This window comes from Phlebotomus papatasi, unplaced genomic scaffold, assembly GCF_024763615.1.
Source record: "Phlebotomus papatasi isolate M1 unplaced genomic scaffold, Ppap_2.1 HiC_scaffold_129, whole genome shotgun sequence".
Lineage (NCBI taxonomy): Eukaryota > Metazoa > Arthropoda > Insecta > Diptera > Psychodidae > Phlebotomus > Phlebotomus papatasi.
Window position 1 is genome coordinate 1 of NW_026604375.1, and position 57,189 is coordinate 57,189.

The following is a 57,189-nucleotide window of genomic DNA, read 5'->3' on the forward strand; positions in this document are numbered from 1 at the left end:
GGATTTTTTAGATACAACCACCAATGCGAATTGTGTGAAATACTCTACAACAATAAGCATACATGCTCAGTAATATGTAAATTTTGTCATAGTCATCCTCCATGCAAATCTACCAAAGATTTGATGGAATGCAATTCTTGTAATAGGCGATTTAGAGGTAATTCCTGTTTTCAAAACCATATTGATGGGAAGATTTGCGAAAAAGTTAGAATTTGTCAAAACTGTTCGCACATTTATAATATGAATGAAACTCATGAATGTTATACAGAGAAGTGCGAAATATGTTATAAAAAAGTAACAACTCCTTATCATTGTTTCATTCAACCTTATAAAGCAAAACCTTCCCAGAAATTTGGTCTCATTTTTTATGATTTTGAATCTGAATTTGTTGATACGGGGAATGGGTTTTCTAATCATAAAGCCAATCTTTGCGTAGCCAAAGAAGTTTGCTATTTTTGCTACAAATCTGCAGATTCTCCCCCAGATTGCCATAATTGTGCCCAGGACTTTCAAGTTTTTGAAAATTCCGATGAAACATCATGTGTTTCTAAATTTCTCGATTTTGTTTTACGTTTCCGTCCCTACCCAATTGCAGTGATTGCTCATAACGCAAAAAGTTATGATGCTCAATTTATTTTGGAAGAGCTCTGTAAAAGGGACGAAAAACTTTCCCCGATCATAACGGGATGCAAAATTTTAACAATAAAAATTCGCGATATTACATTTTTAGACTCTCTCAGTTTTATTCCTTTCGCGTTATCTAAATTTTCCTCGAGTTTCGGTTTGCCTTCTTGTGAAAAGGGTGAGTACCCTTACAAGTTTAATACGGAGGCAAACAAAAACTATGTGGGAAAATATCCGCCTATTGAAGCCTACGCCATCGATTCAATGACCGGCGAAAGGTACCAAAGGTTTTTAGAATGGTATGATTCCCACAAGAATGACACGTTTAACAATCGTGAGGAATTAATTCGGTATTGTACCCAGGATGTTAAAATTTTAACTCTAGGGTGCATCAACTTTATGTCATCATTCCTTGAAACTACGGGCATAAATCCTTTTTTGCAAGCAGTTACTATTGCTGATGCTGTAATGAAAGTGTATAGGAAGAATTATTTGGTTCCAAATACTCTTTCTATCACACCTAAAAACAATTACAGCTCAACATTTATTAATTTGCAGAGTAGAATTGGGTTAAAATGGCTTGTCTTTTTAAAGATGACGACAAACTGTGATATTAAATATGAAGTTAGGCTGAAAAACTCACGAATTGTTGCTGATGGTTTTGATGAGACCTCTAATACTGTTTACAGTTTTGAGGGCTGTTACTACCATGGTCATACGTGCATTTTTAATAGGGAATACGTCTGCTCTAGAAACCCACAGGATACCATTCAAAATCGGTACGAGAAAACTTTGAATCGATGGCGTAAAATTGAAAGCCTTGGGTATAAATTAGTTACTGTGTGGGAATGTGAATTTCGAAAGACTTTAAAGAACGCCCCCGAACTTGCAACAGCAATAGAAAATCACCCTGATGTCCTTGATGGAGGGTTTGATCCTCGGAGTGCAGTGTATGGTGGTCGAACAGAAGTATTTAGACTTCACTACAAATGTCGTCCAGGTGATCGCATTTATTACTACGACTTTACGTCATTGTATCCCTGGGCGAACAAATATTCTAAATATTTTGTCGGCCACCCAACGATTTTAAAGTCTTTTGATAATCCTGAGGAAATATTAATGTATGAAGGTATCGCGAAAATCGAGATTTTGCCGCCGCGAGAATTGTATGTACCGTGTTTACCTTATAAATGCAATAGCCGATTACTATTTCCTCTCTGCAGAACTTGTGCGGAAATAATAAACACGGATCGCTGTACGCATTCTGACAGTGAAAGATCACTCACCGGTACGTGGTCCCTCGAAGAAATTCGACTAGCTGTGCAACACGGTTATAAAATTATCAAATCTTTCGAGTTATGGTCCTATGAAACATCCACTTATAATCGTGAGAATGGCGAGAAAGGTTTGTTTGCTGGCTATGTCGATAATTTCCTGAAACTCAAGCAGGAAGCTAGCGGGTGGCCAAAAGAAGTTGAATCCGATATCGCAAAAGAAAATTACATCCGCGAATATTTGGAAAAAGAGGGAATACAACTTGATAAAAATAACATATCTGTTAATAAAGGTATGCGATCTTTATCAAAAATTGTCCTCAATAGTCTTTGGGGCCGTTTTATTATGCGGGAAGATCACTCGAAAACCACGGTGTGCAATACCAATGAAGAATTAAATAATTTAATTTCTTCAGAAGATATTGAGATTACAGAACTTTATCTGGCAGGACCACGTCAGATTTTTATTTCCTGGAAATATTCTTCTGATGCTGATCCTCCACCCTCAAAGTATGTCAATCTCGGTGTCGGTATCTGTACAACTACAAATGCTCGCATAAAGTTATATTCCATCCTTTCCAAATTAGGCCGTAATCTCTTTTATTGTGATACTGATTCGGTCATTTATTTGGTACCTGCTGGCGAAGAAAATCCACTTGAATGCGGGAAATTTTTGGGGGAACTCACGGACGAAATCGTGGATTACGGTGAGGATTCCTTCATTGAGGAATACGTAAGTTGCGGTCCGAAGGCTTACGGTTTAAAAATCTATTCTCCGGCATCAAATTCATATTCATACAAAGTCGTTTTCAAAGGAATTACCATGAATCGCCATATTGAAAAAGAAATTAATTTTGAAGCGCTTAAATCAATAGTGTTTGGACATAAAGAAGAGATAAACGTTAAATATTCAGATAAAATTTTTAGAAAGAAACATTGTCAATTAACATCAGGGCCATACCAGAAAAAAGCCCAATTTACCTTCAATAAAAGGCGATGTGTAGATGATTCGGATTCTTTGCCTTTTGGCTATTAATATTGTAATTTCCAAATTATAAATACATACTTTATAAATTTTAAGTTTTAATTTTCTTAGCTATAATCGAATTTATGTTTATTTGCCAGTTAATTTATTATTTTTATAGACTGCTATTCCATTTCCTATGGATTTTTAATTTTAGTCAGACTATTTATTTATATCACTGAAAAAATTATTGTTATTTGTAAATATATAATTTATTTCAAAGTACTGTTGTAAATATATGAAATATAAACGAAAAAAGATTTAGAAAATGCTTTTTCATCATTCTTGTGGATGGTCTTCTCATAAGATATCTAAGGTTCTGTTGAATTATTGGAATTTTGTTTGGTTTTTCTCATATTGGTTGGCTGATTTTTCTACAATCTCTTGAACATTTTGTTTGACGTGAATAATTTCTAATTATGAAAAAAATTGGACTATAATAGGACAAAAAGCTGGTAAGTATACGAATTTGCAAGATGCTGATAAAATATCTGTAAAAAAATGAACTTTTTTTGTAAACAATGATCATGCAGAAATTTGTGAGTATAAAATAGAGCATGGACTTGATCTTTTATCATAAAAGTGCAACTCGTCATATGACACCTTTCTGCTATTCTTTTTTCACGATGAACATCTGAATGAACTTTTCTAATGCGCATGAGAATTCCACTCGCTCATGAAGATTCTCTCATTTTGCATTAACCCACACGCGAAAAGGAATCATATTTCCTATTGCTCAACATTGTGCAATATTATTCTGAAGAAAGGTTAAAAGAAATATTAAGCAACATAATTAACAAAAATATAGGCTCAATCTAGCAAAGGATTCTGTTCAATTACAAATAAAGTTATTTAAAAATTCAAAACAAGAATTTCATTGCACGGGTAGGAGGCTGGGGGGGGGGGGGGGTGGTGCTCAAAAAGGTATCATATTTCACTCCAAAACAAAAAAACTGAAAAAAGAGGTGGGGGTAAAATTCTAAGAATCAGCAAAAATCATCCTCGTGGACGTGGTGACGTCATCAATGTGGTTGTTGTTGGTAGCATGCTGATGGCACCGAGTGCAGAAAAACATGCATCGTGCGTAATACTGACTACTAATATTATCGCAGTAAATGTGATTTATAGAATGACTGCCTGGAGGCGGTCTTACCCGTTAGAGGGTTAAATATATTTTTCCTGGAAGCCAATTTTTTAATGTTTTATTGTTTGGTATCAGTCAACTGTGTCTACACATTGAAGCTGGTTTCATCAAAAATTTCAAAAATGTTTGAAAGAAAAATTCCTATTTTTGACAAGTTTGATAGAAAATTTGTTGTAGAGGAATTTTCGGTCTAATAGGTTGTAGCAGATTGTGAACGGAAAAATAGACCTTTCTTAACTTTTCCTCTTTAATTCTCCACGAATTAAAGAGAAAAAGTTAAGAAAGGTCTATTTTTCCGTTCACAATCTGCTGAAAATTTGTTGTTTCACTGCTGAAAAAAGCAAGAAAAGTGTTTTTGAAAGTTTCTGGTATAGTATTTAGCGCATATTTGTGGAAAATTTTTCAAAAAAAGAACGAAGGAAGAGTGTTTTTTTAGATGTCGTTTTTATTTAATAAATTTCGATCTAGTTTTAAAGGAATATTTTCAATGATTTTTCTCTAGAAATTTCCGGAAGTTAACGCATCGGTGTTTTCTTGAAGTCTTCTTCAGTACATTTGCTCCGTGCTTCATGTTTTATAACATGGATGGAAAAGAGGAAGTTGCCGGACCCTCTGGCATCTCTATTATTTACTTTCCGGAATGCGCGAACATAATCTCAAAACTTTGTCTTTATTTTATCTAAAAATATTGTGTGATATTCACAGTTTGCTGTGAGGAAAGTTGTTTTTTCGTAATAATCCCAAAAACACTTTCAATAGACAAATCTCAGTAACTATCCGGAGAAGTAAATTCGTAAATAGGAGCCTCGTCGCAAGTATAGCAAAAGAGCTGTCAATGTTCCTGTTCCTGATCACAAGTCCTTCTCCTAAACCAGATCCCTATCCACAAGTTTTCCTCCAATCTTGCTGAAATTCTGAAAATTCATTTTTCAAAAATTCACAAATTCACTTTTCCGGGTAACTTCTGGGATTCTATTGTTGAAAGTGTTTTCGAGATTATAGCAAAAAAAAGTTTTCCCACAGCACACTTTGATTTAGACAATATGTAGAAGAAAATAATAATACAGTTTTGAGGTTATGTTTGCGCATTTTGGGATTTGGGATGGAAGAGAAAATTACGTTGATGGTCTCCCGATCGATTTAAAGAATAATTTCAACATTTATGTATGGTTCACAAAAGTTTTAAAAATATTTTCTTAGTTATCTTCAGGGAATTTGTTCTAAAATATGTATTTCATATTTTTAGAAAATGACAAAAACCAACAAATGAGGCATTTAGCAAAATTGTAGTCCTAAGTGTTGCCTATCGTCTGGTGTCAATGATTTTTTAATATTTTGTTTAGTTTATTTTATACAAATTTTTAAAACCTCTCTTTAAGACAATTTTTTGAACATTTTTAGAGAAACTCCAATTTTACACCCTGAAGGAGTGGTTTTACAAAGTTTTTTGTAATAATCAAAATTGAAGCACAACTAATGACCTTTCCAACGAACCTACGCGTTTTAAGTTCTGTTCACCAGAACCTGAGATATAACGAATAATGAAAGACAAAGCAGAAAAAAATATAAAAGTATGAATTAAAAATAATTGATAGGTGATTGAGCAAAACTAAAAGCATGTTCTTAATCAGGGGACTCGACTCTATCAAACGTGCCATGTGAGACCACTGAAGCAAAAACCGTATTGCATAGTGTAATGAGACGCAGCATTTTTGTGTAGATAATTTTAAAATTATTACATTAAATATATTGAAAATCTAAAATTTATGAGAATTTTTATTACAATAAGTGTGTATTTTCAAAAAAGAAATATTTTTTATATAATGCTTTTTGTTTATCTAAACAAAATGATAAGTTTGTGACCGCAAGTTTAATAAAAACATCTAAATCCTTGAAATATCTATCCATTTCTGTAATATTTGGAAATAAAATCATTAGGTATATTTGGCAGCTGGATTTCTTCACTAGTTTATTCAGGTGCAAAAATCCACTAAATAACTCTGAAAATCTCCATGATTTTATATACACCGAAATTCCTGTGAAAATATTCAATGGATAAATCTGTAGAATATCCCAAAGAAAATAGAGGACTAATTCCTTGGAAATGTCCGCTACTGATTCTCATACCGTGTTATTTGCTATGGGGTTGTCATAATAATAGTGCGTACAGCGCCATCGGGTGGTAAACTCCAGTCATAATAATAGTGCGTACAGAGCCATCGGGTGGTAAACTCCAGTTATAATAATAGTGTGTACAGCGCCATCGGGTGGTCAACTTCAGCGAGAGCCAAAACTAATGGAGTCACTTCGTATCATGAACGTCAGAAAAATGTTATATTTTCTGAAGTGCAATTCTAAAATATTACGTTTTGAATATGATCGAGCTATTCTCCATTCCGGAACCACGACGTTAACATTGTCTTGAGTTTCCGAATTAATTTCTTCTACCTTAATTTTACTTGAAATAACAGCGAAACAAATTAAAACTCAACTTTGATAAATGCAAAAGAACTTCAAAAGTGAAGAGTAGCGTTTTTCTTATTAAAAACAAAAATTCCCTAGAAGAAATTCTATCATGAAAGTTTCCTTGCAGAAAAATTACCATAACTTAAATCGTGGAGGAAATGTGTCACAAAAACGTAAGTTTTGCACTAAAAATTACAATTTTTTACTCAATTGTGTCACAGTATTCACGGGTGCTTCTGCTTTCAATTATGCTTCAACAGTTAAAATTTTATATTCCAAGAAGCAAATAAGCATAAAATAGCTTTAATTTGTTTCTAATCAATGTTTTTTCACGCTATTTATCCAATTTTAGTTCTTGAAGCAAAATTGAAGAAGAAGAAGAAGAATAGTGTAATTTAACAATGCAAAACTTACATTTTCATGACTTAATTTTTTCCAGTAGATGATTGGAAGAATTATGTCACGAAAACGGAACTTTAGCAGTCAGAAAGTAATAATTAAGTACAGTGCCCACAGATTGCTTTTTCTTTCAATTATGCTTTAACAATCAAAAGTGCATATTCCAAGAAGCAAGATAATAAAAAATTGTTTGGATTTGGTGCTAATCAACGCTATTTTCCACTCTTTTTCTCTAGATATGCATTTTTAATTGCTGAAGGAAAACTTAAGAAGAAGAAGAATCATATAAATTAGCAATTCAAAGATTATGTTTTCCTGACATCATTTTTCTAATTAGGAAAAAACAAAACTTTTCTGTAATAATGCTTTCGAAACAATTACATTTTTGTTTTTTACGTTATTAACTAACCTGTTAATAACATAAAATGTATGTTGTTGGAGTGATTCATGTTGGAAGTAACTTAAATAACATACAAATTGCAGTTTCATTACGTTAAGTTCCAACAATCGTAAGAAAATGTTTGCTGGGATAGGTATTCTCGCGAATGACTTTAGCTGCAGCTGGGTATCGATTACCTTCGTCTTCTGCCAACTGCATGAGAACCCTAGTTGCCAAAAATGGAGAGCTGGCAACCCCGAAACAAACCCGTGTAAATCGAAAATCTTCGATTTCATTGTCGAGTCTGATCACGAATCTTTGCAGGTCTCTATGGGAAGGGTGAAGCTCAACCTGCAAATACATTTTAACAATGTCGCAAGTTAATGCATATTTATGCATCCTAAATCTCCAAAGGATTGAAATCAGAAGGGGCTGAACGATAGGTCCCACATGCAAGCAGTCATTGAGACTCACACCTGACGCTGTGACGGAACTTGCATTAAATACTGGTCTAACTTTGGTGGACAACGCATTTTCCCTAATCACGCAGTGATGTGGCATGTAGTATTTTGGTATTGAAGGAGCAAACAATTGGTTTGCAGGGACCCGTTCAATAATTCCCAACTGTAAATACTCACGAAATACAGTTAAGTATAATTCTTTGAGAGTCAAGTTCTTATCAAGTCGGCGTTCAAGTTGCGAGAATTGACGCAATGCTTGATTTCGATTGGAATGTAAGACCTGAATGTTCTCATTGAGAGGAAGTTGAACTTGATATCTCCCTTCTTTAGTTCGAGTGACAGTTGTGTCAAAGGATTTCTCCGCCTCAGCTTTCTCAAACGATTTGACGTCCTCTTTGGGGATATCTTCGATTTCCCAGAACTGTTTCATGGTTTTATCGAGTGAAGCTAAGGTGGTGACGTTGCAAGAGACGGGTTGAGGAGGTGAGACCTTAAAACAAGGACCTACTACTAACCATCCGAAAACGCTATTGAGCAGACGCGGTTGGCCCTCTCCCAATTCATACTTGTCGACACCGAAATAATCCCAAGAATTTGCCCCACCTATCAAAAGATCTATACGTTGGCAGTGGTTCCAATGGGGATCTGCTAACTTAAGATGAGATGGGATCTTGATCTTGACATTATTGACCTCTCAATTGGGGTGATCTGTAGTCACACGTGGCATGACTAGACAGTCAAGAGACTGGCTCATGAGAATATTGTTAATCTCATATTCAAGTTTGACTTGAGTCTCTTGTTTGCACAATTGTGTGCTGTCATTTACTCCATTGATGGAAAAACGAGAAATCTTACATTGGAGCTTCAACAGTTGGCACAAATTGGTGCTAATGATATTAACCTGTGAAGCTGGATCCAAAAGAACTCGACAGAAATGTTTCTGATTGTTTTGACCTAACACCGTTACCACAGCAGTGGCAAAAAGCACGTTGGATTGAACTCCCCCGTTAGTAGTTAAACACGTGGGTGTTGTGGAGGAAGTTAACTTATCCGCAGAATGAATCGTGGGATTCAAAGCCAACTGACTGGACATGGCGGCGACAGTGTCTGGGATCGAATTTTGAGTTGTAACGCAAAGGGCGGATCCTGATTGGTCAGAATCACCGGAAGATGCTGAAGGCTTGAATGCTTCGTGCAACAACTTATTGTGAGGCTTATTACAAGTTTTACAAAATGGGTAACTACACTGATCAATAGGATGAGAATCAGAAAGACAATTTTGGCAAATATTTAGCTGATGAACTACTTCCAATCTTTTTTTCCATGTGTGACTCAAAAAAAGTTTGCACCGATACAATTTATGGGGAGATTCTTTACAATAAGAACAATTGGTTTGAATCCCTGATACCAGTGTAGATGCTTTCTTTTTGGGTGGAAACTGAGGTTTTTGTGACTTACTCGGACCTGCTTCAGGAGTGTCCTCAGAGGGTCCTGTGTGCTCTAATGCGCGACATCTTTTGTTCAGGAACCGGTCGAAATCTTCCCATGTGGTGGTGGAGATATCGTGATTCTCTTGCACCCAAAGCCACTTAGTTTCTCTGTCAAATTTCCTCAGTATCCAATGGATGAGCCATGGATCTCGTTGAGTAATGTTCATCCCTTCCAATGCGTCAATTGCTGATGAAGTGTTAGATTGGATGCGCCTGATACTTGCAACATTGGGCTGAGTAATTGACGGCTGGTCCAAAAACTGATCCATCAGCGCGCACATTATGGAAAGTTTGTCATCGTACCTCTCTTTGAGACGATTCCAAGCTCTTGCGTAATTGTCATCTGAGATGCTGAATTTGCTGATGAGTTGCTCAGCCTCTCCCTTGACAGCATTTTTGAGGTAGTTCATCTTCTGCGCTTTAGTCAACGATGGATTGCTGTCGACTATGGATATGAACATATCATGGAATGTTCTCCATGAAGCATAAGATCCCGAAAATTCAGGGACCTTAATTGGCTCCAATTTTGCAGAAGATTGCGTCGCAAAACTTGTTTCATTTTCTAGTGAAGCATTCAGAAGTTCTTGTCTGGATTGTTCCAAATAATAACGGAAATTATTGTTCTGAGCTTCCAGAATTTCTTTCAGCTTCCTTTCCTCTGAAGTTCTTTGGAGTTTTTGCTCTTCCAACTGACTTGCCATGAGGCTAAGAAGTCTATTGAGGGAAGAGGAATCTCCATCCGATTGTGGCGTCAAATGTTCTTTAGAATCCTCAATTGTGGTTATGAGAACCGAGATCCTTTCATAAGTTTGCATGCATTCTTCCAAAAATGCCAAGAGTTCTAAATTCTCAGCTTCAATTTGTTCAGCAGTGGCGCACTCTTGAATAATTGAATGCTGCACTTCTTGGAACTTTTTCTCGATTCTGTCCACCAACTCTCTTTGAGTTTTCAGCTCCGATTTAGCGTTAGGCTCAGTTAACAGCTGCGGATCATTCTCATACCTCTCAATGTTCCTCTTGAGGGTTGTCAATTGACCTTTGTACGAGGCACGATATGACGTTTTGTGCGGCATGTCGCTGGCTGAAGTTCCACTGACTCCAACGGTGCTCGGCAGGACCAATAAAAGTGGTGAGGATTTACCTGAGAATTAGACAAAGAACTCCTGAGTTCCAAAGCCCTGACTTTTCCCCAAATAATTGTGGTAATTGTACCTGTTGAGGAAAGAAATACAAGCCTGGTTATCCGGCTCGAAGGACCAATAAAAGTGGTGAGGATTTACCTGAGAATTAGACAAAGAACTCCTGAGTTCCAAAGCCCTGACTTTTCCCCAAATAATTGTGGTGAGGATTTACCTGAGAATTAGACAAAGAACTCCTGAGTTCCAAAGCCCTGACTTTTCCCCAAATAATTGTGGTAATTGTACCTGTTGAGGAAAGAAATACAAGCCTGGTTATCCTGGCGAAGGAGGATCAATAAAAATTTTCCTCCTCAATGTTCTGCTGCGCAGCTTTTGCCTTGAAAGACTTCCACTCGTTGGGCTGGATTCCACGAGGTTCACTCACAGTCTTTTTCTTTCACCTTGTTCTCGTGAAATGGCACTTTTGGATCACCACTCAGGACTACTCTCACTCACGCACGACAATAAAACACTTTGGTGCAGTCGCGAAAGAAATTTATTACTTTAAATTGAGAATATTTTAATTTTTGTGGCAGAGCGATAAAATTTGTACACTTGACTTTGACCTTGCAGAAAGGAAGAGGAGAGAAGAAAAAGAGAGGAGAAAAAAAAGTCCGTTATGGAGAGGGGAAAAAATCAATTGAACGAGTCACCCAATAAATAATCATGGGTGGAAGTTTCCATGGACAAATTTAGGATATGTCTTTTTTTTGCGTGAACAGGTCTAGTTTCGATTTTTGCTGTCTCAAGCTAAGAAAACCAAGATACCATTTTAGAAAAAAAAACAAAAAAAAAAAAACGTTACAGACCAACATTGGCAAAATTCAGTCATTACGAAGGTTTGGTAATACGAAACACGAGACCTTTCCTCTAATATCAAAAGAAAAAAACTTACCATCTTTAGTATGGTGGGAAACAGTATCTGAGCTTTCATCCGAACTCATTTCATGGTCATCAAAATTTTGTGAATAAGTATTTTCTGAAATGTACATTTCAATACATTAAATTAATTAAAATATGTGTTATGTTAATGAACAATATAAACAAAAAAAAATTTCAATATATATATAAACATTTAAAATAATTGTAAATTATAACAAATAATATTTTTTACTAACCTACATTTCCTGTGAATGAAGAATTGGGACTTGGGTGGTCTCCTCTCACTCCTGACACCTCATCTATTTCTATAGATTCTGGTTTTGACACTCTTGGAAATCCTGTGCAGTCCGTGCAGTCACCTGAAAGACACACCATAAGTTTTAAAAAATTAATCTGAATTACTTATTTATCACCAACATAATTGTAAAACATTGTGCACATGTAATAGAATTATTAAAATTTAAACCTTTTAAGATGAAATGATATTTCTGAGTCTTTTTTAGCTGAGATTATTAAGAAACTCAGTTAAATTTTTTTTTTGAGGTATTAATACAAACATCAGCTAGTGAATTCATTACATACTTTTAGAAGAACACGGAATTGGATGAAAATTTCGCAAGTGCTTTTTCAAATTTTCCATGTTACTAAAACTGGATTCATACTCAGAAAAAACACACTAAATTTTGTCTTTCCTAAAATAGTTCATTGAGTGAGCAATTTTCTATTGAAAAACAAATTCTTCAATTTTTTTTTAAAACTGCCTTGCAAATGTAGCACTTCATTTCCATTATTCACGGAAAAAAGTCCAGAAAAAAATGACCGAAATTTTTTTTAATGCGTAAATTTTTCACTTTACCACGGAACTTCACGGAAAAATTAGATTTTTATTGTGCAGCGAATGCAAAAACTGAATTATAATTGTTGATGTAGGAGAGACCGGGGAGGTTTGGGACACTTTTCCATGTTTTGACTTTGAGACACTATTCCAAAAATCACGATGTCGTATCATAATTTTATGCGGTCTATAAGATGCTTATGGATATTGACTTTATAAAAAGTACTCGATAGAACTTGGAAAACAACTGAGTTTTCTTGGAGAAGATAAAACATTTAACTTGACGCTTTGTCCCAAACCTCCCCGATGTAGGGCAGTATGGGACGCAAAAGGGGATGTTTGGGATGCGTTTTTTCTCGCATAACTTGCATTATTGGAGAACGTTAATTAATTTTAAATACTTGTTGGGGCTCTACCTCCAACTCAAATACCTTAAGGATAAAATAATCAAGCCGATTAGAATGTACTTGGACTACCTTGGAGTTCCCTGATGTTCTCTCACCTTAAAACAAATTATGTAAACAACAAATTAGTATAGAGTGTATCTACCTTGGGTCTCTCACCTTGAGTCTCTCACCTTTAATGGGACAAATACAGGAAGAATTAATTGCCTATTCAGCGGGTAAGGATCAAATTTTCCAAATTTGATCAGGGTCTTCCGGACGGTCCACGTTGAGACAAAGAAGATCGCCCCGCTGCTGCCACGAGTCACAAACAAATTTCTTTTCCACCACCAAATTTCTTTATTTTTACTGAACAATTTCCCGCAACTGAACACTTCACTAATTCCTAAACCTACTAGTTTGTAAATGAACTTTAATCTTTAACTTGATGCCGTCGACCATCGGATTCTCTTGGGGAAGCTATTTCGTTGTGGCTTTATTGGACCAAGTTTGAATTGGATGATAAGCTACCTGTCTACCAGAACACAGAGAGTGAGATACGACGGAGTGATGTCGGAGGAAGCTGAGGTTGAGGCCGGGGTACCAGAGGGAAGTCGCCTTGGCCCTATCCTGTTTACTATCTTCATCAACGACATTGAGGAGGCTGGCATGACTGGAAAGCTATTTGTGTATGCTGATGGCATATGCATTGTGCATGTAGGAAGCAATTTGTGTGAGGTATACCATTACGCACAGCGAGATCTCGACAAACTTAGAAGTTGGGCGGTTCAAAACAAATTGACAGTAAATGAAAAGAAAACACAATAATGCATTTTGGGAAAGCATCATGTGATCACTATCTAAAATGTGATAGGAAAAATATTGAGAGAATTACAAACTTTAAGTACTTGGGAGAGATTATAGACGATAAGCTTAATTTTGAAAATCATATAAGCAGTGTTACTAAGAAATTATATGCATTGATTGGAACTATTAAAAGAAATAGATACAAATCTCTACCGCAAGAAGTTAGGAAAACATTATATCATTCCTTGGGAGAATCAATTTTGAGCTATGGGGCACAAATTTGGGGCTGTGTGAGTAAAAAACTGTTGAATGAAATTAAAAGGAACCAAAATAAATTGTTGAAAGCAATATTCCACCTTAACAAGTACACAAGAAGTCACATTTTTTATAAGGATTTACAATTAAACCACATTGAGGATATAATACAAATACAACAAGTACACTAACGGCCAAAACATTAAATACGCCCTTCGTAAGCTTAAATACACGTGATTTGGACCGGGAAAACGCTGTAATATCCAGTTCTATTGACTGAAATAGTTTCATATATAAACCTAAGAACAATATTTAAACAAGATTTGAGAAAATACATGAGCTACAAAATTTATAATTTGAGGATCAGTCGCTATTATTGAGGATCATTAGCTTTTTGGAAAAAAATGCAAAAGTAGCCCCACATTCTAAAACTGATCTAATCTTTTAATAATCATTTAATATAAGCTAAATACTATTAGTAAATATTATTAAGAGTCAGAAAAACTGAAAATAATACCGAGGGAATATTTTTGGTACGGATTCTGGTCGGTTTCCGGTGTGATGTGTTCTAAAAGGGGTTTCTTCTTTGAATATTGAAATTTTCAGCCCAAATTCTACTTTTTCATATATTTTTTATTATTTTTCAAATTTCTTCTTATTATTGTTGCAAATTCATTTCTTTTACTTCATTATTTTATTTAAATAAACATGAATAAAATCATCAAATTTAGTTTTCCTCGAAGAATCCCTCTATAACTTTGATAAGCGCTTCACATATTCGAGGCATCCTGTTGATCAATTTCTACAAAATGTCTTAAGGAACTTTGCCCATACATCCTGAAGTGTTTCCACCAAGATTGGAACTGATGTTGACACCTTCTCTCGAACCATCTGGTCTAGAAAATTCCAGAAAATTTCGATGTGGTTACAATTGGGTGATTGGGGTGGCTAATGCATGTAGTTTAGGACCCTGCGTTTCTCTTTCTCAAGAAGGTTACCTCTACAAAGCTTTGAGGAATGCTTGGGAATTGTTATCCTATTGAAAAAAAAAACCCACGCCCAATAAACCGAATGCATTAGCCACGCCAGTCACCCGATTGTAGCCTCATTGCAATTCTCTTGGATTTTCTCGACCACAAGGTTCGAGATTAGGCACCGACATCAGTTCCAATATTGGTGGAAACACTTCAGGATATGTGGGCAAAGTTCCTTCTAACATTTTGGAGAAATTGATCAACAGGATGCCCCGAATTTGTGAGGCGCTTATCAAAGCTAAAGGAAAATTCTTCGAGGAAAACTGAATTTGATGATTTTATTCATGTTTTTTAAATAAAATAATGAAGTAAAAGAAATGAAATTGCAACAATAATAAGAAGAAATTTGAAAAATAATAAAAAATATATGAAAAAGTAGAATTTGGGCTGAAAATTTCAATATTCAAAGAAGAAACCCCTTTTAGAACACATCACACCGGAAACCGACCACAATCCGTACCAAAAATATTCCCTCGGTATTATTTTCAGTTTTTCTGACTCTTAATAATATTTACTAATAGTATTTAGCTTATATTAAATGATTATTAAAAGATTAGATCAGTTTTAGAATGTGGGGCTACTTTTGCATTTTTTTTCCAAAAAGCTAATTTTTGACTGATCCTCAAATTATAAATTTTGTAGCTCATGTATTTTCTCAAATCTTGTTTAAAACTGTTCTTAGGTTTATATATGAAACTATTTCAGACAATAGAACTGGATATTACAGCGTTTTCCCGGTCCAAATCACGTGTATTTAAGCTTACGAATGGCGTATTTAATGTTTTGGCCGTTAGTGTAATTTACATTCATAAAAACAAACTGAACAAGCCCTGACTTGTAGCAGAGCTTAGCTTAGAGGAAGAATCCTTTTCGAAACGTTCAGAAAGGCTCCTTGCTCTTTTGCGTAGCTCACGAGGCTGTAATTAAATAGTTGCCGAATAAGTCGTTCCCCTGGCGTCCACAATTGGACAGCCTCTAGCCTCAAGTATAGGGCTATTACTGCCACTTGAGAAATGGCAACCTGGATGCTGCCTCTCCGGGGAATCTGAAGGGTTTCTAGCCCTTCTGACTTGGCTGTGGTGCGCCTCTTTCGTCAACTATTTAATTCAGCTCTACGTGAGCTTCTCTGCACCTGCCGCTTGTTAGGCAGGTTTTAGGTGGGGCCGATGTCTTGTTGGCACTCGGGATGGTGCCGCCGAACTTAGGCCTGTCCAGGAGAATAATTAAGCCCTGCTTATTATTTGGCACTTACTTGTAGTAGCTGCCGCTGATTCGTGGAGTAAAACTCTGTTGAAGCTGGCTTTTTCATTCTGATTTATTTTAACAAAATTTCAACCTTTTATAACAATTCTAATATTCTCACTTCAGATTTGATATTTTTAAAATAATTTCTGTTGTGTTTTGGTGGCATATTGACTTAATTTTTCCTATTTACGAAAAATTGCTGATGAATTGTTTCATTTTCATTCATTTCATTCATTCATTCATTTTATTGTCATCTCTCTCATATCTATCTTATTACAAAATTTTTACAAACGTTTAACTTAAGTAGTGGGCCAGGCCATAGAGAGAGAGAGAGAGAGAAAACCATTCGTCATGCCATAAAGGCAGTTCGACTGATGGTGGGAATTAAATTAATAATCTAATCTATATGCGCCAGTATGTGAATATTCATTTTCCGTGTCATCTTTCACCTTTTGCGGGTGACCTAATTTTTGGGTGGAAAACAGCTCAACTTTTATCTTTAATAGTTCTTTAACTATAAATTGATTTTGAATTCTGATATAGCAAATCTATTTTTAAAGAGTTTAAAAATGATTTGCCATTGATCCAGGGCTTTAATTTATATCCTAAATACATTAATTTTGTCCTAAAAGATGTGCAATTTTTTCAGTTTTCCTTGCACATAATGTCATTAATGATACGACCTTTTTTTATCAATATTAGAAAACCTATACATAATATTTGAATTTTATGGATGAATCCTAGGATTTGAAGTGTTTAGAAGTATTCTAGTACAAGTCTCATCCCAGGATTCGTCCTAGAAATATGTAAATTTTGACGATTAAATAAGAAGTAATATTTTCTGTTTAGCCCTAAGCAATTGACAAAGGTAAATTGAAAATATTAAGTAATCCTTATGGTCCTTAAAGGACGAGCCTTCTTGTCCTACTAATTAAGGATATAAAAAATGCAATAAGACCGGTCTTGTCCTTTAAGTCCTTGTAGTTGAGCTGATTTCTTAGCCATTTCTTAGAGACTGCAATTGATCAGCAATGAGCATGAATTTTAAATAACTGTTTTTAAAAGTTGATATAATATAAATGCATGGATTTTTGACCTGGTTCAGATTTATTCAATTGTATTCACATACGACGTTTCGGGGACGATTTTTCCCCTTCCTCAGGTATGAAAATCAAAAGGTATGAAAATCCAGCATGCCGGTCGAATGCAGACTCTGTTTGAAAATGAATGTTTTTAAAAGTGTTTTGAAGGAGATTTAGAGTCTTAAGGACTTACAATGATGATCTCCTTCACAGGATATTTAAGAACTATTTTAGGTATAATTTATATAGGTTGATATTCATGTTCATCCTGAACATCTTGGAGTCCCACAATATGCTGTTGCGTGGGGTCTTCTTCGTTCAAGATCTGCTGAAGTCGCTGAGCCAGTGGTAAATCCATCTTTTCTCTATGATTTGTCTGCTGATCTCCTTTTTCGATATCATTCGTTTCTGAGCTGCAGACCTTATTCTTGATGAATGGCCACCAATGTGCTCTGGTATTCCAAGTGATGGCTAGTAGAATGATCATAATGATTACCCCTGTTATGGTGTATAGGGTGTGCTTAGGTATCGGTTGTACCAAAAGTGTCATTACAGTGGGAACTGGAATAGCTGTCTTGGCAAATATATCTTCTGATCCTTTGATGATTGATGAGCTTCTCAGGATGATGGGATGTTGATGTACTAGCTCTGTCATATTCACCTCAGGAAAGATAATTGGTTGATTATAGGTCGCTTGTACTTGAAGTTCCATTGTGTGACTTGATCGTAGCGTTAATGCTTTAGTTTTCACGAAACAGTCACGCTTTACGTGGAGAATTCCAGAACCGTTGATAAGCGTTTCTTCCCGAAATCCGCTACAGAGTATTGCTATTGATATCGGTTTTTTAGTCATGTAGAACCAGAGGGGCAATTCACGAAATAACCAGTCAAAATTTTGACTGAATACTGTGTGTTTTCTGTGAGGCGAATTTCGCCATTCAGTGAAAAGGTGCATCTTCTCGCTAAAAATGGAGGGTGTACAAGGTTTTGGGTCTTGTACCTGCTGGAATTTCTGGTTGTACCCAGACAATTTCACACGCCAGCTCGAGACCGGAGGGTACGATTTTTTAATTATAAATCATAAGAAAAATACATAGCTTTGCATTGTTTTATTTAAATCTAACAGTCCAGGCACAAAATCAATATGAATGAAATCACTTGATAGTTTTTAAATTGCTCTAAACCTAAATCTAAATATTTACTCCCTCCATTCTGAAATAAAGTATATTTAGGGAAATTTGGGTATCAAAGTTTAGTTTGTTGAAATTCTGTCGCTATAGTGAATTGAGAAACAAATATGTTAAATATTTTTATGCACAATTTTAGAATTTTGAAAGTTCCGGCAATAGAAAGATTGAATATTAATGAGCGCAAAGATAGTTACATAAAGGATCACATTATTTTTAGCATATTTGAAATTTGGTCAAAGGGTGACAATGATCTATAAAAAATATTTGTTTAAATATAATAATGACTATATTTATTTTATAATTCTTTGAAAATATGTGTGACATATTTAACAATCCCAAAAAGCTTTTAAGTTTGTAATTTTGACCTTGAAAAAAGATTTAAGGGGAATTTAAAGCTATATTTTGAACAGGTTTGGCTCGGAATGTATAGTTTTATTATTTTCAATGGCAGTTATTAATGTTAATGGAAACACTGTTTTTATGCTTTTTGCTTTTTATATTACATGAATCAATTTTTAATATAATTCATTCAATTTTTAACAAAGTTCATTCAAATATATAATCAATTATATTGCTATTTGAAAACCTTCTTCGAACGCTTGAAATTCCTAAGTATTGTAACAATCCATAAAATTTAATTTTAAATACGCGCACATTTCCATTTTACTTTTTTATTATAAATTTCGCTCTCAATTTTACTAACCTTAAATTAAAATTAACTCGGCAATAACACGTGCTAGCCCCCTAGCCACGTTGTCGAATCTCCCATGTGTCTTATATGGTAGTTTCCCCCCTTCCCATAACTCCCGGTGAGTACCGTTTATCAAACTGCACAGAATAGATCGTTTAAAACGACAAAAGATTGTACAGCCTGAGAAGAAGCATTTCCGCCGTTTGGCTTTGGAGGCTGGTCATCAACACTGAGAGCTGAGACGGCGGCGGACGCTTTGTATGGGGGTAGCTAATGTAAAGGCACATGTTGGTATTAAAATACAATACAAATTTACCCTGTCTTGCTATTTTGTCTAGTTTCCGGCGATTAAAGGCAGAATGAGAAAATGCAGCAGTTGGCGCCTTTGGAACGTCAACTTTAGTCAAGCTTTTAATTTTGGTAATATTTCAGTTAAGTGAATTGTGTTGTGACGGGATGGGATTCCCTAACGATTCCCGGATTGGTTGTACCATGCAGGCAAACTGAATCAGGCAGAGTGCAAAGTAGTGAAACGGACCATCCAGCACAGATTCTTAATAAAAAGAGGGAGTTGACCAAAAAAGAGCATCCCTAAGACTACCAATGTTGACAGCGAGTGGAGATTCATGGCTGCCGAAAAGAGGAAGATCATCCTAAAAACTACTGTTCTTGTTACAATTAAGAGCTTGTGAACAGGAAGCGAGGCAAAGTGAGAATTCACGGAATTGTATTTCCTGGATTTCCAACTCCCACAAGTGTCAGCAGTCAGGAAGGGTTTCTGTTTACTATACCAAGTGACAACTGCGGTTAAGGAGACCCAAGACAGCTCAAATACACCATGAGAAATGTTTAACTCTGTAACTCTAACAGACGCAGTTTCGAGATCGTCTATTCTAGGGATCTGGGAGTACATGAAATATCTCCCGATGGATGGAAGCACAAAAAGGAAGGCTACGCTGTCGAATTTCAACAGCCGCTGCTATTATTGTTCATAGTCTTGCAAACTGAGACGTTGAGTTTTCCGGACTCGTGCTGAGAGTGGTACCCACGAGTTCTGGAAATCGTCCTAACCCTCGCTGGACACCATTTCTCGAACGGAGAAACCAAATCACTAAACGATGGGAGTTGTAAAAAAAACAAGAAGCTTGTAAGGTACATATTGAATAGTCAATAAAAACAATTTATTAGAAAAAGGAAATGGACAGCATTTTGTAAGGGGTTGTACGGTATCTCACACTTTTCAGTGTACTCTGAAGTGATACCGGGGGTACATCATCCCTCCTATCCAATGAAAAAGTTCAAATATATTTTTTTCGTGATGGTTATTAGAATTGTCGGTAGGTGGCGCTCTATTAAATGCGGCAAAAACTTTCGTGGCGCTTAATTTCCAACTGCGATTCACATAGTTTTTACACATAGTGCATCAAGTGTTATCATTTCTTGTTTAATACATGAATTCCCAACAAGAGGATACTCAGGATGAGGAATATATGCAGTAAGTATCTTATAGAATTCTAAAAAAACATGTATTGACTTCACATTTAACTTTATATTCTATGAATTTCCATTTCTTGGCATTCATCATTCATCATACTAACGTATTGATATAAATTTCCTAATAGCTAAGTTTTTTAAGGTGCATAATAATTTGTTACATATTTATAGGAGAAGAACTCTCCCGGGGCAAATGAAAAGATTAGTTGAAATGATGGAAGACCATGTAACTTTGGCTACCGGAAGGAGCAAAATCACATGTTACAAACAAATGCAGAGAGCGGGATGGGAGAATATTGCCACGGAATTAAACGCTCTTGGGCCTCCCATCAAAACATGGGATGGATGGAAAAAAGTATGTTAAATCCTCTTTAAACCATTTTATCTCAATATTTAATACTCTTAGGTTTGGAATGATTTGACGAATGAGACTCGTAGAAGGCTGCGAGAAGGAAAGAATTACAGAGGTGGCACGGGTGGTGGACCACCAAAAAAAGCCCGATTGACCACTGATCAGGAACGAGTGGCAAATTTTATGAATCTTACTAGAGCTGCAGTAGGAAGGCGAGGAGGGTACAAAGTGGGATCAAGGGGTATAATAGAAAATCCAGAAGGCATTTCTGAGCTTCAACTACCAGCTAGAAGGGATTGCGATTTCCATGCACATGGTAGTAATGCTCCACCTTCACTATCTTCAGATACCCAGCACGATTCACCACGAGCTTCTACGCCTACGGAGTCGCAATTTATTTATGATGAACAGCAATTTCAAATATCCACCGAAATTACTCATCCCGTATCAACTTCTACATGTCAATCTCAAGCTGAACCATCAAGAGTCACACACCCAAGCCCTGTGCAGTCACAGTCACCGTCACAGCAAAGCACAGCACAGAGAAGGCCGTACACAGCCAGACATAATCTAACTCAACCGCAAAGATCATCAGGGAGGACTCCTTTGATTAACATTTTTAACGACAAGCTCCAAGCTATGAAAGCAAACAATTCTGTGCAACAAAGTTGCCTAAACGAAATCAAAGGCATCGCTAAAGATTGCTCAGAAATGTTAAAAGAATGCCTGGAATTAGATAAAGAAAGACTACAAATCGAAAAAGAAAATTTGCATGTACAAAAAGAATTCGTTATCATACTGAAAAATATCGTAAACAAACTCTCAGAATAGATAGATAGATAGATATATTATGTCTCATCTCTGTGTACAATGGTTCAATCCCTGGAATGAGAAGTGCCACCGAGGGTAAGGATACCGAGCCAGAAATGGCTGTTTGGTTCCATTGCAATTGCAAGATACACGTAACGCGCAACAGAGAGTTATAACAGTGCCAATATTATATAAAAAAAAACAAACACAGTCACGGATTTAACAAACGAACGTTAAAAATGAAGGAGGTGTGGATCCTTTATTTACAAAGGATAATTTATTTACAAAGGAACTTTTATTTATTGAACTTTTAACATCGCCTTTGGTTTTGCGTGCAAAATTCCTTTAAAACGTTAAGTCCAAGTTATTTAAAATTAAGTTAAGTATCTTTGCAATAAAAACGACTGAAATAAAATTTATATGAATTCATCAAGAAAATTTTATTAATAACTGAAATGCTTACTAAACACAATTCTTTCACAATATAAGTATATTGATGCAGCAGAAGACGGTTTTGTCTGCCTTGCTCTCGAAGAATTTACCTGTTTTCTGAATACCTATTTTCAGGAACTGCACCATCTGCTGCATCTTCTTGGATGATCGCAGAACCAGAAGGAAGATCTGGAATATTTCTCATTTTGCATAGATTATGTAGCGCAACACACACATTGACGACACGAATCATTTTGCATGGGGCGTATCTTAAAACCCTTTGCGTTATCAGTAAAATCCTCCATCGGTTTTTCAGAATACCTATGGTATTCTCAATTATTGTTCGAATTCGTGAGAATTTGTGGTTGAACTCAGTCTGCAATCTATCAGTTGGACTTCTGTAAGGCGTTATTAGCCAAGGCTCCAGTGGGTAACCGCTGTCTCCGAGCAGCCACATTCTTTCACCTCGGTTGTAAATCTCCTGCATGAATTTGCGTTCTTCAGATGTGTTCCATATAGCAGCATCATGTGTAGCTCCTGGATGGGTTGCATCTACTGCTATGAACTTCTGCTCATGATCACAAATGAGACTTACATTCATTGAGTGAATTTCATGCCTATTGAGATACAAGTGCTCATGTTCGGGTCTGCATAAGGCGACTTGGGTTCCATCTACAAATAAATGAACGATTTAAAATAAATATTAGTAAAATTTCTATAATACTAAATTAATAAAAAAAAAATATAATTTTTATATAATGATCATTATAAAAATTCTAATAATGGATCACTTGGCTAAGATATTGTAACCGGGGATCAGTGACCCTTCACGAATTCTAAGTAAGATATTGTTTCGGCGCCAAGAATTCCTCCAATAATTGCAATTGTCCTATTTCATTGTATGTCATGGTGTCTTTTCAAGTTCTCAAGGTATCTTGAGAACGTCACAATACTTATTTGTATTGATGAAACTAGAAATTAAAATTAGACGACTTACCCATACCTCCCATGGTGGACGAAATTCCATATTTAGAAAGAAATCCATCTTGAATAATACGTCTCTCCTCTGAGGACGTGGGCCATTTGATATACTGGGAACATAACTTTCTTTCCAAAATGGGTAACACCGATTGAATAATCCGGCACACTCCACTTTGAGACACTCCCAACAGCATCTCCTCTCCAATTGGCCTTTGGTAGTCGCCAATTGCCAACCACCGTAAAATAACGAGGACTTGAGTTTCTTTTGGATACGCTGATACCCTTGATGGGGCCCGGATATCTGTTTCCACCAACATCATTATTTCACCGAACACTTCCTTGGTGATCCGGAATAATTCCATGAAACTGTAGAGAGAAAGAAGAAATAGAAAGAAGAATATTTTGGCATTTTGTTACAATATAATGTGATACTGACCGACGATTTGGGGGATCAAGAGCTAATTGCCTCCGCCTGATCGTATCTCTATTGGTGTTATGCTCTCGTGTAGCATTGTCCTCCTCATTTATGATTGCTTCCAGCATTAGCAAATTCACGAGGCCCTCAAAAGCCATGTCTCCGTAACAAATCTTGCAACTTGCACAAATATCTTCTTCTTCTTCTTCTTTTAATATTTTGCACTGACAGTTCAACTCAATTGCGTTTATATAACTTCGCCACACAAAATGTGTCTTCGCTATATCCGCCGAACAGTAAATTTTGTCTGGGTATTTCGTGAATTGCCACTCTAAATGTGTCTACAAGACGCTCACATTGTCCATTGCTCGCAGGAGTGTAAGGAGTTGTTCGAAGGTGGACAATCCCGTTGGTTTTCCAGAAATGGCTGAACATCTCATTGACAAACTGTGTTCCGTTATCGCTCACCAACGTCTCCGGAAGGCCAAAACGAGCGAAAATTTCACGGAGTCGTGAGATGGTGTGGGCGGTCGTCATTGAGCGTGTCTTGAAAATCTCAGGCCATTTAGAAAATGCATAAATAACAAGGAAAAAATATTCCCCTTTGTATTTAGCATAATCTATATGCAATCGCTGCCATGGACGAGATGGAAGTGGCCAAGATGCAAGGGGTGTTTTTACAGGGGACTTGCTGGCGAGAGCGCAATCCGTGCAATTCCGGACCTTTTTCTCAATGGCATCGTCGAGACCAGGCCAGTAGACATATCCTCGTGCCAGAGATTTCATCCTTGACATCCCTGGGTGAGACTCATGGAGTTGCTGGAGGATTTTTGGCCGGAAGCCATCAGGAATTGCCAGTCTGTCCCTGTAAAACACACAACCCTTGATCAGAGAAAGAGCATCACGTATCTTGTAAAATTGCAATACTTCCCTAGATTTTATGGCTTGTGGAAGATGGCCATCCACCAGTGCTGAACTTCGAGACCTCTTGGAAAGATTCAGAAGACTTCGTGGCATTCTGGATCATCTTGAAGCTCACGGGAAGTTGTGATGCTGTATCTCGAACTACGGCATCATCCTGGGCTTTATCTGCGCGGATCTCTGCAATCACATCATCATCCTGCTGCTGTCGATGAGAGGATATCAGCCTGGAGAGAATGTCCGCATGCCCAAAACGATCAGTAGCCGTGTACTTGATAGTGAAGTCGTATGTCAGCAGGATCAATGCCCATCTTTGCAAGCGATTGGCTGTATGCACAGGAATACCCTTGTGTTAGGCAAAAATGGACACAAGAGGCTTATGATCCGTGAGTAGCGTGAACTGTCTTCCATAGATGAATCTATGAAATTTCTTCACGGCGAAAATGATGCCCAATGCCTCTTTTTCAATCTGGCTGTACCGACTTTCAGTGTCCGTCAACTTCCTTGAGGCATGATAAAAGGCTTTTTGAGTGCCATCCGGAAACTCATGATATGCGACGCAACCAATTGCGTGCGACGATGCATCGGATGCAACTAAAATGGAAAGTTGAGGGTTATAGTGAGTGAGTAGGAGCTCTGAGCCAAGAATGTCCTTGAAGCGATTGAAGGATTCCTCACACTCACGTGTCCACCTCCATTTCACACCTTTCTTGAGCAGGTAGTCCAAAGGTGCTCGGAGTTCACTCATGGATTGGACAAATTTCCCCCAGAATTGGATTGCTTCCAGGAAGCTACGCAGTTCCTGAACATTCTTCGGGGCAGGCATCATTTGGATGGCATTGATCTTCTCAGGGTCTGGTCGAAGTCCGTCTTTGTCTGCAATTATACCGAGGAATTTGATTTGGCTAACAAAAAACTTACATTTCTCCAATTTGACTCTGAAGTTAAACTCTTGCATACGCTCAAAAACTCTCTTCAGTGTGGAGAAATGTTCCTCGGGAGTGGCACTAGCGACACAAACATCATCAAAGTAGGACACCACATCAGGAATTCCCTGCAGCATCCTCTCGACAATTGCCTGGAAGATGCCTGGTGCACTTCGGATTCCAGGAGGTAGTCTGTTGAAACGATAGAGGCCGCGAGGGGTGTGAATCGTCAACAATTTGCTCGAATCCTTATCAACTGGAATCTGGAGATAGGCGTCCGAGAGATCGATGTGGCTGAACAGTCGCTTGTTCGAGAGATTGCTGAACAAGGCATCCGGTTCAGGGATTGGGTGATGGTTAGTCTCCACAGACTCATTCAACCCCGTTGAGTAATCCCCACAAATTCTCAGACTTCCGTTGGGTTTCTTCACGACAACTATCGGTGCAGCCCACTCAGAGTACTCAACTGGTGAGATAATCCCTGAGGATTGCAATCTCTGGAGCTCATCATCGATTGCAGAGGTCATGTGGTACGCCACAGGACGCTTGGGGAATTGGGCTGGAGGTGAATGGTGGCTGTGGCTTTCGTGCACAGACCAATCTTTGTACCAAACACGACCGGGAATAATTTCTGGAGATACCTGACAGCTTCTGATTAGTGATTCCAAATACCCGGGTATTTTGAAGTTGCCGGGTACCCGGTTCCCCTGAGATCCGTACCCGGGTACCCGGGTAGGAACCGGTTCCAACTATGAATTTTCGAAAATATTTTTAACTGTGGAAAACTAAGTCTTTTAGTGTTTGAGGGCATAAAGGGGGGGGGGGGGTTCAGGCAATCTCTTTCTTGTAGAGAATTGTAGTTTATATGCCAAACTAACTTAAAATCTAATAAATAGGTATAGAAAATTTTCACTTGAGATTTGTATTGATTACACAAGAAAAAAATGGCATATAAATTATAGAGTACCATTAAAATAGTGACATCTTTTTATGGCTGGATAATTATTTTTTTTTAAGTTTTCCGACTACAAAAGACCAAATAATAAGATTTTGTTGCAGAATAGAAATTAATTGAAGAAAATAAATTCAATCAGTATCATGTTTTTATTTTATTTTACTTTATTATTATTATAATAATGTTTAAGTACTGAAAGCGCATTCAGCACTTCATCGCTCATTATGTTCCGAATTTTGGTACAAAATTTGGATGAAGTGCTGAATGCCCTTTCTGATTCAACACTAGTCGGGGGGACTGTAAGAAGTGCTTGATACAGCCCTTCTTATAATTTCCCCCGACGTCCCTCCTTTTTGAAAATGTAAATTTCTTCCTTTATTTTTTTCCAAAGGAATTTCTTTTTTCTTCTCTCTGCAAACTTTTTCGCGAAATTTGATTCATATTGAAGTAAAGAAGTCTCAACAAATTCGATTACAGAAATTGATGATAAGATGGTTATATTTTCCACACAGAAATATTATTTAATTTTATTTAATTTTTTGTGATAAGTGTATGTATTAAAATATATTAACAGTTTATTATAAAATTGGATAGCAAAATGCTGAAAACTACACACTAATAATTCCTGGATAAGCTGGAAGTACACTGCTGGCAATAATCATAGCTCTACTTTTTCATACTGGAAAAACTTTGAAAAAAAAATTTTTTTAGAAAAAAATAAAAAAAATCATTTGAAGGTATTTTCATACCGATATGAAAAATTGCCAATCGAATTTCATACCGTTAGAACTGTGAGTATTGTAATAGAATCTTTATCAAAATGGCGATTTTCGGGTGGCAATAATTATAGCTCCACTCAATAAATTTGGCTCCAGGGTATTTATTTTCAATCAGTGAAGGTAAATATCTTTTAGTAATTAAATTAATAACTAGATTAACCTAATTAGAATCATTTTTATAAAGTTTTTCATGAATTTTGCTGAAATTTTGTAAGGAAAATGTGCAATGAACAAAAATAAGGGATTCGTTAAGGTCTTGAAAGGGATGGAAATTGACAACCAAAAAATTTCCATAAAAATGACAAGATCCTATCACCTTTCATCCGAATTTGTCCATATAGCCGACATTATATGCATTTTAAACCACTCCCCCAGGGCTAAAAATCCTTCTTTTGTTAGAGGCAAAAGTGTGCAAATTTCCGTGTTACGTACTGGTTTAAAATTATTTTTTCAGACAGAAAACAAGTTCAGACAAGACCTATCAATTTTTTTATTTAAAAAAATAATTTTGTACCACTTAAATGACGAAAAACACTTTCTATTCATCAAACTGCAATAAGCTTCTTTTTGATAATTTTTTATTTCAGTATTCTGAAGACCACCTTAGTTACTTAGAATTCTGGTTTGGGGTAGAATCAACAAGACATGATGAGACTAAGCAGTCAGCATTGTTTTACATCAAATTTCGGTAGAACACTTGTTTTTTCGACTGTAACACGGAAATTTGCACACTTTTGCCTCTAACAAAAGAAGATTTTTAGCCCTGGGAGTGGTTTAAAATGCATATAATGTCGGCTATATGGACAAATTCGGATGAAAGGTGATAGGATCTTGTCATTTTTATGGAAATTTTTTGGTTGTCAATTTCCATCCCTTTCAAGACCTTAACTAATCCCTTATTTTTGTTCATTGCACATTTTCCTTACAAAATTTCAGCAAAATTCATGAAAAACTTTATAAAAATGATTCTAATTAGGTTAATCTAGTTATTAATTTAATTACTAAAAGATATTTACCTTCACTGATTGAAAATAAATACCCTGGAGCCAAATTTATTGAGTGGAGCTATAATTATTGCCACCCGAAAATCGCCATTTTGATAAAGATTCTATTACAATACTCACAGTTCTAACGGTATGAAATTCGATTGGCAATTTTTCATATCGGTATGAAAATACCTTCAAATGATTTTTTTTATTTTTTTCTAAAAAAAATTTTTTCAAAGTTTTTCCAGTATGAAAAAGTAGAGCTATGATTATTGCCAGCAGTGTAGTTCCAATATAAATTGAAAATTCCTAGGGTTTCTTTTGGAACATTCAATTTAATTTTTCTAAAAAAAAAAACGGTTCCAGAATCGATTCCAGAACCGGTTCCAGAACCGGTTCCATGGCTAGGAACCGGTTCCAATACCCGTGGAAAAATCTGGCGGGTACCCGGGTCGGGTACCCGGTTCTGGAATCACTACTTCTGATGTGTCCAAATCGCGCTTGATGGAATTGCAGTACTTGCTAGGGGCAATGTCCCACAATCCTAGGGCCTCAATCCACTCGACTCCAAAGAGATTTGTTCGTGTCTTGGGTGACACGAGGCATGTACTCACGATCTCTTTGTGCAAAATGCTTACGTGGCATTTAAATTCTCCATCAATGGAAATCTGGGCCCTTATTCTGCTGTGAAACGCAGATTTATCACTAATTTCGTGATAGTGCTTGTGTGTGTGATGCTGGCTTCGGCCCACATTAAATGAAATTGTGAACAAAATAATCACTGTAAAGCACACAAACACCTTTCACGAGATTAAAATTGTTGTCTTACCAACTAAGAAAATTCGCGATAAACTCTGGAAAAATCCGTCAACTACATTTAACTCCACTGCAGTTGTCAATCTTGAGCACACTCTTGCTTTCGCTCGCACTCTCTCATTCGCTCTTTGGCTGCGTGATGAAATTTCAAAATAATTACCGTTGGACATTCTATTTCATAAATTTAGCCAATTTTAATAAGTTTTCTTGCAACTACTGTGCCAAGCAAGAAAATTAAAATTTTTAATGATTTTCTCTTTTAATCTATAGTTTTCACTATGTGTTTCTGTAAAACCTCGAGAAATCACAGGCAAGGGGGAAATATTAAGTTGGAAATGGTGTACAAATTTTGAAAATAATTCATATAAATTATGAATTGTCGCAAATATTTTAGACGGATGTGTCAGAATTGGTATTCATAAATTTAGCAGTAATCTTTTCACAGCATGAAACTTATGCTCTTGAGTATGTCGCTGGAAAAAAGAAGAAAAAACACGGAATTGTAGAACGAAGTTTTGATGGGTATTGTTTATGAGTGATTGGTCTGAAATTTCGTAGATTTTGTGACAGAAAATTTGTTTTCCCGGAGTAAGTAGTCAGATCGAAGCATCTACCGTCGCCACCATCGCAAAAGTTAATTACAAAGTCACCCATCCGGCAAATTTTGCTGAATTCTGTAGAATTTACTCTAAGATGGTTCCGATCATTGCATTGTATGAAAATACAATATTATAAATTTTCGCCACTTTCCACAAGGTATTGTTCTGTTAAAATAAGCTTGGCTTATTTTCTTTGAACTTATTTATCAACTTGGTGGAATTAACCATGATTTTCATAGTTTATATTTTAGATAAAAAATGAACACGGATTTGACCTTTGACTCCTTCTCCTTTATTTACAAAACAACAATGTTGTTTACAAAACATATTGTCACAAATTAGGACTTTTCTTTGAACATACATTAACGTTGAAATCGAAACATAACTACTAATAGGGAACTTATATGGAAAATTGGAAAACTTGTGAATTATATATTTCTTAAAATTAATAGAAAGAATATTAATAACTATTTCCTTGCGTTAAACAGCAATTTTCTACCTTAAATGCATTTAATTTTTCATCTCGGGACCTCCAGGAGCTCGCGAGATAAAATTTGCGTGATTTTTAAAATAACAGACATTTTCACGATTTTTCCTCACTACTACACATGCTATGTCGCTGAAAGCGCCAAATCTCCACACACACAGAGCCAAAGCTCTGTGTATGATGTGTATTTGCATCACGCAAAATCGTGATTTTTAGGCGTGATAAGCTCCGTTTCAACAGCAGAATAGGCCCACTGCTGTGACTGAGCATCACGCACGCTGATGGCTGATTGGGAGAGTGACGGCTTCCCAAGAATTTCCCAAGACTCACGTGAGATCACGGAGATATCAGCTGCACAATCCAGTTGGAATTCCAATGCACAGTCATTGATCCGGGGAATGAGAAATTTTCTGCCAAATTGTCGAGGAGAAAAAATTGCATTCGTCCGGGCATTTGATTTCCCTTTGCTCTTTGGTCGACTCTTCTTTTGTTGCTTAGATGCCTTTGAATTTTGTCGCCCAGGGTCCCGTTGAGGAGGACAATAGCCAGTTTTGTGTCCAGTTTTACCACAGTCAAGGCATTTGGATTCAGAGTGGTGACAATCTCTCACAAACTGCATTGACCCACACTGATAACATGGCCTTGGTGGGCGCTCTTTCCGGACTTTTCTGAACACTACTCACTGAGGCTGATGGATTTTCCACCTTGGAATCATTTTTCACATTCAGGAGATGCTTGGCTTCTTCCAACATGAATTCCAGGTTGATTGTTTCCGGAGATTCTGTTTCCAGTTTTGTGAGCAGCTGTTCCCGGACAAGGAGATATTTGTCACTTTGTAGACTCAGCACAAATATCAGAGCCTTGAAGTGGTCAGGTGTGCACTAGGGTGTTTCAAAAAAAAAAAAGTCTTTTTGGCCCAGGCGGAAAAATGTTCTATATGATGAGACAATTAAATGCTTCTTAGACATGAAAAATATCGGACGTTGTTTAGAGGTGCTCCAAGGCCACTTTAGGTACAGTGAAAATCACCAAAAATTCATAAATTCGGCCGGAATAAATTTCTCAACGACAAACTACTGAGAATTTTATCTCAATATTTTAGTGGAATATTGCTAATTTAGTAGACAATGTTTTTGCAAAATTTCACTGAGATCGGATAAGAAATAGATTTTTAAAAAAACAATTGGTAAGTTCAAAACTTTAAGAAATAAGAATGTGCCAACTCACATATTCGCTAATAATTCATCTTCTAGTGATCAGAAATTAATTAGTGATAGCTCATTGGAAAGGTTATGAGTTGTACTACAATGTTTGTAAACATACCAAGTTTGGAAAATCACCGCAAGGTGGCTCAAACATGAAATGTCAGTAAAAATTGCCAAAATTTTACCCTAGAGTTGGTAACTTGAAAATTCATCTATAGAATACTTTAAAAAATATTGAAGTACTGTTTTTTGCTGATCGTAAAGGATACGTAGGATTACTTATTATCTATATGATCCCCCGTTCCGACCACTATAAATGCATGATTTGTGTGATAGAGGCTTCCTACAAAAATACAAACACTCTAGCTTAGAGCAAAATTCATTGGAAATTGTCTAGAGCGCACTGAAAATGTAACTCTATGGAAACTCTATCAAGTGGAATTCTTCAGGGGGCCACCTTGATTAGAATCAAGCGTCAATTTGATCTTTAACATCTACTTATTAAGCATAAAGGAAATTTCTTGAGGACATAGGACGTTCCAAACATTTTATTTTCTTTTTTTCCTCACTTTTTAAATTGATCTAAAAAGTAACAAAAAATGTCCTAATGTTTTCTTATGTTTTCAGACATAAGAAAAAGATTGGGCGCTGTTTAAAAGTGGTACAATGGATTTTAAATTGGTTAAAAATTAAGAAAAATAAGTACGATTGTCAAGAAATCAATTTCTATACTGAAACTCAAATAAAATATTTAAGAAGTCTCTTTTTCTTCTTGTAAGGAACACATAGTACTGCATTTCGTTTGTCTACGAACTCCTGCTCTGATTATATAAAAGGTTCCATTTCAGTGATAAAGGCATGGATAGAGTCACCGGAGTTACCTTAAATATAAAAATTGAAATCTGTCTTATCCCTTTTAGAGAAATTTTGTTTTCCACTTTACTTCAAGATATTTAAAAAGAATGCCTTAATTTCTAATTCTTTTACAGTGCTATTACACAAGGCTTTCCACAATTTAACTTTACATTAAATTTTGAGCATTAAGATGTTACAATGATAATGATTTTACAATTTAATTGTTTTTACAATGGCCTAAAACGCAAAATCCTTTCCTCCTAAGATCTGTCCTTGACAAATTTCTTTTAACCCCCAAAAGAAATCTTCATGTAAATTTTTTACGAAGCTTTTTTTTAATTTACCCAAGTGGCAAAATATTTTTCTTTTATTTTTCTTGACCCGGTCTTTACATCGTCCTAAAACACAATGTCCTTTCATCCTAAGACATATAATAATGATAAATTTTTTCTAGCCCCCGCAAGACGTTTTCAAGTAAATTTTTTACGAAGTTTTGTTTTTAATTTACCAAAGAAGCAAAATCTTTGTTTTTTTAAATTTTTTTTTACCCTGTTTTTTAAATCACAAAATCTTTTCCTCCTAAGACCTGTCCTTGATATTTTTTTAGCCCCCAGAAGACGTTTTCACGTAAATTTTTCACGAAGCTTTTTTCTTTAATTTACCCAAGTAGCCAAATATTTTTTTTAATTGACCCTGTCTTTACGTCGACCTAAAACAAAACACAAAATTCTTTCCTCGTAAGACCTGTCCTTGATAATTTTTTTTAGCCACCAGAAGACGTTTTCATATAATTTTTTTACGAAGCTTTTTTTTAATTTACCCAAGAAGCAAAATATTTGTTTTTTTTACCCTGTTTTTACATCGACCTAAATCACAAAATCTTTTCCTCCTAAGACCTGTCCTTGATATTTTTTTTTAGCCCCCAGAAGACGTTTTCACGTAAATTTTTTACGAAGCTTTTTTTAATTTACCCAAGTGGCAAAATATTTTTCTTTTATTTTTCTTGACCCGGTCTTTACATCGTCCTAAAACACAATGTCCTTTCATCCTAAGACATATAATAATGATAAATTTTTTCTAGCCCCCGCAAGAAGTTTTCAAGTAAATTTTTTACGAAGTTTTGTTTTTAATTTACCAAAGAAGCAAAATCTTTGTTTTTTTAAATTTTTTTTTACCCTGTTTCTTAAATCACAAAATCTTTTCCTCCTAAGACCTGTCCTTGATATTTTTTTAGCCCCCAGAAGACGTTTTCACGTAAATTTTTCACGAAGCTTTTTTCTTTAATTTACCCAAGTAGCCAAATATTTTTTTTAATTGACCCTGTCTTTACGTCGACCTAAAACAAAACACAAAATTCTTTCCTCGTAAGACCTGTCCTTGATAATTTTTTTTAGCCACCAGAAGACGTTTTCATATAATTTTTTTACGAAGCTTTTTTTTAATTTACCCAAGAAGCAAAATCTTTGTTTTTAATTGACCCTGTTTTTACATCGACCTAAATCACAAAATCTTTTCCTCCTAAGACCTGTCCTTGATATTTTTTTTAGCCCCCAGAAGACGTTTTCACGTAAATTTTTCACGAAGCTTTTTTTTAATTTACCGAAGAAGGAAAATCTTTGTTTTTTAACCCTGTTTTTACATAGACCTACAAACCACAAAATCTTTTCCTCCTAAGACCTGTCCATAATATTTTTTTTAGCCCCCAAAAGACGTTTTCACGTAAATTTTTCACGAAGCTTTTTTCTTTAATTTACCCAAGAAGCAAAATCTTTGTTTTTTTACCCTATTTTTACATCGACCTAAACCACAAAATCTTTTCCTCTAAAGACCTGTCCTTGATATTTTTTTAGCCACCAGAAGATGTTTTCACGTGAATTTTTCACGAAGCTTTTTTTTTAATTTATCCAAGTAGCAAAATATTTTTTTATCCTGCTTTTGAATCGTCCTAAAACGCAAAATCCTTTCCTTGCGAGAATTGAAATTTGACAGATATCTTAAGGGTCCAAATGTAAGTAATGCTGAAATCGAGAAATTAACCGGAAGGTGTGTCATACCACTATCTGAAAGATTATAATTCGGTTCAAGAATTTTATGACTGTTGCTGAGAAGCCAGGACTAAGTGGCCGAACCTCTAATATTCAGGACAAGAGGATGTAACAGAAAGTGCAAGAGGTTTTTGAGAAGCAATTCGATCTTTTCTTGTAAAATGTTGGCAAATAAATGGGAATACTTTGGAGCTTCGTTCATAAAATCAAGAGGAGGAATGATTTAATAACTTTCAAACTTCAGGCTGTTCCCATTGGACCGACAAACAGCGTCAAAATGCTAAAACAAGGTTGCGGAAACTCAAAGTTCATCTTTTCAAAGGTTTCAAGGCTATGGGAAACATATTTAACCCGTCTTACACTCTGGAAGATTAAGAAATACTGGGGAATTTTGAAGACAAATCTCAGGAAAATGGGTCAGACATCTGAAAGCTTACCAGATTTTGATAGGAAGTGTTAGAAATCCGTTCAAAACCGTGGGTTTATCAAGTCCCTAATTGGGGGAATTAGGAAGAAGGTGTGATAATTCAATGAGAAATCATTGAATTAAAAAAAACCAAAATTTACATGCTTTTATAAAACATTAGATATGAAGATCTGGTGCCAGAGATCCTTGGGAACCCACGCGAATTCGGTCCTGGTAAGAGTAATAAAGTAATACAGAATAAAATAAAATAAATAAATAAAAATAATTATTTCAATTCAATTTTTTCAATGTTTTTTTTTATTTGTTCTCTTTTTGCTGCAAGAGCGCTTGAAAATTAGTTTCATTTTTTGTCATTGTATTATACGACTTGGAATTTTCAAGGCCAATGAAAAAATTCCGTATGTATTTTTAACTGATTTAGACGAAATGTAGAAATGTAGTTTTTTCTGATAGATCTTGAAGTTTTACACACGTTCTATCAATTTTAACTGCTCAAACGTCAAGAAAGAACAGTTTTAACAATCGTGTTTTATCAACATATCTCGATCCTGGTTACCAAACGGTAAGAGATATTGACTTCCGGCCTTCGCTGACCCCACTCCCACGAGTCAACATTTTCTATTGAACTAAATTACCAAAATTACCCCCACCCCTTTATCCCCTCCAAAAACATGTTTTTGACTTTGAAAACAATTGGCCTTGGCGATTTCCCTCATTTTTGGAAATGTTTTAGAGGTAGTCCAGCTGAAGATTTCGTCCTTTGACACCTTTTACCGAAAAAATCGTCAGTGTCAGTTTTTAAAGGTCAAAGGCTTAATTTTCAACCGATTTGGTCAATTAATTACTTAAAACTTGAATTTTGAAACCCTCTTCATGAACAATTTTCAACTTCAAGACGGTTTTGTGGTGATTTATAGACAAATTAAATTCGTCAATAATTTTATATGCACCAGAAGACTTTCGAAAATGCATAAAGGCAAAGCTTTTTCTCTGGTGTTCGAGCGGTTCGCCAAGCCTGGGACGCTCTGCCTCCCGTTTATTTGGTTAAATTTTTTATGCTGAAATTCACTGCTGTAAAAGTTTAAAAGCTTATCTCCTACATTCCAAATAGTATTTTCTGAACGATATTGATGTCTGAGGATAAAATTTTCGCCTTAGCTATATCTAAAACATATCGAAAAATGAAAAGGATCGATGGTTTCGATCTGAAGATATGCCCAAAATAGTGATCTCTAGAGGGGAAGAATAGACATTGGGATGAAACTGAAGTTACTGGATCGACTTATGGGGGGAACTCAGAATATTCCAAGTTGATATCTCCATTATATTGTCCATAAAATGGGATAAAATGATTTAAGTGAAAAATTTATGTGAAAATGTTTTTTGGGGGCTAAAAAAAATATCAAGGACAGGTCTTAGGAGGAAAAGATTTTGTGGTTTAGGTCTATGTAAAAACAGGGTCAAAAAAATTAAAAAAAAGATTTTGCCACTTGGGTAAATTAAAAAAAAAAGCTTCGTGAAAAATTTACATGAAGAAATCTTTTGGTGGTTAAAAGAAATTTGTCAAGGACAGGTCTTAGGAGGAAAGAATTTTGTGGTTTAGGTCGATGTAAAAAAAGGGTAAAAAAATTAAAAAAAAAAGATTTTGCTACTTGACTAAATAAAAAAAAAAAGCTTCGTGAAAAATTTACATGAAGAAGTCTTTTGAGGGTTAAAAGAAATTATCAAGGACAGGTCTTACGAGGAAAAGATTTTGTGGTTTTGGTCGATGTAAAAACAGGGTTAAAAAAACAAAGATTTTGCTTCTTGGGTAAATTAAATAAAAGCTTCGTAAAAAATTTACGTGAAAACGTCTTCTGGGGGATAAAAAAATATCAAGGACAGGTCTTACGAGGAAAGAATTTTGTGGTTTAGGTCGATGTAAAAACTGGGTAAAAAAAATTAAAGAAAAACAAAGATTTTGCTTCTTGGGTAAATTAAAAAAAAAGCTTCGTGAAAAATTTACGTGAAAACGTCTTCTGGGGGCTAAAAAAAAATATCAAGGACAGGTCTTAGGAGGAAAGAATTTTGTGTTTTGTTTTAGGTCGACGTAAAGACAGGGTCAATTAAAAAAAATATTTGGCTACTTGGGTAAATTAAAGAAAAAAGCTTCGTGAAAAATTTACGTGAAAACGTCTTCTGGGGGCTAAAAAAATATCAAGGACAGGTCTTAGGAGGAAAAGATTTTGTGATTTAAAAAACAGGGTAAAAAAAAATTTAAAAAAACAAAGATTTTGCTTCTTTGGTAAATTAAAAACAAAACTTCGTAAAAAATTTACTTGAAAACGTCTTGCGGGGGCTAGAAAAAATTTATCATTATTATATGTCTTAGGATGAAAGGACATTGTGTTTTAGGACGATGTAAAGACCGGGTCAAGAAAAATAAAAGAAAAATATTTTGCCACTTGGGTAAATTAAAAAAAAGCTTCGTAAAAAATTTACATGAAGATTTCTTTTGGGGGTTAAAAGAAATTTGTCAAGGACAGATCTTAGGAGGAAAGGATTTTGCGTTTTAGGCCATTGTAAAAACAATTAAATTGTAAAATCATTATCATTGTAACATCTTAATGCTCAAAATTTAATGTAAAGTTAAATTGTGGAAAGCCTTGTGTAATAGCACTGTAAAAGAATTAGAAATTAAGGCATTCTTTTTAAATATCTTGAAGTAAAGTGGAAAACAAAATTTCTCTAAAAGGGATAAGACAGATTTCAATTTTTATATTTAAGGTAACTCCGGTGACTCTATCCATGCCTTTATCACTGAAATGGAACCTTTTATATAATCAGAGCAGGAGTTCGTAGACAAACGAAATGCAGTACTATGTGTTCCTTACAAGAAGAAAAAGAGACTTCTTAAATATTTTATTTGAGTTTCAGTATAGAAATTGATTTCTTGACAATCGTACTTATTTTTCTTAATTTTTAACCAATTTAAAATCCATTTTACCACTTTTAAACAGCGCCCAATCTTTTTCTTATGTCTGAAAACATAAGAAAACATTAGGACATTTTTTGTTACTTTTTAGATCAATTTAAAAAGTGAGGAAAAAAAGAAAATAAAATGTTTGGAACGTCCTATGTCCTCAAGAAATTTCCTTTATGCTTAATAAGTAGATGTTAAAGATCAAATTGACGCTTGATTCTAATCAAGGTGGCCCCCTGAAGAATTCCACTTGATAGAGTTTCCATAGAGTTACATTTTCAGTGCGCTCTAGACAATTTCCAATGAATTTTGCTCTAAGCTAGAGTGTTTGTATTTTTGTAGGAAGCCTCTATCACACAAATCATGCATTTATAGTGGTCGGAACGGGGGATCATATAGATAATAAGTAATCCTACGTATCCTTTACGATCAGCAAAAAACAGTACTTCAATATTTTTTAAAGTATTCTATAGATGAATTTTCAAGTTACCAACTCTAGGGTAAAATTTTGGCAATTTTTACTGACATTTCATGTTTGAGCCACCTTGCGGTGATTTTCCAAACTTGGTATGTTTACAAACATTGTAGTACAACTCATAACCTTTCCAATGAGCTATTACTAATTAATTTCTGATCACTAGAAGATGAATTATTAGCGAATATGTGAGTTGGCACATTCTTATTTCTTAAAGTTTTGAACTTACCAATTGTTTTTTTAAAAATCTATTTCTTATCCGATCTCAGTGAAATTTTGCAAAAACATTGTCTACTAAATTAGCAATATTCCACTAAAATATTGAGATAAAATTCTCAGTAGTTTGTCGTTAAGAAATTTATTCCGGCCGAATTTATGAATTTTTGGTGATTTTCACTGTACCTAAAGTGGCCTTGGAGCACCTCTAAACAACGTCCGATATTTTTCATGTCTAAGAAGCATTTAATTGTCTAATCATATAGAACATTTTTCCACCTGGGCCAAAAAGATCTAAAAAAAATTTTTTATTTTGACACACCCTAGTGTGCACTCCCTCAGACGGAATTCTTCACAGTAGTGGCGATTTACGATGCCAGCGTGAGTGGCTAAATCGTCTGACTCCTTAATGGAAAGTTGGAGGCATTTTCTGCGGGTGCAGAAAAGAGATTCACCTTTCCCGAAGAGCTTGGTGAGATATGCCACAGTGTCCTTGAAAGTTTTATCAGCTGGCGTCTGTGGCAGGATGTTATTAGCATATCTCTCGTAGGCCTTAGGGCGTTTCATCTAGGAAAAATTTTTTTTGGCACTATTCTCACGGTGCTGTATTTGATGAGACAAGAAAGTTTTTCTTCTACGACCATATGATCAGACGCTGTTTAGAGGTGGCTAAACGACCCTCTCTGTAGTGTAAAATCCCGTAAAATCAGAAATTTGTTCTACAGAGAGGGTCGTTTAGCCACCTCTAAACAGCGTCTGATCATATGGTGGTAGAAGAAAAACTTTCTTGTCTTATCATGTAGAGTACCCTCAGAATAGTGCCAAAAAAAATTTTTCCTAGTTGAAACGCCCTAGTAAGCCTGGTTGTCAAGGCGTCTCAGAAGAAGCATCACGCGCGCCGGATCGTCCAGATTTTTCCCGTCCTCAAGAAAAGTGGAGCGATACCGTTGATACCAAGTATCAAATGTGAGATTTTGTTCAGGGTCATACGTGAAGGTCAAAATCCCTCGGGCAAGCGCTTCCATGGCTACTTCTTTGGATGGAGTAGAAGTGGCGGTCATTGAAGCATCTCTCTGGTCTTTGAGTTCCTTGAGCATGGAGAGCATAGTAGCTAAGACACTGTCCAGAGTTGCGTTAGTCGCCATCCTGTCTGCCAATGTTATATCGACGTACCTGGAGAAATACCAAAGATTTAGATTTTCTTAATCCCAGCTTTGTCGCCACAGAGAGACACCAATAAAATCACTTCTTACTTCAAAACGACTTTTAATTTAATTCAAATTTTTAATTCACAAAGATTGCTTTTGACAAGAGCAGATAGAGAAGATTAGAGAGCGTTGCGATGGTCGTTTGACTTTTTATATCAGTCCGTAATCCCGTTTTCTTGGATGAGTGGGAATTGGCGCCAGATCCAACTGGCATGCAGTTGGCGCCAAAACTCTAATATTGGCGCGCAAAGCTCACCGATATCACATAAAATAATAACCAAGGATGAAATTCCTATTTATACAAAATCTTATAGATACCCTTATATTCATAAAGAAGAGGTACGATCTCAAATTTCAAAAATGTTACAAAACAATGTAATAAGACCTAGTTATTCACCCTAGTCATCCCCTGTTTGGATAGTCCCTAAAAAGATGGACGCAAGTGGTAAAAATAAATGGCGACTTGTTACAGATTACAGAAAACTTAACGAAAAGACAATTGATGACAAATATCCTATTCCTAATATATCTGATATACTTGATAAACTCGGAAAAAGAATGTACTTTACTACATTAGATTTAGCTTCTGGTTTTCATCAATTAGCAGTTCATCCTAAAGATATACCTAAAACGGCTTTCAGTGTAGAAAATGGACATTATGAATTTATAAGAATGCCATTCGGATTAAAGAATACTCCAGCAACTTTTCAACGATTAATGGATAATGTTTTAAAAGAACTTCAAGGAACAATTCACCTTGTTTACATGGTCGACATTATTGTATTTTCCACTTCATTACAAGAACACATTGAAAATTTAAATAAAGTATTTTCAAAATTAGAAACAGCTCAATTAAAAGTACAATTGGATAAATGTGAATTTCTTCAAAAAGAAACAGCTTTTCTAGGTCATATTGTTTCCGCTGATGGAATTAAACCTAACTCTGAAAAAATAAAAAGCATTAAAAATTTTCCTATTCCAAAAACCCAAAAAGAAATAAAACAATTTCTAGGGTTAGTTGGTTATTACCGAAAATTTATTAAAGATTTTGCGAAAATCACAAAACCACTTTCAAAATGTCTTAGAAAAGGAGAAACAGTAAAACATACTCCTGAATTTATAAAAAGCGTAAATATTTGTAAAAATTTACTAATGCATGATCCTATTTTCACCTACCCTGACTTCAATAAAGAATTCATTCTTACAACTGACGCCTCAAATATTGCTATAGGTGCAGTTTTATCCCAAGGAAATGTAGGACATGATAAACCTATCTGTTACGCAAGTAGAACATTAACTGATACGGAACAGAAGTATTCTACAATCGAAAAAGAATTACTAGCTATTGTATGGGCAACCAAATACTTTCGTCCTTACCTATTTGGTAGAAAATTTAAAATTTATACAGATCATCGACCCTTGACATGGTTATTTTCAATTAAAGAACCCAATTCTAAATTAATTAGATGGCGTCTAAAGCTAGAAGAATTTGATTATGAGATAATCTACAAACTTGGAAAAATTAATTCTAACGCAGATGCGCTTTCTCGAGTTAAAATCGAAGAAGTTAATATGAACGAAAAAGAAATTGAATCTAGAGATTCATCTCTCACTCAATATTCTGACGAAATGGATACAGTCCATAGCGCTCAAGAAGATACAGTAGATAATATTCCAATTTCTGAAAATTTATTAAATGACTTTTCGAATCAAATAATTGTCTTAAAAACAATGAAACCCCTCATTCAAAATTTGAAATATTGTTCAAAACAAAAAAACGTCATACTTTTCAGTATCCAGCTTATAATGACGATATGATAATTTGGCTTCTAAAGACAGCTATGCCGCCCAAGAAATCCTGTGGAATTTACTGTCCCGATCTAGAACTTTTTACTCGAATACAAGAAATTTACTCACACTATTTCTCAAGAAATAAACTTTTTAAACTGGTAAAATGTATCAAAAACGTTCAAAATATTACTGAAGAAAATGAACAAGATTCAAAATTATTGAAAATCAACACAATTCCAACGGACATCGTGGAATAAATGAAATTTATTTTCATATAAGACGAGATTCTTATTTTCCAAAAATGAAATCAAAAATTACAAAATTGATAAATTCCTGCAAAATATGCAAAGAAAAGGGACAGATAATCCTAACCGGCTTATGTAGGTGAGATTCTTAACGTGAGCTAACTCGGAGTGCATGCAAATTCGATTTAGAGCTGAAGTTGGGAGACGCCATTCAGTTATCTTGAATAAAATTCGTGAAATTATACAAATTTTGTATTTAAACCAAAATATCAAGGATTTGGATGAACTGGCACAAAAGTAATATATGGGTGAAATGTAGACCAGAATGTTCTCTATAATTTTTCCATAGAAAATGATCTCATCGATTACTCAGAAGTCAAGATAAGCGAGGTTTTTTGTTTCTTAACTCGTTTTTTCATCCAGAGTTTCCCAAGTAGTCATTTGTTGAACTTCAACTATATCAAAGAATTGTTGTATTTTGTGGGACTTTCCATTTAAAACCCTATTTTAAGTGTCTTGGTGGAGTAGAGGCAGTCAAATTGGCATCTGAGTGATTTCAAAGCGTTATTATGGGAAAAATCAATTTTTTCACACTTAAACGGCAAAATCGGAGTGATAACGTAGTCTGATCGGAAAATGATGTATGGACGAAATGTAGAGACAAATATGCTCTACAATTATGTCGAAGTATTCATCAAAATTGGTTCAGCGACAGTCGAGATAATTGAGGTTATGTGATATTGAAATTGGTTTTTCGACTGTGGCGCCCCTGGTGTTGGTTCCACGAAGTTCAAATATTCTAGAAAGTTGTAGCATTTGGTGAGATCTTTCGTTTAAGCCCTCATTCATCAAAATCGGTCACATAGAACCGGAGATATGATTTTTTGAATTTCGTGAACTTTGACCCCTCATATCTCCGGTTCTGTTTTAACCACAGCGCACATACGCACCATTTTGGAAACGTCCTAGACTGGACTACAACATACTAAAATTTCATTAACTTGCACAATGCCGTTTTTGAGAAAAGTGACTTTGAATTTCGATGAATTTTGACGCTATCACAGCGCCACCTATGGTGACTTTTTGAACTTCCATCTGAAAGTGCTCATCGAGACGAAACCAAAAAGGTAAAATTTAGGTCGCTATGTTAATTAGAACCGGAGATAGAGGCCGGTCAATGTTCGAACTTTGACCCCTTATAGCTCGGGTCAGGGGTTATGGATCGACTTAAGGTTTTTTTTGTTTGATAGGTATAATCAACGGCTACAACATACTAAAATTTCAGCCCGATTGCATAAGGAATTTTTGAGTTATTTAACTTTTAAGATTTAAAAATTTTCTTTTTAAAAAAAGCGCCCCTAGCGGTGGTTTTATGAACTTGCGATGTTAGAAGGGGAAGTGGCATTTCACGAGAGCTTTCCAAAAAGCCCTCACTTTTTAAATTCTGACAATTAGAACCGGAGTTATGGCCATTTTAAGAAAATTTTTTTGGACCCTTATAGCTCGGGTCAGGGGGGTCGGGGGACCTTAAGTTTGGTACTGATGGAAAGCTCTAAGGCCCAGCTATAACATACTAAAATTTGAGCCCGCTCGATGCCATAGGGGCGGAGCTATTGAGAAAACAAAAAAAGGGGGGTCTTCAAAATGGCGGAAGGAGGGGTGGGGGGTGGGGGGTCAATGCACCAAGTTGCAATTTTCATACGATATTTAACCTTTGCCGAAAACCGCAAGTCGATATCTTTTTTAGTTTAGTAGCTATTAAGCTCCAAAGAGCGGCCGGACGGCCGGCCGGCCGGCCGGCCGGCCGTCCGGCCGCTCTTTGGAGCTTAATAGCTCCTAAACTAAAAAAGATATCGACTTGCGGTTTTCGCCAAAGGTTATATATCGGGTGAAAATTGCAACTTGGTGCATTGACCCCCCACCCCCCACCCCTCCTTCCGCCATTTTGAAGACCCTCCTTTTTTTGTTTTCTCAATAGCTCCGCCCCTATGGCATCGAGCGGGCTCAAATTTTAGTATGTTATAGCTGGGTCTTAGAGCTTTCCATAAATATCAAACTTAAGGTCCCCCGACCCCCCTGACCCGAGCTATAAGGGTCCAAAAAAATTTTCTTAAAATGGCCATAACTCCGGTTCTAATTGTCAGAATTTAAAAAGTGAGGGCTTTTTGGAAAGCTCTCGTGAAATGCCACTTCCCCTTCTAACATCGCAAGTTCATAAAACCACCGCTAGGGGCGCTTTTTTTTAAAAAGAAAATTTTTAAATCTTAAAAGTTAAATAACTCAAAAATTCCTTATGCAATCGGGCTGAAATTTTAGTATGTTGTAGCCGTTGATTATACCTATCAAACAAAAAAACCTTAAGTCGATCCATAACCCCTGACCCGAGCTATAAGGGGTCAAAGTTCGAACATTGACCGGCCTCTATCTCCGGTTCTAATTAACATAGCGACCTAAATTTTACCTTTTTGGTTTCGTCTCGATGAGCACTTTCAGATGGAAGTTCAAAAAGTCACCACAGGTGGCGCTGTGATAGCGTCAAAATTCATCGAAATTCAAAGTCACTTTTCTCAAAAACGGCATTGTGCAAGTTAATGAAATTTTAGTATGTTGTAGTCCAGTCTAGGACGTTTCCAAAATGGTGCGTATGTGCGCTGTGGTTTCAATAGAACCGGAGATATGAGGGGTCAAAGTTCACGAAATTCAAAAAATCATATCTCCGGTTCTATGTGACCGATTTTGATAAATGAGGGCTTAAACGAAAGATCTCACCAAATGCTACAACTTTCTAGAATATTTGAACTTCGTGGGACCAACACCAGGGGCGCCACAGTCGAAAAACCAATTTCAATATCACATAACCTCAATTATCTCGACTGTCGCTAAACCGATTTTGATGATTACTTCGACATAATTGTAGAGCACATTTGTCTCTACATTTCGTCCATACATCATTTTCCACTCAGACTACGCTATCACTCCGATTTTGCCGTTTAAGTGTGAAAAAATTGATTTTTCCCATAATAACGCTTTGAAATCACTCAGATGCCAATTTGACTGCCTCTACTCCACCAAGACACTTAAAATAGGGGTTTAAATGGAAAGTCCCGCAAAATACAAGAATTCTTTGATATAGTTGAAGTTCAACAAATGACTACTTGGGGAACTCTGGATGAAAAAACGAGTTAAGAAACAAAAAACCTCGCTTATCTTGGCTTCTGAGTAATCGATGAGATCATGTTCTATGAGAAAATTATAGAGAACATTCTGGTCTACATTTCACCCATATATCACTTTTCTGTCAGTTCATCCAAATCCTTGATATTTTGGTTTAAATACAAAATTTGTATAATTTCACGAATTTTATTCAAGATAACTGAATGGCGTCTCCCAACTTCAGCTCTAAATCGAATTTGCATGCACTCCGAGTTAGCTCACGTTAAGAATCTCACCTACATAAGCCGGTTAGGATTACCTGTCCCTTTCATCTTACGGAAAACCTAAACTATTGATTTTAGACCAAGAATGTCGATTTAATTCGATTGAATTCAAAAATTTTTGCTCATCTTCTAAAATAGATCTTCACATTACCTCTGTCAAAGGACATAGTTCTAATGCTCCAATCGAAAGATTCCATTCATCACTTTTAGAACTTCTTAGAATTGCTAATGATACACCTGAATATAAAGAATATTCCATTGAAAGTAAAATTAATCAATGTATTTTCTTCTATAACAATTCAATTCATTCGACGACGAAACATACTCCTTTCGAACTATTCTTTGGAAGAAAATATGATGAAAGTTTAACTCCAAATTTGGAATTGTTGATGAAATATCAGAATGATTTCTATGTGAAAATTACTCCAGAAATAAATAAAAAGAAAGAAAATATTATTAAGAAAATTAATCAGAAAAGATCAGAGCCTATTCAATATAAAAACGATCAAGAAATTTTTGTCGTAAAAGACAGGCGTACTAAACTTACCCCAAAATTTAGAGAAGTAAAGCTCAGTGTAGGCTCCAAAATAGGCTAAAGAAGCCAGTAAGAGGAAGAAAATTTCTCAGATCTCGCCAAGAAATTTCCTTGCTCTTTGGGACGATAAATGCCCGAAGCTTTCTATCCTTTCAGTGTCGCTCGGCGTCTTTTAAAAGACGCCCTTGGTAACGGCAATTTAATGCCACTGGGATATAGGCAAGATGCCCCTCAGTTATGGCGACCAGAATTCTGATGCCTCCAGAACGTAATAGAGATTTGAATCTCTGCACTGGGCACGAATGCCTCAGGATAGAAGGTGCTTCAAATATTTAAAGTCCCGGCTGCCACTTAAAGAAGGCTATTTAAAGCCGCAGTGGTAGGCAGCGGAGCCTCTTCTGGCTGCTGAAGATAGGCAATCTAATGCCGCTGAAGAAGCCAGAATACTTGGCCGCTGGAGTGGAAGGCACTGTATGTGCCGCTGAAAGTAGGCCAAGGAAATTCGCAAATAAGGAAAAGGCAACTTACTTATTGCCGCTGAAATGAGAAGTCCTGGGTTCTCGATGCGAATCTGAATTTATTTTCACAAATTATGGTCTTTTATACAAAAATCTCTTCCACTCCCACCTATGAGCATTATTTACATCAATTATGCTAGGTCCCTAAAATTTGGTATATGCCCTATCTGCAGAATTGCATTTTTCCCATTTCTCTTTTGCACCCAATGACGCACAATTTCATCGGTCATTCACCGGGTGAATGTTCAATTAAAAATGAAATTCTTTAATATCTCTTAAAATATTTAAATATTAAGGATGAATCCTTTAGAATATGATAATTTATGTTAGCCTGAATCTGTAGATATATCTTTCTATCCGGAATTCAAATTCAAACTACTTTTAAAATGGGTTTGAAAATCCTATGTGACATCTTTAAGGATTCATATGGTTTTTGGATAAACTAAAAGGATCTAGCAAATGGTATTAAGTATACTTGGAATTAAAGAGTATAGAAAATTGATCTTGCATATAAAAATAGGATAACGGTTCAAATTATGGTCAAAAACTAATCCTAAAAATATGCTATTTTCATGCTCGTGGGATTATAAAACTTTACTTAAAATTAAAAATGTTCCTCGTCCGGAACATCTTGGGGGCCGCCGGACTGCTGCTTGTTATTCTCACTTCTTCGTAGAATACGCCGCAACCGGTGGGATAAAGGCAGGGTGTAGGTTGATGCTTTATCTGCTTCTTGTTGTGCATCTGGTGACTGCTCCCTTGCTGGTCTGCTTGAGCAACTCTTCTGTAGTGGTTTCAACCAACATTGTCGTGTCTTCCATAAAATGATGATCAGGATAATGGATATAACTATCCCTCCTATGGAGTAGGATGTAGTGTTCCTAGGCGTTGGAGATAACATCAATGGAATCACGGTAGGTACTGGTTGAGCAACCTTTTCAAAGATGTCTTCAGAACTTCTGATGATGGTTGATGATTGTAAAGTAAGTGGTGATTGTTCCCTGAACTCTGTAGTGTTGATTTCAGAGAACAAGATGGAACGACTGAACATATCATTAACTTGATAGTTCATGGTGATGCTGGCCCTCAATGTAAGCGCCTTTGTTTTGACAAAACAATTCCTCCTCACTTGCAGAATGCCCGTAGTATTCAGCAGAAGTTCCTCTCGAGATCCACTGCACAGAATGGCTATTGATGTTGGTCGTTCTGCCATGAAGAACCAAGTGTTCTCACTGTACAGCCTTTTCCAGATAATCTGCTTTACAGCAACCTTCTTGGTAGGACAGATTTCCCCTTCATGTCTGCTAAATACTTCATCAATGGCACAGGAAGGATGTTGGGATAGCTCATATACTATGTCTGCTTCACAAATGTATTCACCAGGCTGCAACGTGTGACATCGTTCCAGATCAGAGTCTTTCATGACAAGGTATCGCTGATCATGATAGTCCACTCCCATTAGCGAACTATTGATGTCTTGTAGTGCGAACGTGTTGTTATAAAGATGACTCGGTATAGGTGTTAGATGAATCAATTCATATACCTTCGTCTCGATTATCTGAAAATAGACATAAACGAAAAGTGTCTCGTTGTTCATCTTAAAGTTGACAGTTTGTTGAAGCTGCTTTGAAACCATGAGACTTGCGTCAAGTCTTTTGTGGGCTGCCTCAATCCTCTCGTTTATTTGAACCTGAGTGATAAGTTCGATTCCACTTCCTTTGTTGGTAAGTACACGAAGTAGCGAGTGATATTTTTGTTCTAGTTCTTGAAAGTACCCAATGGCTCCCAGATATGTGGTTAACATGAGAATCTCCAGTTTATTGTGGTCGGTTCGTATGTTCCAAGGCTGCATTTCTGTGATTGTTTGCTGAAGCTGTTGAGCTCTCTCGTTAAATAACTTCATTTTTTGCTGGGTGATTTCATTGGATTGAGAAATCCTAGTGTTCAGTAGGAGAGTTTGTTGGTTCATCGTTTGTAAAAGTGCATTATGATTGTGGCCGAGAGCGTCTAAATGGGTATACAAGTCGTCATCTCCGTTGCCAAGAATAAACTTCATTAATGAGCCAAAAATCCCTCGTTTTTTACGTTTCCTTGGAATGAAATTTTGAATCTCTGAGAGTTGATTTAACAGTAAATCCTTCTCATGTTCCAGATGTTGAATGAGAACCATGCATTGGGAAGTGCTGTAAAGTTTTCTTGTATCTTCACATAACTGCTTGGTTTGATTCCAAATTTTCATGGTTTGATTATATTCACTGATGAAGGATGATCTTGGAAAAGACAATTCCATTCTCAATTTTCCTCTACTAAGATGAGCTGCACCTATTTTCTCAATGTAGAGTCCTGGGTTTGGTGTCATCAAAGTGTAGTTGTTAGCAAATACGAACGTAAAGATTGTTAAAAAATGAAGTATAGTGAGAAGAACCGCTTTGGTGATAGATCGAGTAACTGGACGTCTGGGAATAGCTCCGGTTTGGCGCGATGGCGTTACTTCATTATGTGACGATTGGTTTTCCGTGGATGAGTCTTCATTTAATACTTCAGTGTTGGATGGTTGGGTGGACATTTCTGGTTGTGACATCATCTGCTCAGCCTCGTTTTCTATGGCAATAGGAAGTTTGACTAATTTATGAATTGGTGCTTGTTTTGTTTTCTGTCCCTTAAGCCTGATTGTAACAACTCGTACTAGCCCGTCTGCTCCAGGATGAAGCTCTGTCACCCTCGCTAAAGCCCATGTAAGTGGCGGGGTGTTATCTTCTTTTAACAAAACCAGTTCCCCGATCCTCGGCGTCTGCCTTTTCACTCTCCATCTAGTTCTCTGCTGAAGTGTAGTTAAATACTCAAGCGACCATCTTTTCCAAAGTTGATGGTGCAACTTGGTAACTTGCTTCCATCTGCTCGAGAGATTGAGATCAGCTTGATCGACTTGGGGAGGCGAAGTGAGTGCCCTACCAATTAAGAAATGACCAGGCGTAAGTGCTTCCAAATCATTCGGATCATCTGATATGGGAGCGATAGGTCTTGAATTAACGCAGGCCTCGACCTGAGTTAATAAAGTGGCCAATTCTTCGAAAGTGAGTTTGGTGAGCCCAATAACTCTGATTAAATGATATTTAACAGATTTAACGGCAGCTTCCCAAAGACCACCAAAATGGGGAGCTCCTGGAGGAATGAATGTCCAATCTATTTCCTCTTGAGCAAGTTTTGGTATGGCCTCTTGCGTGGCTTGTTTGATTGCCAGCGCGGTTTCTTGATCCAATACACGCCTAGCGCCCACGAAGTTGGTGCCGTTGTCGCTCATAATCTTAGTTGGCTTGCCTCTCCTAGCGATGAACCGTCGAAGTGCTGCAAGGAAGGCCTCAGTACTTAGATCAGTGACTGCTTCGAGGTGTATCGCTTTTGTTACTAGGCACACAAATACTGCGATATAAGATTTCTCGTTGATGTTACCCCTTCCTTTGTTCCTTCTAGTGATAATTGGTCCAGCATAATCTATGCCGCAGCGAGAAAAGGCGGGAGCTGGAGTAACTCTGGAGGTAGGGAGACTACCCATGAGCTGTGTGTTGGAAACTGCTTTGCACTTAGCACATTTCACACACTGTCTTAGAACCATTTTAACATAACTGAGGCCCTTCAAAATCCAATATTGTGTGCGTATCTGGTTTAAGGTTAACTGAGCTCCAGCATGCAACATTTCATTGTGGATTTCACGGATTATTGTTTCAGTTGTGTGACATTTTGGGAGTAGTATAGGGTTCTTCGCCGAAGATGATAATTGAGAATTGGCGATTCGCCCACCTACTTTGATTATGCCTTCATCCAGAAATGGATTGAGGTCTTTAATCTTACTATTCTTAGCAAGAGGTCTGTTGTTACGTAGAGCTTGGATTTCGTCTGCAAAATGTATTCCTTGAACCATTCTGATAATTTGAAGTCTTGCCTTACGTCGTTCTTCAGAAGTTAAGTTTCCTTTAATCTTTTCCTCTGGTGATTTTTTGAAATTCACAATAAATCTCAACAAAAGCGCGATGACGATAATTAACTTTCTAAACGATGAAGATTTGTTGAGGAAAACTTCAGTTTTATTTGGTGGATCAGCTATGGAGTCAAAAGCTTCTGCAGCATGTGCCTCAGATACCATCATCCCGTAAGAGAAGTATGCCCCGGAAGCCTTTAACATTTCCTTCTCAATCATGGCTAATTGATCATCTTTGTTGTTGGAAGGCCACGAATCATGGCGATGGCGTAGCCAGCTTGGGCCCCGCCAGTAGAGCTCGTGTTTACACAGCTGTTTCGCAGAGATACCCCTTGAGGCAACATCTGCCGGATTATCTTCCGACACAACATGTCCCCAAACGTCTTTGGGCAAGGCTTGATGAATCTTGGAGACACGATTTCCCACATATGTATTCCAAGTGGCTGCATCTCTCTTGATCCAGGAGAGAGTAATCTCGCTGTCAGACCATGCGTAGATAGCATCAATCTTGATGTCTAGACCCTCGATAATGATTTTCATCAGATTGGCTAGTAAGAGCGCTGCGCACAATTCTAATCTGGGGAGTGAGACTTTACCCTTGAGTGGAACTACACGAGTTTTTGTTGTAAGAAGATGCACATTGATTGTATCTTTGCTTGTTGTTCTCATGTAGACGCAGGCTGCATAAGCCTTCTCGGAAGCATCCGCAAAGCCATGTATCTCTATTTCGACCTCAGGGGTATAATTCATCCATCTTGCAATCCGCAATTTTTCGATGTTGACTATATCGTCATGAAAGTCCTTCCACATTCTGATGATCCACTCAGGTGGCCTTTCATCCCAGGATATATCTTCTTTCCAGAGAAGTTGAATGATAAGCTTGGCACGGAGAATTACCGGAGCAATCCATCCAGTAGGATCAAAAATAGATGCAGCTTCTGAGACTATCTCTCTTTTTGTGAATACAGAACGTTCCTTGACTGAGATGGTGAATTGGAAAACATCATTGACTGGACTCCAATACACACCAAGTGATTTTATTACTTCATTTTCCGTGAGATGAATCACACCCTTTTCTCTGAGATGTTCTGGAATATCAGCCATCAGAGCTTTGGAGTTACTTGTCCATTTACGAAGATTTAATTGCCTCTTTGTCATTAGAGCAATTATGTCTGAGCGCAATTGCCTCGCGTCCTCAAGAGTATGTGTTCCCGTGAGCATGTCGTCCACGTAGAAGTCATTTTTAAGAACTTTCGCTGCTGCTGGATATTGATGACCTTCATCTGCTGCAAGTTGGTGAAGAGTTTGTACAGATAGGTATGTTGCTGGGGCGGTACCATAGGTGACGGTATTCAGCTGGAATTCTTGAATTGGTTCCCGAGGATTATCTCTGTACAAAATTCGGTGGAAGTCCCTATCATCCTTATGAAGAGTGATTTGTCGAAACATTTTTTCGATATCTGCGGTATAGACGAATTGATATTTTCTCCATCTTGTCAGGATAAGCGGCAAGTCTTGTTGCAGTTTGGGTCCCGTATGCAACATCTGGTTCAATGAAACACCAGATGACGTTTTAGCTGATGCATCGAAGACTACGCGAGTTTTGGTGGTTGTACTATCAGCCTTAAAAACGGCATGGTGCGGTAAATAGTAAACCATATTGGATGGGCCGGAAAAATTTGGCACCGGAGACATGTGCCCGAGTTCAAGATATTCTCTCATGAAGTTGGAATATTCAGTTTTCAATGCTTGATCTTTTGTGAACTTTTTCTCCATGGATAAAAAACGTGCAAGAGCTTGGTTACGAGATTCTCCAAGCTCAATATCAGCGTTCCTTTTGAAAGGCAGGCGCACTTGATAACGACCGTCGGGTTCTCTGGAATGTGTATTTGCAAAATGTAACTCACATTCTTCTTTCTGCTGTTCTGCCGTGGTGTCATCCACATCTATCTCCCAAAATTGTTTTAAAGAGCGATCGATTTCAGCAACGGAGATCATGCTGATTACTTCCTTGGTGGAGCGTGGGTTGACGGTACTGCCTAAAATTATCCATCCTAGTTCTGTGTCTTGAGCAATAAGTCCATTTTGATCCCTTTTGAGATTGGTCTTAACGATCTGGGCATATATGTTAGTCCCGATGATGAGATCGATACTTCCTGGAATGTTGAATTTGGGATCCGCCAAAACAATTTTCTCAGTTAAATGTAGAGAAAAACTGGATGAAATAGGCTTTGTTGGTAAGAAAGACGACAACTTTGGTAAAATAAGAGCAGTTGTATGCCATTTTTGAGTGGATTGAATGCGTGAAGCTATTGTAATATCTACTGTCGATTTGCAAACTCCGGCATTAACTTCTCCTATGCCCTTGATTGAGGTAATGACCTTCTGTCTTGGAAGTTTGAGCATTTGTGCTGCGTCTTCAGAAATAAAGGTGTCTCCCGATCCAGTGTCGAGTAATGCCCTAAATGTTTGCCAAATGCCATGACGATCTTGAATTTTTACTTGAGCTGTTGGGAGTACAACTGAGCTGGTGTTTACATGAAAAGCTACAGCTCCATCATTCGATTTAACTTGCTCCTCTGATTTTGCTTCTTTAGAATCTTTTGAATAAGTAGCTTTGGATGTCTCCTTTTTATCAGAATTTCGTTTTTGTTCAAGGTGGAGCAAAGTATGATGCTTTTTATTGCACTTGAAGCAAGACTTAATGCTTTGACATTTCTCATTCTTGTCATGGGAGAGACAATTGAAGCAGAGATTGTTATTAACTGCATGTTGCTTTCTCTCCTGGGGATCCAGCTTTTTGAATGAGAAGCACTTGATCAATGGATGATTTTTATTGCATTTGGAGCAGGAGATCGAGTGAGTGGCGGTGACATGGAAAGATTTCTTCTTATATTCCTTTGAATGTTGAGAGTCTTTTGATGTTGTGCGTAAAACGCGAAATCTCTTGAGGAGAAATTTAAGAAGTTCTTTTACTGTCGGCACTGAATTAATGTCATCAATGCTTTCTTCAAATGATTGGTTGGTTTCAGTATCGAATTTCATCATAGCGATAGCAACAATCATGGGATCCCAGGAGGTGACATTGTAACCCAGATTTTTCAGACCTTCCAGACATGCATTAATACAATCATGTAACTTGATAACGTCTTCAGCTGATCCACTTGAAAGTCTTTTATAGTGCACAATAGAGTTCATGTAACTCATGACCATATGACGCTTGTTTTCATATCGTTCCTTCAAAATGCTGAGTGCGCTCTCATAATTGGAATTTGTGAGTGTAAGACGCGCGATCAGCCGTTTTGGCTGCCCCTCTAGTTGAGCAGCAAGATATTGCATTTTTTGTACACCGCTGAGCGATGGATTGTTATGAATGACGCTGGTGAAAAGTTCAATAAAGCTCTGCCAATCCTCGTCATTTCCGGAAAACTTCATAAGCTGCACTGGAGGCAGCTTTGGTAAATTGTTTGAACGATTCCACTCTGTAGAATTGTTTTCCAATTCCTCACCATCTTGAATGTCCACAAGAAGTTGGCGTAGGCGATTACCAAGTGAACGCCGTTGTGGATGTGGGTCAGCTTGAGGAAGGTCGGTAAGAGTTTGAGGAGCTTCAACACGGTTTGTGTCTTGACTTTTCAACATAGGTGGCACGGTTTTCGTATCTGAAGCGAAATCAGTGATCTTGGCTGTTTGCACCATTGTTCTTACTTTGTCAAATAATGCTTTGCCAGCATTATACGTGTCACTTTTAAAGTACGAATCATCTATTGACGCGTGTTGTACCAAATCAGAATGATTGTTCGTGAAATCCTGCCAATCGGAGGATAATTCCTTCAGGATCTCATCATAGTAGGCAATACCCTTTTTTGCACGACGAGAAGGCCCTTCCTTGGAGAACTTATCCTTGAGTTTTTGAAGATCTTCAAGGATCACATTTTGCTCGCTAATAACCTTTTCAGTATCCATTGTGAGTTACTTTTCAATAATTTTATTGATGAATAATAGATATTACAAATTATTTTTTTGTTTTGCTCAATTTCCTGAGCACGGCCTTCAATTGCCTGATTCGGACAAGCTTCCCGCCTCTCTTCCTGCCTTTGCGTTTTTCTTCTCTCGGAAGCCCCAGGGGCAGGAGTTTTTGCAGATTTTGAAGCTGATTGATGGCAGTGGGGCCGTTCGGGATGGTTATGGTGATCGAATTAGAGATTTCTCTCTGGACCAGTGGCGCAGCTGATGGTACCTCTTCCTCCCTCTGTGTATGCCGTAGGAATGGTTCGTACCTCTGAGGTCGAGGTATAGCCTGCCTATTCCCCGAGGGTTGTAAGTGCCTCGGAGGATTCTGTGCTCTGTCTGAGCGCTGTATCACTTTTCGCTGATGATCGTTCACGCGCTTACTAGGTTCCACTTCTTCCAGGGGTGATTTATGTTCCTGATGGGAAACCCTCTTCTTTTGGAGTTTCGGGATTTTGAATGGTGGTGGTGACTTTTCCTTCGGAATGAAGTCCTTTGGGGGAAGCCTTGCCTTTCTTCGACGATACTCTTCAATGGAGATACGTTTTTTAAATGGTAACTTCGACCCCTCCTCGACTCTCCTGGCGTTGTCCTCCAGCCACTTCTTCACTAATCGCTGAGTCCGCTCAGGTGAGTTTTTCACCTTATTTTCCTCGCTGATAGTAGAAGAGCTCACTGGAAATATATGAAATCCTTAGCACGTGGTCTCGAAGGACCAATGTAGGCTCCTAAATAGGCTAAAGGAGCCACTAAGAGGAAGAAAATTTCTCAGATCTCGCCAAGAAATTTCCTTGCTCTTTGGGACGATAAATGCCCGAAGCTTTCTATCCTTTCAGTGTCGCTCGGCGTCTTTTAAAAGACGCCCTTGGTAACGGCAATTTAATGCCACTGGGATATAGGCAAGATGCCCCTCAGTTATGGCGACCAGAATTCTGATGCCTCCAGAACGTAATAGAGATTTGAATCTCTGCACTGGGCACGAATGCCTCAGGATAGAAGGTGCTTCAAATATTTAAAGTCCCGGCTGCCACTTAAAGAAGGCTATTTAAAGCCGCAGTGGTAGGCAGCGGAGCCTCTTCTGGCTGCTGAAGATAGGCAATCTAATGCCGCTGAAGAAGCCAGAATACTTGGCCGCTGGAGTGGAAGGCACTGTATGTGCCGCTGAAAGTAGGCCAAGGAAATTCGCAAATAAGGAAAAGGCAACTTACTTATTGCCGCTGAAATGAGAAGTCCTGGGTTCTCGATGCGAATCTGAATTTATTTTCACAAATTATGGTCTTTTATACAAAAATCTCTTCCACTCCCACCTATGAGCATTATTTACATCAATTATGCTAAGTCCCTAAAATTTGGTATATGCCCTATCTGCAGAATTGCATTTTTCCCATTTCTCTTTTGCACCCAATGACGCACAATTTCATCGGTCATTCACCGGGTGAATGTTCAATTAAAAATGAAATTCTTTAATATCTCTTAAAATATTTAAATATTAAGGATGAATCCTTTAGAATATGATAATTTATGTTAGCCTGAATCTGTAGATATATCTTTCTATCCGGAATTCAAATTCAAACTACTTTTAAAATGGGTTTGAAAATCCTATGTGACATCTTTAATGATTCATATGGTTTTAGGATAAACTAAAAGGATCTAGCAAATGGTATTAAGTATACTTGGAATTAAAGAGTATAGAAAATTGATCTTGCATATAAAAATAGGATAACGGTTCAAATTATGGTCAAAAACTAATCCTAAAAATATGCTATTTTCATGCTCGTGGGATTATAAAACTTTACTTAAAATTAAAAATGTTCCTCGTCCGGAACATGGCCCTCAATGTAAGCGCCTTTGTTTTGACAAAACAATTCCTCCTCACTTGCAGAATGCCCGTAGTATTCAGCAGAAGTTCCTCTCGAGATCCACTGCACAGAATGGCTATTGATGTTGGTCGTTCTGCCATGAAGAACCAAGTGTTCTCACTGTACAGCCTTTTCCAGATAATCTGCTTTACAGCAACCTTCTTGGTAGGACAGATTTCCCCTTCATGTCTGCTAAATACTTCATCAATGGCACAGGAAGGATGTTGGGATAGCTCATATACTATGTCTGCTTCACAAATGTATTCACCAGGCTGCAACGTGTGACATCGTTCCAGATCAGAGTCTTTCATGACAAGGTATCGCTGATCATGATAGTCCACTCCCATTAGCGAACTATTGATGTCTTGTAGTGCGAACGTGTTGTTATAAAGATGACTCGGTATAGGTGTTAGATGAATCAATTCATATACCTTCGTCTCGATTATCTGAAAATAGACATAAACGAAAAGTGTCTCGTTGTTCATCTTAAAGTTGACAGTTTGTTGAAGCTGCTTTGAAACCATGAGACTTGCGTCAAGTCTTTTGTGGGCTGCCTCAATCCTCTCGTTTATTTGAACCTGAGTGATAAGTTCGATTCCACTTCCTTTGTTGGTAAGTACACGAAGTAGCGAGTGATATTTTTGTTCTAGTTCTTGAAAGTACCCAATGGCTCCCAGATATGTGGTTAACATGAGAATCTCCAGTTTATTGTGGTCGGTTCGTATGTTCCAAGGCTGCATTTCTGTGATTGTTTGCTGAAGCTGTTGAGCTCTCTCGTTAAATAACTTCATTTTTTGCTGGGTGATTTCATTGGATTGAGAAATCCTAGTGTTCAGTAGGAGAGTTTGTTGGTTCATCGTTTGTAAAAGTGCATTATGATTGTGGCCGAGAGCGTCTAAATGGGTATACAAGTCGTCATCTCCGTTGCCAAGAATAAACTTCATTAATGAGCCAAAAATCCCTCGTTTTTTACGTTTCCTTGGAATGAAATTTTGAATCTCTGAGAGTTGATTTAACAGTAAATCCTTCTCATGTTCCAGATGTTGAATGAGAACCATGCATTGGGAAGTGCTGTAAAGTTTTCTTGTATCTTCACATAACTGCTTGGTTTGATTCCAAATTTTCATGGTTTGATTATATTCACTGATGAAGGATGATCTTGGAAAAGACAATTCCATTCTCAATTTTCCTCTACTAAGATGAGCTGCACCTATTTTCTCAATGTAGAGTCCTGGGTTTGGTGTCATCAAAGTGTAGTTGTTAGCAAATACGAACGTAAAGATTGTTAAAAAATGAAGTATAGTGAGAAGAACCGCTTTGGTGATAGATCGAGTAACTGGACGTCTGGGAATAGCTCCGGTTTGGCGCGATGGCGTTACTTCATTATGTGACGATTGGTTTTCCGTGGATGAGTCTTCATTTAATACTTCAGTGTTGGATGGTTGGGTGGACATTTCTGGTTGTGACATCATCTGCTCAGCCTCGTTTTCTATGGCAATAGGAAGTTTGACTAATTTATGAATTGGTGCTTGTTTTGTTTTCTGTCCCTTAAGCCTGATTGTAACAACTCGTACTAGCCCGTCTGCTCCAGGATGAAGCTCTGTCACCCTCGCTAAAGCCCATGTAAG

The 57,189-nt window shown here is 36.9% G+C and overlaps 3 protein-coding genes across 3 annotated transcripts; all 3 read right to left on the bottom strand.

Annotated features, from left to right (window-relative positions):
• Positions 1–7,424: 7,424 nt before the first annotated feature.
• Positions 7,425–8,201, bottom strand: LOC129808856 (uncharacterized). Its single transcript, XM_055858764.1, has one exon. It carries the CDS (start codon positions 8,199–8,201, stop codon positions 7,425–7,427), a length of 777 nt encoding a protein of 258 aa, XP_055714739.1.
• A 12,763-nt stretch (positions 8,202–20,964) lies between these two features.
• On the bottom strand, positions 20,965–23,485 carry LOC129808857 (putative nuclease HARBI1). Its single transcript, XM_055858765.1, has 5 exons — positions 23,349–23,485; positions 22,929–23,278; positions 22,253–22,603; positions 21,185–21,259; positions 20,965–21,068 (listed from the first exon to the last, which is right to left on the bottom strand). Exons 1-5 carry the CDS (start codon positions 23,483–23,485, stop codon positions 20,965–20,967), a joined length of 1,017 nt encoding a protein of 338 aa, XP_055714740.1.
• Positions 23,486–23,564: 79 nt separating this feature from the next.
• Positions 23,565–38,548, bottom strand: LOC129808858 (uncharacterized protein K02A2.6-like). Its single transcript, XM_055858766.1, has 8 exons — positions 38,354–38,548; positions 30,480–30,677; positions 29,994–30,409; positions 28,342–28,575; positions 25,170–25,822; positions 24,732–25,124; positions 24,335–24,575; positions 23,565–24,192 (listed from the first exon to the last, which is right to left on the bottom strand). Exons 1-8 carry the CDS (start codon positions 38,546–38,548, stop codon positions 23,565–23,567), a joined length of 2,958 nt encoding a protein of 985 aa, XP_055714741.1.
• Positions 38,549–57,189: the final 18,641 nt, after the last annotated feature.

What these genes read in the sequence shown, in the direction of transcription:
- LOC129808856 (XM_055858764.1), bottom strand. Translation starts at nt 8,201, where the DNA reads ATGAAACAGTTCTGGGAAATCGAAGATATCCCCAAAGAGGACGTCAAA.
- LOC129808857 (XM_055858765.1), bottom strand. Translation starts at nt 23,485, where the DNA reads ATGGCTTTTGAGGGCCTCGTGAATTTGCTAATGCTGGAAGCAATCATA. An exon ending in CTTGATCCCCCAAATCGTCG is followed by an intron (nt 23,279 to 23,348) that starts GTCAGTATCACA and finishes TTCTCTCTACAG; the next exon opens with TTTCATGGAATTATTCCGGA. An exon ending in TGTGACTGCACAGGGCTTGG is followed by an intron (nt 21,069 to 21,184) that starts GTGTGTGACTCT and finishes GCGACTCCGTAG; the next exon opens with GCGTAGAAGCTCGTGGTGAA.
- LOC129808858 (XM_055858766.1), bottom strand. Translation starts at nt 38,548, where the DNA reads ATGAAACGCCCTAAGGCCTACGAGAGATATGCTAATAACATCCTGCCA. An exon ending in TAGCCACTCACGCTGGCATC is followed by an intron (nt 30,678 to 38,353) that starts GTAAATCGCCAC and finishes GAAACACCCTAG; the next exon opens with TGCACACCTGACCACTTCAA. An exon ending in TGGAAAATCCATCAGCCTCA is followed by an intron (nt 30,410 to 30,479) that starts GTGAGTAGTGTT and finishes GGGTCAATGCAG; the next exon opens with TTTGTGAGAGATTGTCACCA.